Genomic DNA, 63,693 nt, shown 5'->3' on the forward strand with positions numbered 1-63,693 from the left:
TGAAATAGTGACTCCTAGATCCCTTTCCTCTTCAATAGTTTCCAGTATAGTGCCATTAATACTATATTTAGCCTTTGGATTTTTGAGACCCAAGTGCACGATCTTGCATTTTTTGGCATTAAACTGTAGTTGCCACGTTCTTGACCATTCCTCTAGTCTACCTAGCTCATCAATCATTTGGTTTACCTCTCCTGGTGTGTCTACCCTGAATCTGAAATTTAAAGTGACAAGAGTGGGCTCTAAGGTTTCTAATTTGAGGGTTTATGTTTGTAGTGCAAGCAGCAACAAAGTCCGTGACATCTCATTGAAGTGATGGACACCAAACACTTCTAGAGATGAGCTTAAATGTCTTCTTGGCTCCCACATGACCTGGAAAATATAAACAATGCACCCAAGACAGAAGTTTGGAGCAAAGTATAATAGGCACAAATGACTTTCCTGGAGGAGGAGTACAGCTACTGTAACTTGAGTGTTGTTGACTAGAAACACATTTCCAGGTTCCAAAATAGTCTTGGATTCTAGTGATTTATCAGCATTGGTAAAATAAAAAGTACTATATAGTGCATCAGCTTCCCTTTTCTTAGATCCAGGTCGGAAGGTGATGATTAAATTAAAACCGGAAAACAAAAGTGACCACCGTGCTTGCTCTGAGCAGTTTGCAAGTACAGAAGGTTCTTGTGCCTATATAAATAGTCACAGGGAAGAATTTCCTCTCCAACAGATGATGCCATTTATCTAAGGCTAATATGAGAGCTAACAATTCTTTCTCAGCTAATATAAATGTTTTAGAAAAAAAACAGAAGGATGGACTTTTCCTGAGGTCAGTCACTGAGAGAGAACTGCTCCAATCATGAAAGAGAGTGCTTCCACTTCCAGAAAAAAAAAGAAAATAGAGATATCCAGTTGATTTAAAATAGGAGCCTATTGGAAATATCTCCTTTATGAGTGAGAGCAGTGATTGGGGCAACTACAGAACAACATCATTTGATGAATTGCCTTGGCAAAATCAAAGAGAGATGCTGGGTGGCGTTTAATCCAGAAGATTGAGGCCAATTTTGAATGGCTTTCACTTTATCTGGATCCATCTGTAAACCTTGAAAAGACAATATATATTCTAGAAATCTTATTGTTGACTACGCAAAGGAACATTTTGCACAGCAGCTTGACCCCCCCACACAGAGCAGATTGTCACACAAGTCCCCACCCATATCAGCAAAGCAAATGGTCATGTAATCCCCCCCTTGCACAGCAGCACTTGTTATAACCCTCTCCACCCCCTGCCCAGCAGAGACAACAGCTCTTGTCATACATGCTTCCTCCTCCTGCCCAGCAGAATCAGTGAGCACCAGGAACAGAAGTTGGTGGACAGAGACTCAGACTACTTATGTGAAAGATTGTTCATTTGGGTGGAAAGAAATTAATTATTCTATGGAATAGCTAATGCTTTGGATATGAGTTGATCCTCAATTTTCTTATTCAACCCTTGCCAGAATAAAGCTGCTAAAGCTTCAATGCCAGTTTAGTTCAGATGCCACAATCTGCTCCAATAAGGAGATTCCTTGGCATAGAGACTGGTAGCAGCTGAGGTGAGGGGGGGCACTTGCCCTGGGCTCCAGATTTGTGGGGGAGCCTCAGGACCGCCTCCAGGGCCGTTAGACCAGTGTGACCGAACAGTGCCACAGTTTGGAAAGAGCAGCGACCCTTTTCGCTTCTCTCCTTGCTCCCTCTGCATACACAGTGAGTACTGTGCTGGGCTCTTGCAGGCTCAGTCGCGGCTTGTGTAATCGGTGATAATGCAGCGTGATGCCATAGGTCACAACGAAGATCACACCACCGCACGTCATCTCTGCCTGTGCTGAGGTTGGCTGTTTTGGTGAGGGACTGGTGGCTGGCTGAGGCTGAGGAAGGTGATAAGGGCTGGCTGAGGAAGGTGATAAGGGCTGGCTGAGGAGGGTGATTGGGGCTGAGGGCTGGCTGAGGAAGGTGATGGTTGCTGGCTAAGGAAGGTGATGGAGGCTGGCTGAGGAAGGTGATGGGGGCTGGCTGAGGAAGGTGATGGGTATGGCTGAGGACCTGCTACCAGGGAACTGCTATTATTTGGTATGTCTCTGTTCTGAGTGATAGCATAGAGATTAAAGCAGTTTTAGACCTTACATAGCTTTTGAATCTGCTGATGCTTGAACTACTTTGGTTTCGGGTGATGTGTCAGAGCAGCTGCCATGACAAATGGTTGAGTCCAGTGGATAGTGCACAAAATGATCAAACAGACCTATGCTTCATTGAAAATGGCTGATCACAAGGCTGTTTGGAAACTGAATTAGAGCAAACCAATCGTTTAAATGTGAGATGCAGAATCATAAATATCAAATTATGACACAATTAGAAAATAAACACAGAAACAAAACTTAATTAGTACTAACAATAAAAATTAGCCTAATGTAAAAAATTCAGTAAAAAATGAATTCAAAAATTATAAATGTAACTAAAATCATACATTATAGCAAGGTATAGCATATTATACATATATATTAAGCTAGTAGCCATCTATTGTACATAATATTAATCTATTTTATAGACAAATATCTTCAATACAAAAATAAATACATAAATATACATAAAACAAGCAATACAGTATCAAGGGGCCTGATTCACTACCGTACACAACTGCGATTACGCACGCAATCGGGCGATTATTGCATTCTGCGCATGCATATACATCGCAGTACGTGTGCTCGAACTAGCCATTGCAACCGGGACTGCGATCGTAGTGACTACGCAGACCCTTTGCAGAGTGATTGACAGGAAGTAACATTTGTGGGTGGTGAGAGGGGGTGGTCGGTCGAACGAAGGCGTGCCAGTGCATTTCACTGATAGCGTGCGTGGAAATTAGCAATTTCTAGGAAGTTAGCGATTAAGGTCAGGGCTTGTGCAAGTGTGTGTGAGACTGCGATGGTACTCGATTGTACCGATGTTTACACAGTCTTGCTAAACATAACGGATGTGTAAGGTAAGGTGGGCGTCCTTATGTAGTGCTGCGTATGGCATTGCGATCACAATGAATTAGCATACTATCGCAGTTGAACTGCGTGCGGAATCACTATTGCATTCACAGTTATGTACGGTAGTGAATCAGGCCCAAAGATCAGAAGCAAATGTATAGTCATATGCCCAACTTGTCTCTCAAAGCAAGTGACACTTTCAATCACAATAGAAATAGCACTGACTATAGTTCACTAAATGACTATAGGGTTGTATTATTGTGCTAATTCTAATGGTACTGAACTATATTGTTAAGTTTTTTTTTTGTTTTTTTTTGCTGTGCTATGTTGAAGGTGCTATGCAGAAGTGGGTATTTAGACAGGCAATTATTTTCTATTGATATCCGATTGTATTTCTTAGTGGTTGCTTTTGGTGCAATGCATTTACTGAAAACCACTGCAGAGTAGATGGTGCTATTTACAGATGATTATAAATAATAATAATAATAATAATAATAATAATAATACTGTGATAATAAGAATAAACTTTCTACTATGATATTCAAAATTGCACTAGTATAAGCCATACTTGCCGACATCCTTGCTGACTCCTCCTGAGGGGATCATGGTGTAGGTAGGTGTGTGGTTTGGGGAGGAGGGGTGCCGTGATTGTGTCAATGTGGTCTCACCCGTTACTATAAAAAGTCATTATTCCCTGCATTTTAAGAAAAGGGGCAATGCTACAATGACGTGATTCAATGCAATCCGTGTCCTCAATCTGGCAGAAAGGAGGGGTGTCCCCCAGATGTCCCCCAGCATGCCAAATTGTCCCTGCAACATTACTCGAAAACTATATGGTAAAAAATTCTGAGATATTTGTTGCATGCATTTGCAAATACATGGTAAGCCACCAGGCCACTTTCACAGCTTCCCTGATTCTTGTGCTTCCTACACTGCATGATAACAGTACCCACTCTGGGTCACATACAGAAACACATCCAAATTGAGAGTTAGCTTACCTGGGAGTCACCCCTGGGACCTCCTTTTAGCACTACAAGAACCAGCATACTTTCCAAATGCTGGTTCCATCTATTCCTCGTAAAACAGCAAACATAACAAAGTGGAAGCTGCTCATATCAATTTGGCAAATACTCTTCAGGTGCATGAAAAGGGAGGGGCTATACTATACAAAAAAAAACAGAAAAAGGGGTTGTCCCCCAGCATGCCAAATTGTACCTGCAACAATACTTGAAAACTAAATGGTAATAGAATTTCAGAGATATTTTATGCATGCATTTGCAAATACATGGTAAGCCACCAGGCCAACTTCACGGATGCTTTGATAATTGGTGTTTCCTACACTGCATGATAACAGTACCCGCACTGGGATGATTTTTTGTTTAGTATGACCATATAGTTATCAAGTAATTTGTCGTGCTGGGGGACATCTGGGGAGAACACCCCTTTCTGTTTTTTTGTATCATCAATCTGCCCAGACCACCCACTTTGCTTGGGAATTGGGGAAATCCAGCAGACTTGGCATCTGGGAGAGACACACAAAATTCAGGAGTCTTCCGGATATTTTGGGAGAGTAGGTGACTATGGTATGAGCTTATTGTTTTATAGTGATTATGGGTACCGGGTGACATATTAGTGGTTTATGGATGAGTGTACTAGATCACTGGGGTTTAATAATCACACAAAAGAGTGTGGGGCCACTAGGGCTGGTACACTATATAAGGAGGACACACAGTAGTTCCAACCAGCCCCAGGCTAGTTTGCATAGAGCTGTGTTCCCTAGGGAAATCAGGCCTTCAAAAAAATGTGGGCCTACCCCTAGGAGTAACCAGCCCCATATTGATAGCAATATGGTGCTAGAAGCACCCCTGGGTGGTGAATGGGGGGGTTAATAAATGTTTCCTATTAGAATAAAGATATTTTTTTACAGGCACACTACAGGTACAGACCAATTTTAATGTTGGCACTATACTTGGGGAACCACAAGTGCCACTGTGTCTTGGCATCTAGAGCTAGCTGATACCTGCAGTGAACTTATAAATAAAATATTAACATAAACACAGGACTCATATCAAATGCCATCTATCTCCTTTTAGCCAAAAATCCACTGGGGGGGTCCTCTTCGATGAATGGAGTAACCACATCTTGGCTTGGCAGGTCAAAAAAAAACACTACAATGACGTAGTACATGTCCTTAGTGGACTGCGGTGTGAATTACAGGTATAGAGCCTGTCATTCCCATTGAAATTAATGACTGTACTCTGATTGGTCAGTGCATGAAAATAGCCATGCTGATTGATTCGTACTAACTCCACAATGTAGTTTGGGAGTGTTTTTTTTTTCAATAAATTATTGCAATATTTTGTGTGTGAATCCGTCTTTATTTTAATATTTAATATCCTAGGAATCTGTGCAGCACTGCAAAACCGGCGAGTTTTTGTGTTGACTTTAGGATAGTATCAGCCATTTGAAAACTGACTGAGATCGACAGTGGGTTCCATTTAGAAGGTCAAAATTACCTTTAGTTAATACTGTAATTTTGAGCTGAAACCCGCACTTTATACACTATCGATCCCACGGGGTGGAAAGCTTCGGCAAGATTTTTTGCCCATGGTGTTTTACAGTGGCATTTAATATGCTTCATAAATAAGGTCACATGTCTAAAAATGCATATTTAAATTTTGCTAATGTACTTTCTTTATCACTTAATACGGAATCGGTATGTAATTTCGGCAGCAGACCGAAGAAGACAAATCCCAACTGGGAGAAGAAGACAAATCCCAATCCCTCCCCCTAACCCTACCCTAACCCTCCCCCCTTTAGTGCCTAACCCTAACCCCCCCTCCCCGCACCCTAAACCTAGGCCTCCTGGCCCCCTAATCCTAACCCCCCCTAGTGGTGCCTAACCCTAACCCTCCCTCTTCCTACCCTAACACTCCCAGGGGGTGCCTAACCCAAAGTCCTCTCTGGGTCCTTAAACCTAACCCTCCCCCCCCCCCCCATGGCTAGCATCTAAGACACCCGACTTACCTTTGTTCGGTATGCCGGGTGTCAGGATTTCGTAGAAGGGCTAATGTTAGGCATTGGGATTTCAATGCCTATCTTTAGTCCCATGTTGGGCTTGCAGTGTTGGGATATCCCGCCCACCAGCATCCTGACTTCATCCCCTTAATACACATGCATGTGCACACTAACCACTTATACAACTTTGCCAGTCAGTCTGAAATGTCATAACTAACCCTTTACCGTAGCTGTGCATTGCTATACGTACAATGTTATATCTGTCATATACTTATTATGAGTATGTAATTAGCAAAATAACATATAAACACTGCCTACCTAAATTTCTTTATCCTACTTCCATCATTAAATCAGCCCTTCCTTAGTAATAACAATCTACGGTATTGTTCAACTGCCCCTCAATTTATTCTTAAGGAAGGTAACAAAGTAAGTTTGTATCATTTATATATCTGGTTTCTCAAAATTTGGTTTACATTATATCATGATATCACATGCACCTACTTTATATACATTTTGTCTTAGTATAGCTCTAGGTGCATAGCCAGTGTTGCCACTGTTGTTTCATGGGGGTAGGGTGTGCAGTTTATGCAGCCCACGGGTTCAGGGAGGTCCTGCGCTGCACTTCCTGCATCCAGTCTGACCACTGTGGTTGTCTCTGTGGCACTCCATATAGTCACTGAGGGTGACATCTTTCCAGAATATTCTCAGAAAGATGGTTCACCCGAGTCTTTGTGCTGTTCTGGGCAGGGCCGATGTAAGTTTTCTTGGCACTCTAAGTATAGCTTCAGCCTAGCGCCCCCCCCCTTCCATCCTTTCCTTTCCCTCTTCCTCATCCACACTCTGAGTTCCATCTCTTTGGCGGTAAGTGTCCAAGGTGCATATGACTGTGCAGTGCCATTTTTGCACATGCTATCCCACCCCCGCCGATATCCCGGGCGCTATCCTGCCTGCCGATGTCCCGACGCTTACATCCCAACATGGGACTAAAGATAGGCATCAAAATACTGATGCCTATCATTAGCCCCACTATGGAATCCCGACACCCGGCATACCGAACGAAGGTATGCCAGGTGTCTTAGCATCTAGCCATGATGGGGGGGAGGGTTAGGTTTAGGGACCCCTGGGGGAGACTTAGGGTTAAGCACCCCCCGGGAGGGTTAGGTTTAGGGTGTGGAGAGGGGGGTGAGGTTTAGGCACTAATGGGGGGAGATTAGGGTTAGGCACTAGAGGGGAGGTTAGGGTTGGGCACCCCTAAGGGAGGGTTAGGGTTATGGGGGGAGAGGGGAGGGTTAGGGTACTTACCTTCAGCTGTTGGGATTTTGACCTGATGGGCTGCCACTGTCGGAATTTGATCCGGCAGCTAATCGGCCACCGGCATTACCTACCGATTCCATACATTCAACACCACATCAGCACCATAGTTCATACTGAATATTAGATTGATCATGAAGTTATGATCCATCCAATGTTCAATGCAACTTCTGTAATAATACTATTCCACATCATGTGTGAGCTGCCCCAGAAAGTGTCTGACTGTAGTTTGTGCTGAATATACCACAAATGTTTATAAATACCTCAGGTCACCTGTGTACTTTCAAAGTGAGGGTAAAGGGAAGAGGACGGACACTGCTACCTGCCTGCAATGCTGAACCAGCCCGGCATATATTACATGAATAGAAGAGCAGGGGAACAGTACAGGTGCAGCAGCTGTCTGTATAATCCACTTCTGCTGTTAGTACCAAGTACTGTAGCAAAAAGATGTCTCTTTCAGAGACTTCGTTAATTTTTGTGCTGGCGACCTTAATCACCTCAACGGCGCCCCTAAGGAGCTGGCACCCTTAAGCAGCTGCCTAATGGTAGTACTAACCCTGGTTCTGGGCATGCACATTTCCAAATATATCACTGGAATGATGGCTCTGCCAAACTGGGCCAGACAGACCTGATTACATCAGGTAAGCTGCACATTTCTAGAGCACCTCCTACTTCCTCCCTCCCCTCACTTGAGAGTGACCCAGAGGCAGGGTGGGTGGAGTTTTATGTGATGCTCCATGCAGGGAGCAAGGCACCATACACCATGGTATTTTTTGAGTTTCCATCGGTCCAGCACTGCTGCCGAACCATGTAGGAGGGAAGCCTGCTGCACATTGGGTAATAAAGGGGCTCAACTCTTAAAACACTCATGCTTTTAACATCCACCCTGAAAATGACAGTTTAAAATTACAGGTACAGTAATATATCATTTGGATTTATAAAACAAAATAAACACAATAAGTAAAAAAGAAAATATTTTGTAGCTATTTCTAATTTTCTTCAGTATTGAAAATATGTATAAATTAAAAAAAATCTTATTTTAGGGAGATAGAGCTTGGGGAATGGGACCTATCATGTCACCAGCCACAGAATTACTTTTGACATCTTCATTATGGGGGTAGACAATAATCAATATCTACAGTCACCAATAATATATTAAACAAGGCAATTCCTTTCAGAGAGTACATGTGAAGTGCACAGTGCCTAGAACTATATTCATAGTAAAAAGTGGAATTTTGCAGCAGAAATATCAGCACAGGTAATTACTAGACTCACACATATATTATAGGGTTTACATTTTGCAGATTGTATTATTGAGCTATTTGAATTTTCATACACATTTGTTACTGATCTTCCCTTTTATTCTGCTGCCTGCGGCAACAATTGAAACAAGGTATCTCTAATCTTAAATCAAAATTACAAAATAGTTAAGTTACTGTAAAAATATACATAACAATAATAAATCAAGTTCCATTATTATAAATTGAAGTTATATGCTGAAATCACTAATTTAGGAATTTGAAGCAGGAACTTGTAATTTCTAAATAATTTGAAATACTGTGCTGCCCTTAAAAAAAATTATGTGCAGCAGCCACAAAACTTGCATTAAAAGAGGTATTTCTACACTGACCATGAATCAGAGACTTACAAACACCATAGGTTCTGAACACGATTAAAAGTACCCAATTTCTGTACTCCAGTACAGAATATAGCAATGCGTTGACAAAATTTCACAGCAAGCTCTATAATTGTTCATTGTGCAGTATATAATAAGACTGAACATAAGGTGCAAATATACCCTAACATATAAACATTTACTGCAATCTAGTCTTGGTTTTTAGTAGAGGACAACTGTAGGTTGTTTTAATTAATTGTTCTCCAGCTGAAACCCGAGATCACGGCTAGATCAACTTTCACCCCACTTGGTTTAGAATAATCTAAAATACACGTATTATTATTGTACCTAAATACATTTTTACTCATAACACACTACCTTAAAAAATCTATAATAATAATTTCTTAATTAGCCTTGAGGCATAAACAAAATAATCTCATAAACAAAATAGGCATCACTTGTGGTCAGAACATTTTTCGAGTCACAATTATGAGAAGTTGAGCGTCTGTATTGATAATAAGCATTACCTATTGCGTTACAGATGTATCAACGTTTTACCTGTGTCAAGGTCGAATGACGTAACTGTACTATAAATGTAATAAAAGTGCCCTCATGGTTATTTCAGCACCATGGACAGTGAACGCATTACGAATCTCGCCTCAGGGTTATTTCAGCACCATGGACAGTGGACACAGCTTGAAACTCCCCTCAGGGTTATTTCAGCACCATGGACAGTGGACGCAGAGACTAAAGCGTTTGGCTGCCTGTTTTGTATTTCGTAGAAGTGACTGCTCTTAATAACAAGCTGATAAACAGGAAAATTATGTGAATACCGGTGGGACTGGGGGACTGGTTTATGTACACGTGAAATTCTGGCACATTTCCCTGGATGTCCTTATTAATGACTAGTCTATATGTTATTTTTTTTGTCTGTGATAGGATGATTAAGCGCTTAGCTCAGAGGAAGGGGCAGATCTCTCAGTGTTTCCAATATTGTTTCACTTCATTGGACAAATCCAGATGCTGGGGGAGGGAAGGACACAGCATCAGTGCCATTTACTCATGTTTTCTGTCTCCCGTGGATGTGGGAGCAGCTGCACATAACTGTAGGAAAAGGTTGCAGTCATATTCCTTGTATTGGGAGCAGCAGACCTCTGTGTACGGAATACTTGGATACAAGAATGAAGAAACCCTGAGTGAGTTGACGTGCTATTATTTTTTTAGACATTTTTAGTTTATTATCTCATCCAGCCATAGTGTCTTTTAATACTCTCAATTCTCCTTCCTAACTCTCCTTTCTCAGTATTTTTTTTAGACGTGTGGGGTACATAAAGATTCACATCTGGTATTATTGTTTACCAGCCCCTGTAGTATTTCTGTGTGCATTATGCAGTACATACCACCCGCCCCTTGCTTTAGGCTCTAGTATTGGATCTGTGCATTAGGGAAGGTTATACCCCATATTTCAGTTGTGAAATATTATCTAAAATAAAAATAGCTAAAAATCTATGCTAGTTGGAGTGCATTAAACAGTACCTATTGGTTACATTTCTGATGTAGACAGGTTGTGTACATTTTAAACTAAGATAGGGTTAATGTAACAGTGCTGTGTAATACATAGGGAGAAGGGTAGGTGATGCAGTGGACAGGGGATGAAGCATGGTAAAGTCTCATATACCACTAGTTTATCCGTAGCTCAGGTCTCTGCCATCTAGCTACATAATCTCTCCTTTCACTTGTAGACATTGTAGGTCTACACAAGTTGATTTATATACTATTCAAACAATAGTTTGCATTAAAAGACTGGACTGTTTTGATTCATTAATTTTTATATAATAACATATTTAAAATTGTACATGTCATGCTAGATTTTCTCCTGTAAATGTTTCATGTTGTAAGCTTTATTTCACATTTTGATTTTGACTATAGTACATTTTGGCAATTAATATATCTCTACTGATCATCTCTATGTCCCATTTAGAAGTGGAGTCAGTTCACCAAGGTGTTCATCGTATCACAGAATATTATATGAGACAGGTGTGCTGATCTTACAGAATATACTATCTAAACATATGATTGTGGTTAGCGGTTCTACATGTTACTGGAACACTGCCATAATGGGTGCAGGGGAATAGAGACAAGATGATAGCCATAGACTGACTGCTATATTGTGGAAGGAACAGTGTTTCACATCAGCACAGAACAGGAATGTGAGGCCTCTGTGAAAATGGTGTTAAAGGCATTTCTATATAAAATGAAGTACATTTACCCAACTTGTTTCTTTATGTCTCCTCCCTGTCCTTTGCTGCTAGCTCATCCCTAAAGCCAGATGTATTATATGCACTATTAAATATTTGAAAGAGAACATTTTGGTTTTATATGGGCATGATAGGTTTATGTACAGTATATTTACTTATCCCAACACCTATGAGAAAGCCCTGTGGAAAAGCATAAAACAAACATTATGAATACTACTGATTTATCTTTTGGTGGTAGCTCACCATTTGTTGCTTTTCTGTCTATGAAGTTGAATGGAACAGAAATCATCTCCGATATGGCTTAATAACGGAATCCTTCAGGGGCCTATATATCACTTTAGTGATAAATGCCCCAAACCTAACAGTCCGATTCACAGAGAGATAGGAAAGGATATCAGGACTATTTATGATGCACCCCATGCCATGACATCTGGTCTTATAAGCACTAACACTTCACCACTATAGTGAGAACAAAAGTTTTCACTGCTAGGTTCAATCTGAGCAGTGTTATTGCATAAGCGTGACCTAAGGTCATGTGTGCACACTGTGAGGGATCCAAATGGATCATTGCAATCATGACCCCTTCCCATAGTAAGGAGTAGGCTAATACCTTCTGGAAAAATGATTCTGCAGTTAAGCTCCAAAAAATATAAATGTTTTTAGCGCTTGATAAATTATGAAATTACAACTTCCCCATACACTTTGAGGGGAAAGCATTGCACATCATCCTTTGGCCATTTCTTCTTTCTTAATGGCTGTTCTGAGCATGCATAAGCCAAAAAAGGTTTTGTATGCACAGTAACAAAATGCAGATTCTTAGAGGAGAGATCCTCCAGGATTACTGCTGTACTGTTAATGCATGCGTGATCTAGCAGCTCATGTATGTGCAGCAGAAGAATCATTGGAGACTTTGGATGCCAGATAACATGGTATGTAGGACATATAACTGCATCATGAGATGGCATTATGTTTATTCTTCAAACAGCTGTAACATTTAAATTTATTCCACATCGCAGTTTCCGTAACAGGCTATGGGGCTGTGTTGCAATGCTCAAATAGAGGGACCATAGACAAAATATTTGATATATTTGCTGTTTCCCTCTTATTAAATAGGGAGAAGCATCAATCATCCCTGTTTTTGGCACAAATGCTGTAAAATGGAGTTGTCAGTGCTTTACAAATAGATTTCTGTGTCGTAAATGAATGCAGGAGATATCCAGTATACTGTATAGTACAGTATGTCCTGCATTAATATATTCATAAATAGGCATGATCCTTATACATGTGGAAATCACGCAGAAACTATTGTTTCTGCATGAGTAATGGGCACTTTGATAAGTAGGCCCCTTAATGTCAGAGCAGTACATACAGGTGTTACAAGAAACACTGTATTTTGCATATAAGGTGTGTAGCAGTACAACATATAATAATGCTCCATCCTGCATTCTCAGAACACTTGAGTGCAGAGCTGAATTTCTTATAACTGTATCCTGTAGGTACAGTACCTGGGTGTGTGTCTATGGGTTCTATTCCGTCTTACAGTATGTATAGAACATTCTGCACCTTTCCCAGTTGTCACAAAGCATAATGGACAGTACTGTTGCTATCTTACACAATTCATCCCCAACTCAATTCAGCTTACATCATTTTATTTTTTCATTTCTTGAGCTTGACCTTGGTGATTAAAGACAATAAGTTTGTCCCACATGCTGTGCAGGGAAAGTGCCACCTATTATTTTTCATATGCCCCAAGGCAGAAACCAACCATGCATAAGTGTGTGTGGTCTTTGCTCTCAGTGAAAGCCTTACTTTCTGTTCAGTGCCAGTTTGAGGGAACAGATGGAAGATGTGCCTTAATTGTTCACCAGTTATTAAGCATAAAATACATGGTATCTACTACTGTCTTATTTTGCTTTGAATAGTGGCACTGTCAGTTGTATGTGTAGTGGTACGGATCATTGCAGTATTGAGTTGACCTATATGCAGTGTAAGTAGTAACATGGTAAAAGTATCATCATATTGCTATAGAATGATTTAACTACATTAATAATATCCACTCTATAAAATATACTACAACAACCAAAAGCAATTCCTGGAGATAATAGTATCAATTATTCATACACTTTATATTTGCATAGAAAAATGCACTAATCTTAGTCACCCACCTGGACAATTAAAAATACTATAAAATATGGATGTACAATTTCAGACCATCAGACACTTGAGATCTATAAAGCTATTAGAGTGTTAGACTTTAACAATTAACTTAATATTTCTATAGCATGTACACTTGCCTGCTTTTTAAAAATCATTTCAAGACTACTGTGCAGTAACACCTGGACACAGCACTTAGCCTGCTCCTCCCAATGTCCAGGGGGTTGGATATGAAATGCCAATGGCTGGGAAGCCATCTGACTAAATACCAACGCCGCAAGCTTGAGTGCTGAAGATCCCGACTGGGGCTGGTCAGTACCCTAACCCTTCCCTCTCCCCCCCTAACCCTCCCTTAGTGGTGCCTAACTCTAACCTCCCCCGGTAGTGCCTAAACTTAACCCCCCTTCCCCGCACCCTAAACCTAACCCTCCTGGGGTGGTGCCTAACCCCAAGTCCCCCCGGGGGTGCCTAAACCTAACCCTCCCCACGCGCGGCTAAGCAGTAACAGTGCCCAGCTTACCTTTGTTCGGGAAGCCATCTGTTTTAGATTATGGCGGGTCGGCATCTAGATGGGTGTCGGGATTTCGACACCTGCCTTTAGTCCCGCGTTGGGATTTAGATACCTAGATTTAGTCAGACGGCTTCCCGGCCGTCTGCATTTTGACCGAATCCAATGTCCAGGTCTTCACAGTTGGGCATACCAAGTGTCCCCAGCAAGTACTCGGTAAAGTAGCCTACAATCCAAGGAGGTCATAGTATCATAATATTCAATGAGACTTCCAGACATTCCAAGAGAGTAGGCAACCATGACACACACAGCAAAAGATACCGACAAATATGCACACCCCTTTCCCTTCTGTGTAGGACAGCATCATTTTCTAATAGCACACCTTTATTTGGTAAATACCCCAGTGTGAATAAAGGAAATATCCTGTATACAGTATATATCTAGATCTGATTCTCAGTTGTCTAGAACAAACTCACCAGCCAATAATATTGAAGAATACCTATAAGTAGTGCATACACCTATCTGCTGGAGAATGGCAGCCATTATTGCAGTACATACTGGCCTGTGCTAGCCTGGACCCTGCACATGTGAACTCTGGCATTCATATCCTACCTTCCTGGGAGTCTAGGAGATCTCCCAATTTTACAGTGAGCCTGCTGGAAATTCCAGGAGAGTTGGCGACTATGACAAAAGAGTGAAATTAACTTACTTGCCTACTTATAGACATGATTTGCATCATCACAACCCCACCCCATGCGGCTCAATGCCATGATTCATAGCATAGAACATCAGGACCATGAAAATTAATTTTGTGAATTACACTATCAAGCCCCATTCCACCAACTTCATTAGGGAAAAGTGTGGGATTCTGGGGGTAACTTATTGGGCAATCTATAGATAACACTTTCAAAACTCTATTATAGAAAGACTTTTGAGTTGATTTGATATGATTTGATATTTTTGATTTATATGCCTCAAATTGATGCTCTCATAAGACAGAAGTGTACTTTCTTAATAATCAAAACAAGGATTACTATGACAAGAGATCATCTATTCAGGCAATATCCATTTGTCCATTAATAAATATGAATCACTTTAGTTTGTCTTTCACAATAATTTTATTTGATGTAGTGCCTTCACCTACAGTCAGGTGCATAAATATTGGGACATTGACAGAATTTTCATATTTTGGCCTCTATTCACCACCACAATGGCTTTGAAATGAAACAAACAAGATGTGCTTTAACTGCAGACTTTCAGATTTAATTTGAGGGTAATTACATCCAAATCATGTGAACGGTGTAGGAATTACAACGGTTTCTATATGAGCCTCCCACTTTTTGCACATCTTGTTTGTTTTATTTCAAAGCCATTGTGGTGGTGAATAGAGGCCAAAATATGAAAATTCTGTCAATGTCCCAATATTTATTCATGATGCAAAACATACCACCTCATCATTGAAGCATGGTGGTGGTAGTGTCATGGCGTGGGCATGTATGGTTGCCAATGGAACTGGTTCCCTTGTATTTATTGATGATGTGACTGCTGACAAAAGCAGCAGAATTAATTCTGAAGTGTTTCGGGCAAAATTATATGCTCATATTCAGTCAAATGCTTCAGAACTTATTGGACGGCACTTCACAGTGCAGATGGACAATGACCCGATGCATTCTGCAAAAGCAACCAAACAGTTTTTTAAGGCTAGAAAGTGGAATGTTATGCAATGGCCAAGTCAATCCCCTGACCTGAATCCGATTGAGCATGCATTTCACTTGATGAAGACAAAACTAAAGGGAAAATGCCCCAAGAACAAGCAGGAACTGAAGACAGTTGCAGTAGAGGCCTGGCAGAGCATCACCGGGGATGAAACCCAGCATCTGGTGATGTCTATGCGTTCCAGACTTCAGGCTGTAATTGCCGGCAAAGGATTTGCAACAAAGTATTAAAAAGTGAAAGTTAGATTTAGGATTGTTTAGTTTGTCCCATTACTTTTGGCCCCTTAAAAAGTGGGAGGCACATATAGAAACCGTTGTAATTCCTACACCATTCACCTGATTTGGATGTAATTACCCTCAAATTAAATCTGAAAGTCTGCAGTTAAAGCACATCTTGCTTGTTTCATTTCAAAGCTATTGTGGTGGTGAATAGAGGCCAAAATATGAACATTCTGTCAATGTCCCAATATTTATGCACCTGACTGTATATAGCCATTTTCCAAAACGCAGGTAATATAGTCTGGTGATCACGGGTGATCACCAAATAATAGCTTCTAGTAGGCCACATAATTTGAAAGAGCGGGTTCCTCTCTTTCAAATATGGATGCCAACAAAGTTGATGGTGTCATTATGGGGGTGATAGGGTACATACTGTCCTCCTCATAGGATAACTTTGTCCAGTGATCATAGGTAATCACCAGCCAATAAGTACTGTATAAGGGGACCCATCATTTGAAAGAGGGGACCACCCTATTTCTCAAATTGGTTGCCCTGTTTTTATGGATACCAGGTTGGAGAAATACCTTCCCCCATCCCTGGACTCCATGGTTTTTCTGTAGTTCAGGGTGTTTTGCCTGGTGATCACATTGCTTCAGGACTGGCCTCAGAGCTCCCCACCTGTGATTAGTGCCAGGAGGGAGAAGGTAAGTAAGAGGGCGGCACTCTGCTGCATATGGCAAGTGGGATTAATCATCCACAGTTTTAAGGTAAATGCATATGACAAGCCCCACTCATCTTCCACAGAGATGGGATTAAGTTAAACTATACCTTCGGCTAACACATATTTGCCAACCTTTAAATGTTCCCCGCCAGCAGAGTTCCCGGCAGGAGAGATGCAGCTGATTAGAGAGTCATAGGGCACCTTCAAGTGTGCTTTGGTGGACTTTCTAAGCTCAAAATCATGATGTAACATGATATATATTCAGTGTGTCCCTTACATTAGCTCATCTTATATTGCGCTAATGCATGTATCATAAAATCTTGGAATAATATTATAATATCACCTATATACACAACCCATTGGATTCCTGTTTTTGCTCCCTTCATTAAATCGATGATGATCAATCAATACTAATTAATTGTTTGATTGACCTCATTTTGTCAGCATTCTGTACATCTAGGATCATTTCTAAATTGTGGAGGAAGCTTTCATGGCTGAGTAGGTGATGTACACTGGGAGTGAGCCATTTAGAGATTAATTCAATGTGTTTTGCAGTGTGAATTAAGTGCACTTTGTAAATAAGGAGGACAATCTTCCCATGGAAAACATTAAACATAAATATAGTATGTCAGAATATTTACAATTCCTCAGAAAACAAATAGAATGTCTAGATTTACTTAGCGCTTCACTGCTTCTCAAGTTAATATGTAAATTTATTTATGTGAGCCCAGCTGTGTACAATACTGGTTGTATTTTGTTAAGTCTATAAAGCGAAACAGGTCCCCAATAGTTTTCCTTTACTCTGTGAACTGTGGGACATATGATAAAACATCAGTGGTCCTGCATTATTTTTAATATGAAACTCCAGGGCAGTATGTCATAATAAATGTGCAATTTATGCAGTAATAGTGGCTGAGACCTGTACTGAATCCCATCATGGTGCTGCACTATATTTCATGAATCCATCATCCCAATGGCCAATAGCAACTCTGGCTGCAGAGTTCAGTCCAGGACAGGCAGCTGACTGCTTTAGATCTGCAATGTTTTTGGATCTTGGTTCAGTTTCCTGTCTTGCACAGATCTCAGATTAGATGTTTACTTGATAGAACTCCCCTGATTATTACAACTAATAAATGGGCCCTGTGATTTACACTGGGAACAAGATAATTGCCTTCATAGCACTGACCACCAGATAATTTCCTCTGTGTTATAATGGCCACAAAAAGATGGACTGTGTATTACTCTACTCTAGTTATCGAACAATTTACTTTATAATGTACACTAAATACGAGGCAATGAGTTCTGCACTCAGGGCCATAACGAGGGTTGTGTGACTGGTGCCACTGCCAAGGGCCCAAGGCTGAAGGGATGGCAGGGTTGCTGCCCCGACTACACCTGTTTCCATCTTGGGGAGTGTCTAGAGAGACACCATGATGCATAGAAAGGAGTGTTTAGTGCTAACCTTCCTGCTCTTGGTGCTTGTTCTGTGACATCATGATATCATGTGTGCAGGAGGGGTTCCATCCCCTGCTATGTGACCTGCCATGATACTGATTGCACTGTATACTAGTAACCATGTAATTGGCCCTGTATGTTAACCAAAATGATGGACCTGATCTAGAGGTGTCTTTAGCCACAGCCGTGTCTTCATCCTTATGCCACAACTGACAACCTTCCTACTTTGATGCCCAATGGCAGCACCGCTAAAGACACACCATCGGTTGCAAGAACATTACTTGCACCAGCCCTATGGCAAGCACAGTTTCTGCGTCTGAGTATGACATCTTATGTGTGCAGTTCTGTGTCTTATACGCAGCCGCTGTCTGCGACACACCCACGACACGCCTGCATCTGCTAGCTACCCCCCTGTTACCTCCCACACACAAACATTGCTATTAAGTTTGGAACTCTGGCCTTCAGAAAAGACTATTTACTAAAGTGCAGGTTTTTAGAAGTGGAAATGTTGCCCATAGCAACCAATCAGATTCTAGTTATCATTTATCTAGCACGTTCCAGGAGATAATATCTAGAATCTGATTGGTTGCTATGGGTAACATCTCCACTTCGAAAAACCTGTACTTTAGTAAATATACCCCTAGAAGTGGCTAATTGTTATGTTAAGAATTATTATGCAAATCTGGTTTTTCGAAATTTTGTGTAGTTAGCAGCAATATGGGATCTACAAGTGAAATGGGCAGATGTAAGTTTCTGTCCAGCCTTCAGTAAATAAGGGCTGCTGATTGGGTAGCCACCTCCATGTACCCCAAAACCACAAGCATTGGAACCCTAGTCACAATAAATGTTTGTGCCTGTTGACCATAGGAGAGATTTGGTGTATTCAAAATAAAGATCATGAAGGCTGGGCCGGATTAAAGGCAGGGTGACAGGGGCTGTCGTCCCAGGGCCCCCACACATAGGGGGCCCCCACACACCATCCCCGGCCACAGGGCACATCCAGATGAGCCTTTTTTTTTTATGGAGCCACCTGACCCGGCCTGCGATTAAGCCCCGCCCCTCCCTGCATTTTGCTCTGTCCCTTTTAAAATAAAAAACACAAATCATGCTGGTCTGAATGCCTTATGGGCTGGGTAGGTAATGCGCCCACCTCCAATATACCAGTGTTTGTCCATGGCTTATGGGATGGGGGTTACAATGTGAGCATTCCTATTATTCCTGTGTCTGTGCATGGCTTATGAGGTGGGGGTGCAATGTGGGCACCCTTAATTTATCCTGTGCATGGCTAAGGGTGGGCTGTAATGTAGCACCCCTAATGTCCTAGAGGGCCACCATCAGGGGGGACTGCCGGGACTTTAGGCCCGGGCCTGGACACTTTGGGGGCCCGCCCGTCTGCCTGCCACTCGGCCTCCCATGCCCCCCTGCCACTGCCGCACAATAAAATGAGTAAGTGACTAGTAAGTCACTTATCACCCAGCCGCAGGGCCGGATAAAGGGAGGACTCTGGGGGCAAGTACTCCCGGGCCCCCCTCTCTGAGAGGGCCCCCCGCCACCCAGCGCACCAGATTACTTTCACTAGCAGCCACTGCACTGAGTGATTGCCGTCATACAGACGCTGATGCAGAGCACTGCTGGGATGCCGGCAGCCATCCAAGAGAATGCGAGGTAGCAGCCTGAGGCTGTTTCAGTGAGTGGCCAGCCAGCGCAAAGGCTGCAGGGAAGAGGGACCACACGGGGGATGATCTTAAGAGGGGAAACGTGCTGCTCTTCTGTGTCAGTCTGCCAGCAGTAGGGATCATGAATAAAGTAAGACACACAGTTGTACAGATTTTTTTGTTATCAATTAAAATTGAATAAATTAAAGACACCTATTAACTTTGAATGTCTAATATATATATATATATATATATATATATATACAGTCAGGTGCATAAATATTGGGACATTGACATAATTTTCATATTTTGTCCTCTATTCACCACCACAATGGCTTTGAAATGAAACAAACAAGATGTTCTTTAACTGCAGACTTTCAGATTTAATTTGAGGGTAATTACATCCAAATCAGGTGAACGGTGTAGGAATTACAACGGTTTCTATATGTGCCTCCCACTTTTTAAGGGGCCAAAAGTAATGGGACAAACTAAACAATCCTAAATCTAACTTTCACTTTTTAATACTTTGTTGCAAATCCTTTGCAGGCAATTACAGCCTGAAGTCTGGAACACATAGACATCACCAGACGTTGGGTTTCATCCCTGGTGATGCTCTGCCTGGTCTCTACTGCAAATGTCTTCAGTTCCTGTTTGTTCTTGGGGCATTTTCCCTTCAGTTTTGTCTTCATCAAGTGAAATGCATTCTCAATCGGATTCAGGTCAGGGGATTGACTTGGCCATTGCATAACATTCCACTTTTTAGCATTAAAAAACTCTTTCTTTGCTTTTGCAGTATGCTTCAGGTCCACACACTGGAAGAGCCTACATGATATTCACATCTAACAGTAATACTCTGAGATCTGGCTGTGTAATAGCGATGTCTGCACACTGTCGTCTGCTATACATAAATAAAGCATATAGGACCTCATTCAGAGGTCATTAGTGTTTCAAGCGGTCGCTCTGAATAAGGGCGGCCGCTTGCATCCTGAACGACCGCAGCTCTAGCGGGTGATGGCCGTTAAGGTCAAGACCATCGTGACCATCGGGGCTTACGACCAGACCCTAAGGTTGGGTCTGGGCACTCGTAAGCCCTAGGGAGCTTCCTGCTCTGATCAAGCAGGAAGCTGCCCACTGACATCAGCAAAGATGTCAGTGGGGCCACCCCCAAATGGCAAGCGTTCCGGCGGGAATGCCTCCGTTTGGGCAGGCACGCCCCCTGCCTGCCTCCCAAAAGGGGCGAGCTGTCGCTCACCATCGATAGCTTGCCCCGTCTGCTGCGAGACCCCTAGGGACTAGCCGCTAGCCGGGTCTCGCGCATGCACACAATGGAGCCGGCTCCGTCATGCGCATGCCCAGTGCGACAACATCGAGTCAGTTGCAAGCGCTCAGCGCTTGTGACCGACTCTGAATGACCCCTATAGCCTCCAACTGAACCTGAAAAATGTTAGTCTTTACCTGAAGCCTGGTGAGAATTAAGGTGTATTTATTTATCAAGAATCACCTACTCAATGCGATCTGGGTGCGATATTATTGCAGCAAAGGAGACCGTCCCTGCGATGTGCTTGGAATGAAGTCACTGCATCAGTCCTGCTCTATCGGGACTTCTGTGCATGTGTGGTCTACTGACCACACATGTACGGCGGCCATTGCCGGGAAGGATTCTGGAGGAACTCTCTCCCGGTACATTTTGCAAAGTGTAGCCAATAGGCTACAACAAAACAATGCAATCTTATGATGGAATGTGATTGAAATACCGGCTGCTCAAGAGCCCGACAGTGACAGGCCAACAGGTGAAGATCCTGATGCCCGGTGGTAAGTATGCTAGCCCTCCCCCCCCCCAACCCTAACCCTCCCTTAGGGGTGCCTAACACTAAACTCTCCTCCTGTTGCCTAACTCTAACCTCCTCTCCATGGTTGCCTAAATCTAACCCCCCCTCCCCGCTCCCTAAACCTAACCCTCCTGGTGGGTGCCTGACCCTAGACTCTGCCCCTAAGTGCCTAACATTAACCCCCCCGTCCCCTAGCCTAACCCTAACTTTCCCTGGGGGGCGCCTAACCCTAAGTCCTCCAGGGGGTCGTTAAACCTAACACCCCCATCCCCGGGCTAAGTGTATACTTACCCGGCAGAGACGACGATCGGTCTGGCGTCCTCAGTATTTTTACACCTATATTAAATCCCTTGCCGGGATTACTCCGGCCTCATAACTACATCCCAGGTACACTATGGGGGCCAAAATATGGAATGCAAAAGTTGGTAAATCTGACAGCTTCGCAACCACCATAAAAACTATGGGGGTTGTGGCTGCTGTCAGATATGGAGGGGCCGCAGCCGATATTTTAAATAACTGCTGCGATCCCCCCATAATATATATGGGGATACTTAATATTTGCAGACCCCCCCAACAATGGGTGTTTTCCGGTAATATGCTGCAAACAGAGCCTGGCTGGGCCCGGGTAATGGGGGGCGTGGCCTAATCATGGGAGGTGTAGCCACGCCCCCTTGGGAAAAAAAAGAAACAATAATCACTGTTTCAGTGCCGCGTAGCTGTAAGCCCCCAAGCCCGGTGCTAGGCAGGGGGGGCGCGATCAGTGTGATCGCTCCCCTCCACAGCCATAGGAGACTGCTCCGGCTGCTGCAGCAGCCGCGAGCAGTCTCACACAGCAGCCCAGCACAAGCTGTGTGCTGAGCTGCTGTGAGGGAGGGGGGGCGACGCCGGACCCGGGCCCCGCCGGGCCCCTCTAGCAAGCCCGGGCTCGGGTCAACTGTACCCGCCCCCCCCCCCTCTCGGCGCCCATGGCTGCAAATATTTAATGATAAATAGGCCCCTAAATCTTATACCTGCCAATGCACATCAGCCAACAGAAGTAATCACATACTGACAGCGGTAATCACATACTGACAGCGGTAATCACATACTGACAGTGGTAATCACATACTGACAGTGGTGGACAATTAGCTCCGACCACCAGGCACGATTTGCTCACAATACACTGAACGTGAGTGTGCAGAGACACGGAACCTCTCCTATTAAGAGACCTGGGGGTATATTTACTCTAGTGCGGGTTTTTAGAGTGGAGAAGTTACCCATAGCAACCAATCAGATTTTTGCTATTATCGTCTTCAAGGTGCTAGATAAATGTTAAGTAGAATCTGATTGGTTGCTATGGGAAACATCTCCACTTCTAAAAACCAGCACCTTAGTAAATATACCCCCTGCTGTGAGAAATTCAGTTACCAGGTTTGACAAGTGAATTGCCAGCACACGGGTGAGATCATCCCTTTGTTGATTTACTTTCTATTGCTGCATTTTGATTTTTAGTTTGAGGTATCCCCAATTTTTACAACCAGACTGCACAACCCCGCGGGAACTGGGAAACAACCTAGGGCCTGATTCAGAGATGGATGCTAATGCGATCGCAGCTGCAATTTCGCATGCAACGCAGCTGCGAAAATATGCTAATGCCTGCAAAGATCACCTGAGCATAAGGACGCCCACTGCTGCCTTTTTACCTGCATGCAATGATGCATATCTGCGTAAATATCGGTCACATTGGCGGCCATCTTACCCTTGCAGCAGGTCGGACCTGCCGCAGCCTTGGGAGCTCTTCAGACACACAGAGCTGCGTATGCACGCGCAGTGGCTAATTTATGCACGGCCATATAACGGCGTTTAAACTGACAGGCGCGTCTGCGTTTTTCAGACCACCCTCCGTTATCACCCCCAACCTGTCACTCTGCAATAGATTCCTATGTGCGTCCGTGATCACAGTGGATCGCTGCACACCCGCAGTGCGGCTTATACGCATGCGCGATGGCAAACAATCACTCAATTGAGTACGTAATGGACTTTGCGTCCTTCTCTGAATCAGGCCTTTAATCCGCCGGATAAATATGATCTTATTTGTATATGAAAAAGAAAAAGCAATGATATCTGGATTGATTACTCTCATTTAGATCCATTTCTCAGAATCAGCTTCTAGTGCTTGGTACACCTATATTAGATACATTGTCATAGGTCCTGTTACAGGTGCGAGTTCCTGGCACCTTATCACCTTTCACTCTGTCTCCTAACACTGCTTAGTAAATAGACCCCCTAGTTATTTATACAGAGTATCACAGCCCAGTAAGCACTGCCAGAATATTTGCTTGTTAACTCTGAGTACACTTTCCCCTCACTGGTGCAGACAACCTGTGGGTGACCCAGTATCGTGATGGAGAGAGCCTCAGATTTTAAAGCATCTACTGTATATATCCAGGACATGTAGTTAGTTTGGAGCCCTGTAAATATATCATACACCACAGTTTATTTGAGTACTAGAGTGCTCATGTAATTGTCTAATATAAAATGTGCACAAACCAGCAGTGAAATGTAATGATCCAAGTGCGTTGGATGGGGAGCAATTCTAGGCAGATAAAGATTTTTGAGGAACGTGACCTTTGTGCGCAGATATCACTCATTTTCCACTAACTGTTGGTACAAATCCCAGGATACAAAATATGCTTTTGATTGATGTTATAGGAATGCTGGATTTGTACCTTTCACTTCATATCATGTGCCTGACTGCTCTCTCTATGGCTACACTCGGTAAGAGCTCACCAGAGACAGGGGAAACATTTAATAATTTCTTGTAGATCTTTTAAAAACAACATATTGAATTTTCACAGCTGCAGAACTAGATTCTGTACATCAACTCAGGGATTTGCAGGTCAGCAATAACCGGGATGCTGACAGTTTGCATTTCTGTCAGTAAATATTACAGTAGGTATACAGTATGTACTGGCGTTTAGGCTGTTATTTTCACCTTTATAAGTATGTTTATGAGCAGTGTTGCAATCACTAGACAGTACTGGCAGTTGCCTATGGTAACCTTGAGAATTCTGCATTTGCATCTAAGGTAATAAATAGCATTTACCATCTGTTTAAATAGTCTGAAAAAATACAACGTCTGTAAATAAACAGAATCACTGAGGGGGGGTAAAAAATATATAGGTCACACTTCTATGCCTGGTGGTGGCAATGATGGGGGAAGCTCCAGCCCCATCTTCCCAACCGCCACAGCTAAAACTGTATGGGATAGGTTCGGGATGCTGGTGCTCAGGATTCCGTCGGTCAGAATCCCGATGCCGGCATGCCGATAGGGTTAGAATGCCGATGCCATCAGGTGAGTAATACTAACCTAACCCCTAACCCTAACTAGAGCCTGTCACTCACTATCGATGTTATAGTAGCTGGAGGTAATAAGAGTGGGTAGGCAGACAGACAGTCACATCTCTTGTGCGGCAGCAGGGGGTAGTAGCGGACAGGCCCCCCCCCGAGTGTCCAGGCCCGGGACTCCAGTCCTGGCAGTCCCCCCTGATGGTGGCCCTGACCCTAACCCTACCTCCTTGTAGCCTAAACCTAACCCCCCCCCAGTGCCTAAACCTAACCCTCCCTTCCTGCAGCCTAACCCTGACCCACCCCCTAGTGCTTTACCCCTTACCCTTCCGTACTTACCTCTGGGATTCCTGCAGTCGAGATGCCGGCGCTGGTATTCTGACAAGTGTTGGGATTCCGGCATCAGCATTCTGCTCCAGAATCCCATCGGTCGGCATTCTGACCACATCCCGACTGTATTGCTTCTGGAGGAAACCAGTAACTTCTGAGACTGCCTCGGTTTTCTGTTTTCAGGGCTACCATCAGAAATTGTGGGGCCCGGTACTGATAAATTAGGTAGGGCCCCCCCCTTCTGCCCGGAGGTATGCGGCAGAGGTGGTCGGGGCTGTGGATAATGTGGGTGGAGCTATTTTGGAGGTGGGGCATCAATTGGTGCATAAATCAGTTTAAAAATTCTCAAAGTTTGAGCTGTGGGGGCAGTTGTTAGAGAGGGGCAGGGTAGGCAAGTTGGCTGGACTAGGGATGGCACAGAGAAGGCTGGCTGGACCAGGGCAGGGAAGACAGGCAGGCCGGACTGGGGCAGGGAAGACAGGCTGGCTGGACTGGGGGTGGCACAGTGTAGACAGGCTGGTCTAGGGAAGGGTAGGGCAGGGAAGACCGGTTGGACTGGGGTAGGGCAGGGAAGATAGGCTGGCTGGACTAGGGGGTAGGGTGCAGGGAAGGCTGGCTGGCTGGACTGGGGTAGGGCAGGGAAGGCAGGCTGACTGAACTAGAGGTAGGGCGCAGGGAAGGCTGGCTAGACTGGGGTAGGGCAGAGAAGACAGGCTGGCTGAACTAAAGGTAGGGCGCAGGGAAGGCCGGCTGGACTGGGACAGGGCAAACACAGGCTGGCTGGACTAGGGTGCACAGAACACTGGCTGGACTGGTACAGGACGCAGGGAAGACTGGCTGGTTAGGGGGTGGGGGTGCAGGCAGGCAGGAGAAGGCTGGCTGGCTGGGCTGGGGGCACAGTAGGAAAGGCTAACTGGGCTACAGGAGTCAGGGTACCTGTTTTTTATTACAAATGAGCACAGACTCCAGCATTTTCTGAGAGGGTTCCCAGGTGGCAGTAGCGGGGCATACACAGGCAACAAATTCTGGGCTGGCAGGGAAAAGGAGTACCGGACGCAGCATGGCAACGGCATTTGATATATGGAGCCGGCTGTGATTGGCTCAAGGAACAGCAGCCGCTCCTGATTGGCTGCCGTTCCGCGAGCTGTGATTGGCTTGCGACCGGCTCCATATTTCTAATGACACTGCCGCACTGCACCCAGAGCTCCTTCTCCCTGAGTGTTCCTGTTGCCTGTGTCTGCCACTGCCCCCTGGGCCCCCTCTCTGTCCGGAACTGGAGGCCCGGCAGTTCCCCCCCTGATGGCGGCCCTGTCTGTTGTTGTAGTATTTTTGCAAGGCTGCACACAGCCTGGGGCATACTTACCCACTTTTTTCTTTCACCTCTGATAGTTCCTGGAGAGCAGGGCAAATTACCCAGCTGATCCATGGCACAAAGCCTGGACAATGCCACAAATTATGACATCAGACATAGAAGATTGTGCCATGATGGCGCTATTCGAGCTGCATCATCACATCCCATCCATTTCATTAGGAGAGGTTAAGCATCTGTGTACCCAGCCACTTTCACCGACACACCCATAAGACAGACAATCTCTGTGCTTGCGCTAAGACACCTCCCTGTCTCCGCCCAGGAACGCCAACTACATTTTAAATACACTTCTCCCTGTGTGCATCTGAAATTGCAACTGTGACTCTGTACAGACACAATCAGGACGCATGAGCGGTGTGACTTAGTCACATGTGCAATAGCAAAAAATTGCTGTGCGTACACCTCAGACTCTCAGCATGTGTGATGGCAGAAGGTGGAGTGGAAGGGGGAGGAGTTTACAGAAACTGAGTTCAGAGAGGAGTTCAAAACCCTATGCTCCCCACATCATGTGCCATGTGACTATTGTTGTTGTGGTAGTCACAAGACACTTGGAACCACTGTAGAATACACATTTTTAGTAGCGATCTGGATCGACAAATGAAGGGAAGTGGTAATTACCAAGCTTCTTCTAATAGCCTGCCACAATGATTCATATATTTTAACATGGGATTGTTGCTGTACAGTCCTGTAAATTGACCAGTCCTGCCATGAGGTACAGATGGACAAGGTATGTGTCAAAGGACATTCAGTAGTTATTTTCGATGCTGCTTCTTTTGCAAGTCGACACTTCTCAGCTGGTTTAGCCTAAAAACTAAAAGCATAATATTAAGTGCATACCCGTTTTTTTTTTGTATTATTATTTATTAGTGCTGCTTAAAGTTTTATGGTCAAAACCACCAAGCAGTGGCATGCAAAAACCACCACTTTGTACCGCTCAGAGTTATCAGAAGACACACAGAGGGAATAGATTCTATGGCAATTTCACCAGCTGTTTTAATTTATGTTTATTTTAATTTATGTCAATAAGTTGGGATACAATGCATTTGGGATAAATTTTGACTCCTTTAACCTCATTTGTTATGGCTGCTGTCTAACTAGTAGGGATGATTGGTAAGAAGCAATAGTGCTGCAAAGTATATTTAACCCTTTTTACCATGTCTTATTCGCAACATCATTTTTTTCAGAATCAGAACCTTATCATAGGCAAACGCAGGGGGGTTTCCGGTTGCCTGGAAACTATGGATGTGCAGGCTCAGATTAGTTCGGATTTTCCCGCAAAATGTGATTTCAGAAAGAGGCAAAACGTCATCTTTCATGGACAAACATCCTCTTTCATGGACTTTTGTCCAGGAATGATGATGTTTGTCCATGAAAGATGACGTTTTGCCTCTTTCTGAGACCCCAATTTTGGTGGAAGAAATCAGGAGTTGGCGGGAAAATATGAACTAATCTGAGCCTGCACATTCCTACTGGAAACCCCCCTCCCCAGTACACACCATGACCACAATAGAAATTGTAATATAATAGAAATGTACAAGTGCTGCATGTTCTTCTCAGGATCACAAATTAAATAATTAGCAACACCTGTGGATCTTTTAACATGAGTCAACCAGTATTAAAACATGCACTGTTAGGGGTGCACAGCTATAGACCATCAATAGGTTTAAATATTAATACTATATAATAATACACTATCCAGTGCATGAGGAGACCAATATGTACATATATGTCCAGGGCAGTGCTAGGTTCTTCTGCTGCTCCCCCAGACTCCCGGACTTGCTCCCATGCTGTGGAATGGTGCCCACATCTAAAATAAAACATTCAGCTCAGGCAGCATGGCCATACTACCACATTTAATGGCTTACTGTGATCGCTGGTCCTGTATATTAGGCTTGCCGACTTACTGGCTGCCTCTTACGGGAGAGGCAGCCAGCTCGGCACAGCTGGGGGGGCGTGGCAAAGTTTTGAGGGCGGGCCGGGGGCGTGACATCACGATCGCGTCAATTTCGGCATTGTGTTGCCAGGGGTGGGGCTACGATGACGCGATGTAGCGCGAATTGCGTCATCAGCCCCCGCTGTAGGTAAATATTTTTTCTACTACATTCAGCGGGCGGGAGGGGGGATTTATTACCGGGACATGTGCCTACTTTTCCGGGAGGTCGGGAGCGGCACCTGATTTTCGGGAGGCTCCCGGCCAAACCGGGAAAGTAGGCATGTATGCTGTATATTTTGGAATTATGATATACAATTTGTATGACGGATATTAAATAGGATAAGGTGCTAATTATGCACTTTTCATGGACTGGCCACACTCACTGTAAAATCAAGCATTTGGAAACCCCCCTCTAGAAATCTTTCGTTTACCACTGACATATACACTATGAAATATTCCAACATATAGTACTTGCATAGATGTTGTATTTTTCATTTCCCGTCTTTTCCAGATGTGTCCTCCGTAGGATATATCTAATGGTGTAATACTGCTAAAAGTCTTTGACACCCCACTCATGTGTAGATGATATAGATCAGGGGTTCTCAGCCACGGTCCTCAAGGCATACTAACAGTCCAGGTTTTAAGGATAGCCATTCTCGAGCACAGGTGTCTTAATTAGTTATGCAGTTATTTTTATTTAACCATCTCTGCCCAAACTTGGATATCACTAAAACCTGGACTGTGAGGGGTACATTTACTAAAGTGAGAGTTTTTAGAAGTGAATTTTAAAAGAGATATTGCCCATAGCAACCAATCAGATTCTACTTACATTTAACTAGCACCTAGAATCTGATTGGTTGCTATGGGCAACATCTCTTCTAAAACTCACTTCTAAAAACTCACACTTTAGTAAATTTACCCCTTAGTTTGTCTTAAGGACAGAGGTTGGGAAACACCCAGATGAGAGATGGTGGTGAGCAGATCCCAGCTGATATCCATAGAGTGCTACCATAATCCGCAAGTCACCCAGAGGAGATTCAGGGAGACCCACAATATTGTAGATGCTTATATAAATGCTTACATGTTCATAACAGATGGTAAACTTATAAAGGTTTCTTTAGTTTTCTTGCTTCTCGGATTTGGTCTCTGGTCTCATCCATATACAGTATAATACTAGCACAAAAGATGACAACCATAGTGCAATACTTAAAATGCAACCACAATTTATTGTATAAAAATATATGTACAGGGGTGGTATCCGTACCAGATGGTGTAGAATGAGTCACATATAACATACAGGCGTAAAAATGGACCCAGGTATATGGCACCTGGTAGGTATGGACCACCGTTTTGGATGCAACCTCCTATTATCACTCTTTCAACCCGTTTTGATGCTCTGTGGCATCTTTTTTAAGAAGAGTGACTACCTAAAATAGACTGGCTCCAGCATGTAAAACCGCATGTGCAGTTGTGATGTGTAGTCGTCTCTGGTGATGTGTCAGAGCCAAATGTTAACGGGTTCCAGCTGATTTAGTGGAGCTGTAGAAAGCAGATGACAGCCTGCAGATGTGCCCGGGGGGCCGGTACGATGTCAGAGTGGGCAGTAGACAGTGTGCTGAATACCTGTCACATAGGATACAAAAGAGGTGTGTAGTAAAGTAGTACCTTAAACTGCAGAATAGCCTAATACAGATAAACACATATAAACCCTGATGTGATATTGATAGATCTGAGAGCAATCTATTGTAATAAATCACCAGCCCAAGTTCATTAGCGTATGTCAGACCCTTGCGTTACCGAGGCCTCAGGAGACAGAGGGCCTGATTCAGAGCCGGACGCTCTGACCAGAGCGCTCGCTCTGAATCAGGGCCCTCCTACCTAAAAATGGAGCAGCCTCCTGGCCACTCGCACAGCTGTGGGTGACCACCCACAGCTTATGCAAGCGGCCAATAAGATGGTCGCGATGGTCAAGACCATCGCGACCATCGGGCTTGCGACGAGACCCTGCGGTAGGGTCTCGCTGCCATAAGCCCAGGAGTGCTTTTGGCTCTATCAGAGCCAAAAGCACTCCCACTGACATCACTAGTGATGTCAGTGGGGCCGGCTCCAGACGGAAGGCGTTCCCATGGGAACGCCTCCGTCTGGGCAGCTACGCCCCGGCACGCCCACCAAAGGGGGCGTGCTGTCAGTCACCATCGACAGCACGCCCCCTTTGGTGCGAGACCCATAGCGACAGCTTGGCTGTCGCTATGCGGGTCTCGCGCATGCGCATGACGGAGCTCCCTACGTCGTGCGCAAGCGCATTAGGGCACCACCAACACGCTTGCGAGCTCAGCGCTCGCGAGTGGGTCTGAATTAGGCCCAGAATCCACACACACACAGTCAGTTTGGTGTTCAAGATCCGTCTGGCTATATTTTTGGATCACACAATAATATAAAGCATAGCATTTTTGTAATTGCAACATATCAGAATATTCACACATTATTTCTCACTACAGCAGTTTTTGTTAGACATTATTATCTTATACATGAAGGAGAGAACTGTTGGGGGGGATAAGGGAGGTGAGCACACATACATGGGAGTATATAATACACATTCTATTCATGCTTATCTTGAATTAGGACACATCTGCTGAAGTCAAGGTTCCTCAGCTCATAGCTCAGCAGAAATCAGTCTTTGTAATAATTCACATTTAAAGCTATGAATATTTTTACAGGCACAGATCATCCATCTTGTGACAAAATGGAGTCTTCTGTGGATAACAGATTTATCACTATCTACAGGGCCGTGGAGAGCTGGTCCGGTCCCAGGGTAGAAGGGGGCATGGCCTAATCATGGGAGGTGTGACCACGCCCCCTTAGTAAAAAAAAGAAAGAAAAGGAAACCTTTCTGAGCCCCCCAGGCTAGTACAAATCCAGGGGGGGTGCGTGATCGCTCCCCCCAAAGGCAGAAAGCGAGCGGTCTCCCACTGCAGCCCAGCACCCAGCAGTGTGTGCTGTGCTGCTGTCAAGTAAGAGGGAGGGGGGGCGGAGGACCTTACTATCTACACATGTATATTTATATATAGATATATAGAGTAAAAATATATATATAAATATATATATATTTATATATAGAGCTAGATATATAGAGACAGTTATATATAGAGGGAAATACAGATACATATATAGACATATTTATAGATATATACATACATTTCTCAAAATGTCGCTCATAGGCTACATCCATTGGCTACAGAAAGTGAATGTCTTACTTGTCACTCTGTGGAGGGGATGATTCATTCCTTGTAATGTGTCAGAAGCAGAGGTTGATGAGTTTAAGCTGATCTAGTGGAGTGGTAGAAGTGCTGTTAATGTAGTTATAGTTAAATATATATATATATATGTATGTGTGTGAAATAGCTATACCACTTTTTGGTGTATGGTCACATTCTGATAAATACATGCCTTGATATGCTTTGGAAGGCAAGAGGTTAAGAACCGGCTGCATTAAACCACAAAAGGCATGCTTATATTTATAAATATCCTTTAAACCAAGGACAGAATTGTTGGTGCTTTGTTTGAATGTTGCTGTATAAAAAATTCCAATAATAATAAAATATTTCTTAAAATATTAAACAAATCCCAAACATAAATAAAAGCTCACCAAAAACTGGTGTGTGGTGTGCAATCCCAGGAACGCTAGTGCTGCAATAGCAGACAAATGGCCTTCACTGCATGTGCTCATTTAAATAATCCAGCCTACTTCATGATGATGCACACACCGGCTGACCAATAGCGTGGCTGACCATACACACCAACCTGGTTTTTCCTTTTAATTTTTTGCGGCTTTAAAAATACGGGCTTTCTCACTGGAATCGTGCCCATGCCTGTATCTCATATGCTATCACATAAGACACTTTATCTGTAAGATGACAGTTCTTCACTAATATCTTGAGTGTGTATTATTATGTTTAACTGAAATTGGCTGTTTTTTTATTCTATTTTTCAAAGTTGTTTATACTGTGTTTAAAGTAACTACATGTCAGGGATACTAAGAGGAAAGATTGGGGTCATTTTCCAAATGACACAAACCCCCAATTCCCTATCCTTCTACATGACCGATGTCATCCCACTACTGTATATAAATAGAGGCCACCATTTATTTACAAAAGAACAATGTAAATGTTACTTAATATTTGTGTATTATTTTCTTTTATGTGATCAGTGATTTACATACCTGACACATATTATAAATGTACTGGAGTACTCCAGTCATTCAATATCTCAGGCAAGATTGTATAAGGGAATACCAGAGATACAGATATGATCTGCTAGACTGGAGCATATCTCGGGGGACCCAAAAACTGACATGGGCTCCTATGTATGCTGCAGGTGTAGTTTAGTTTTCTGGGAAAAACTAAATAAACAAGTGTAAAGTTTCCTAATAACAAAAGTAGCAAAAGTATCTCTCTGTCTATCTCTGTTTCATACTTGCCAGTGTTGGCTTTAATAGAGGAGCAATATTCCCCCTCTCCAATTCACTCCAGTTGGTATTGGAGTAAAACTGGTGACCCCTGATGTCTCCTGTCACCCCAAGGTGCAATGCGCTGTTCTTATTCAGGAGCTAGAATAATCGTGAGAAAGTACGTTTTTTAAAACTATAGGATAATGCTGTTATATGACAATTTAGAGAAATATATTTAGCAACATTTATAAATTAGAGAAAATGTGCAAATTTGCGGTTACACCTTCTATACATGCCTTTAATTTAGCACAATCACCTTGGTCAAGGTGTCAGCAGGAGCGTCTGCAAGTCAGTTTGTGCCAATGGCCCTTAGACCGGTGATATTTCTCATGTAAGATGATTTTTGTTGGTCTGATGCCTCAAATGGAGACTTGTCCATCAACATAATGCTCAAGATGACACCAAGAGCTCACCAATCGATAGGTGCTCTATATCACTCCATTCTGATCATCTAGAATGTCGGAAAGAAAAATACAAAATGAAAAATACTTCTATCTAATAGCCCTGTGTGGAATAGACTTTTCCAGAAATATAATAGAGTACTTCATTACCTTAGGGCTAAAGGGCAAGCTATTGCAAACCCCCTGCTACAACTCACCTCTGGGGCCATATACTTAATGGTCCCGACAACACCAGCCATTTTTGATGTTCCATATATATTCTCTACTACAAGCCCAAAATCTGCAATTTTCACCTGCCTCTCATTACTGATCAGGATATTAATGGCTTGAGGTCTCTGAAGTAGACAAAGGAATAAAAGGTTCTGTATGTAAATGTTTTCATAGTGACAAATAGACAGAAATGGACATAGGAAAGGACACGATGAGCACAGGCATGAAACTCCTATGGGAATGAGTCCCGGTTTGCAAAGAAGGATACTTTCGGATCCCTCCGTGCATGTCTGGCTCCTTCTGCCGGATACCGGGGCTTTGTGTGCCTGCGTAAACCCTAGTTCATGTAGGTGCACTAGCACAGCAGAGTCCGACTTGGCAGTGCTAATTTTCACTGCTACGAAAGTGGTAATGAAAAGATTTGTGGAAACAGCTAATTTTCAGATCAGCTTCCTCTGCGCCGGAGCACTGATGAATTGCTCCGGCGCTCTCGGCAATTATGTATGGTAATTATCGGGAGCTTCCCAGCCCCTGATAATTAACAAAGAGAATATGATCCTAAGTCACATATCTTGAAAAGGCCTCATTCTTAAACAGTACTTTGAATTGCACATGTCATAAGGGGATGTAGTTATGAGACCAGCAGCCGCAATGCCGCCAGTCTCAATACCGACAGGGAAATCCCGTCAAGTGACTTATAAAATAAATAATACTGTACATTCAAAGAAAGACACTGAAAAACTTTAGAACCTCTAGAATACAGTATATGGATAAAATACTTTAGTGTGTTGATAATATTCTATAAAAAAATTATTGTACACTAGGACAGTTTTGCACAATATCTAATTTCCAAAAATGGACATTTACAGAGTTTAGTAATCACATGTAGAATTTGTGGATGTGAATATTATGTAAGCAAGACATATTGATATTACTTGGTTCCGTCGGGACCTTCAGCCCGACAGCTTCCCCTCTTCCCCCTCCTAATCCTAACCCTCCCTTGGTGGTGCCTAACCCTAACCTCCCCAGGGGGTGCCTAACCCTAACCCCTCCCCCCCTGGTGGTGCCTAACCCTAAGTATCCAACATGCTGTGAGTTCCAGTGGCAGATACTTAGTTACAAGCGCAATCCAGTACTGCTCCGGTATGGGGACAGCTGCTCCAAAAGCAGCTGACCCCACAATCCTTAACACTGCTACTGAAGTAATAGTGTTACTTACCTGCTGTCGGCTCCATCATGCTGGCAGGGGCACACTCTGTGCAGCCTACTTGCCTACTTTTGAAAAATCATTTCAGGTAGATTGTGAAAGCACCACTTATGAGCAGGCGTTAAAGCAGACGTGTACTGTTACATCTGAGGGACGTGTCATAAACCTGACTTACATCCAAATGTAAATGAGCCTTAGTTGAAATGCAGATGGCGATGTATAGCTATTCCCTCTATCATTCCTGGCTGCTGTTACCACCACCCCCATGTCTTCTACCTGCACCAGCTGAAGAAAGAAAGGTACTCCTTGACATTGCCATGTGCTCCCCCCTAGTCCAGCCTCTCCTGCCCTGCCCCCCGTTCCAGCCAGCCTTCCCTGCCCTATGCCTCCCCCCGTAGTCCAGCCAGCCTTTCCTGTCCTATGCCTCCCCATAGTCCAGCCAGCCTTCCTTGTCTCTCCCTAGTCCAGCCAGCCTTTCCTGTCTCTCCCTAGTCCAGCCAGCCTTCCCTGCCCTTTGATTCCCCCCGTAGTCCAGCCAGCCAGCCTTCCAAGTTTCTCCATAGTACAGCCAGCCTTCCCTGCCTAGTCCCCACCCCAGTCCAGCCAGCCTTCTCTGCCCTGTGCCTTCACCCCCTAGTACAGCTAGCCTCCACCACCCCAAGTCCAGATTGTGTTCCCTGTCCTCGCCCCCCAGTCCAGCCAGCGTTCCCTGTCCCCCACAGTCAAGCAAGCATTCCCTGTCCCCCCCAATTCAGCCAGCCGTTCCTGTCCCCCCCGGTCCAGCCAGTCTTCTCTGCCCTGTGCCCCCCCTGTCCAGAATCAGTATGTAATACCGCCGGCCCCCTAGTGCCTAACCCTAACCCTCCTCTAAGTGTCTAAACCAAACCCCCCTGTACCCGCAGCCTAAACCTCTCTCCCAAAGGGGTGGCTAAACATTACATCCTCCCAGGGGTGCCTAACCCTAACCTCCATTTCCCCTAGCCTATACCTAACCCTCCTAGTACATTGTCGGGATTTAACAGTCAAGAAGCCAGCGGTCAGCATTGCGACTGCATCCCCCCTGTCCTGTCAAGCCAGCCTTTGTCTGCCCTGTGTCCTGCATTTCCCCTTCCTTTTGGTTTTTTATGTGGATCTGGCTTTCTCATTGTATTTTAGGGGGATCCAGCCTTTTCTGTGTATTTTATGTGGATCTGGCATATATATATAATGTAGAATCAGTGTTGATTTCCCTATAGTATAGATTCTTTGAGAATTTTTAAACTGGTTTATGAACAAATTGATGTCCCACCCCGGTGTAGCTCTGCCCACCTCTGCCCCTGGGGGGCCCTGCCCATTTTGACACTAGTAGCACCTGGCAAGAGTGTAGTAAGAGCTGACCTGTCACTGTCAGTCACTCGTTGGGATTTGCACTGGCCGGGACCTGCCGCTGGATACCGCCGGCCTGCCGCCCCCCACTGTCACTCACTGGACTGGACCTGGTTCTACTGGACAGTCACAGGACACACCTAGTCAACAACACTGCATCGCGCCACTTACTATGCAGCACGCCGCTCCCTGACCCACCAAACAGCTCCTCATGGATCTCACCCCAAGAACTGTGTGAGCCTTGGGAGGAGAGACGTCATGACGTAATGATGTCTCTCCCATCTCAACAGATCCGAGTTGGGACTTAAAGTTGCCATGAAGGGGGAAGGTTGCTGTCCTTTTCAGAGCTGGGCAGTGGGCGGGGAACCACTCATCACACTGGAACAGCATCCATTTTCATTAAGCCATCCCTTTCAACTGTTAGAAATCATGATTGTCCAGCAAAAATGGGGAACCGTGTTTTAGTAGGTGCTGCAGGTATTCAAGAGCCAATTAACTCTTTGGCAGACCCTTCACTACTATTCTAGCCACCCCCATAATACGCTTCTGACTCATCATGAACTGTGGCATTGCTATTGGTGTTTTCTGTGTGGGTGGATCTGCTGATAATATCATCACATATCTTCATGTTTATTACATTTTCTAGCTGCCTGTGACTAAGGCAGCACACTCTCCAAAAATAGGGCCAGAGACGAAGAGGAGTTGCTGTAGGAGAGGTTTAGGAGAGCCTTTAGCTAATAAAGAGCTTTAGAATATTACCAGCTGCACAGAGTATTTCAGTTCAATTCATTCTTTAGAATCATCTAAACATTAATAACAGCACAGATTGGTGTAGTCAAATCCTGAAAGATTGTAGCATCAAAGACAACTTTGTATAAAACAAAATGGGTGTATAGCTGAGAGGAACATGAAATGCTATGCAACAAAGCACATTTTCTCATGCCTTGTGTATTTCTTTACAGAACAAACCTTGATGTGGATTCAGGAGTGACTTGTGAGACCTAAGGCAAACGGATAGTGCTGCTCCTAGATCATAAGCCTTGTGTTTCCAGCCATCTGCTCTAACTTGACCTACAGTATTTGTGGTATGACTCATTTCTGCAAGCAGCTATCATGTATCTCTATTATAGTACAATGTAATTACCCAATGTTTAATCACACTAATATATTTAAGTCCAGTGAATAATTCTAATAGTTTCTTAGACAAGCGTGTATACTGTAACCATTGGAGGTCAGATACAGCAAGAATCAATTGCAAAATCCACGCCACATACAGATTGGTGCGTCTTTAGACCCACCATCGGTCACACCAGCAAAGTAATACAGCTATTAACAAGTAGGTTTTATTAACAAGCAGACTTGTGAATTCAGGCTTTTACACTAATCATTATGGTTAGTTTTAATAATATGCAAAGTTCCTTAGTGCTTTACTTAGAGAGAGGGTAACGTTTGGGCACACTGAGGAATGAGAAAATGTTACATTATAAATTTTAATGTGTAGTATCTAAGACATAGTACACAACAACATACAAAAACACAATAATAAAAACCCAAGGTATATGAACCTTGAAGGATAGAGAAATGGGGTCCTGATGGGCTAATTGTAATAATCTATCTAATAAGAACATTGTGTCTGTCTATTTGATACAAGTTGATGCAAAAACGACTGAACCGCTTTTTATGATAACTGGATCATATTGTAGCGGAAGCTCCTAGAAATAACCTGCACTTTGTTTAATCTCAATACATCAAGTTAAAGCTCAGCAATAGCAAAAAGAAAAAATATTTAATCATCGTCAATGCAACAGGGAGAGGTACATTGGGTTCGCGTTCACTTGAATAGGATAGGCTACATAGCAGTCTGTGCACAGGGCACACAGTGACATTGGTGTGAGTAGTGGGTGAATAGGATAGGCTACATAGCAGTCTGTGCACAGGGCACACAGTGACATTGGTGTGAGTGGTGGGTGAATAGGATAGGCTACATAGCAGTCTGTGCACAGGGCACACAGTGACATTGGTGTGAGTGGTGGGTGAATAGGATAGGTTACATAGCAGTCTGTGCACAGGGCACACAGTGACATTGGTGTGAGTGGTGGGTGAATAGGATAGGCTACATAGCAGTCTGTGCACAGGGCACACAGTGACATTGGTGTGAGTGGTGGGTGAATAGGATAGGCTACATAGCAGTCTGTGCACAGGGCACACAGTGACATTGGTGTGAGTGGTGGGTGAATAGGAGAGGTTACATAGCAGTCTGTGCACAGGGCACACAGTGACATTGGTTTGAGTGGTGGGTGAATAGGATAGGCTACATAGCGGTCTGTGCACAGGGCACACAGTGACATTGGTGTGAGTGGTGGGTGAATAGGATAGGCTACATAGCGGTCTGTGCACAGGACACACAGTGACATTGGTGTGAGTGGTGGATGAATAGGATAGGCTACATAGCGGTCTGTGCACAGGGCACACAGTGACATTGGTGTGAGTGGTGAGTGAATAGGATAGGCTACATAGCGGCCTGTGCACAGGACACACAGTGACATTGGTGTGAGTGGTGGATGAATAGGATAGGCTACATAGCGGCCTGTGCACAGGACACACAGTGACATTGGTGTGAGTGGTGGATGAATAGGATAGGCTACATAGCGGTCTGTGCACAGGGCACACAGTGACATTGGTGTGAGTGGTGAGTGAATAGGATAGGCTACATAGCGGTCTGTGCACAGGGCACACAGTGACATTGGTGTGAGTGGTGAGTGAATAGGATAGGCTACATAGCAGCCTGTGCACAGGGCACACAGCGACATTGGTGTGAGTGGTGGGTGAATAGGATAGGCTACATAGCAGTCTGTGCACAGGGCACACAGTGACATTGGTGTGAGTGGTGGGTGAATAGGATAGGCTACATAGCAGTCTGTGCACAGGGCACACAGTGACATTGGTGTGAGTGGTGGGTGAATAGGATAGGTTACATAGCAGTCTGTGCACAGGGCACACAGTGACATTGGTGTGAGTGGTGGGTGAATAGGATAGGCTACATAGCAGTCTGTGCACAGGGCACACAGTGACATTGGTGTGAGTGGTGGGTGAATAGGATAGGCTACATAGCAGTCTGTGCACAGGGCACACAGTGACATTGGTGTGAGTGGTGGGTGAATAGGAGAGGTTACATAGCAGTCTGTGCACAGGGCACACAGTGACATTGGTTTGAGTGGTGGGTGAATAGGATAGGCTACATAGCGGTCTGTGCACAGGGCACACAGTGACATTGGTGTGAGTGGTGGGTGAATAGGATAGGCTACATAGCGGTCTGTGCACAGGACACACAGTGACATTGGTGTGAGTGGTGGATGAATAGGATAGGCTACATAGCGGTCTGTGCACAGGGCACACAGTGACATTGGTGTGAGTGGTGAGTGAATAGGATAGGCTACATAGCGGCCTGTGCACAGGACACACAGTGACATTGGTGTGAGTGGTGGATGAATAGGATAGGCTACATAGCGGCCTGTGCACAGGACACACAGTGACATTGGTGTGAGTGGTGGATGAATAGGATAGGCTACATAGCGGTCTGTGCACAGGGCACACAGTGACATTGGTGTGAGTGGTGAGTGAATAGGATAGGCTACATAGCGGTCTGTGCACAGGGCACACAGTGACATTGGTGTGAGTGGTGGGTGAATAGGATAGGCTACATAGCAGTCTGTGCACAGGGCACACAGTGTCATTGGTGTGAGTGGTGGGTGAATAGGATAGGCTACATAGCAGTCTGTGCACAGGGCACACAGTGACATTGCTGTGAGTGGTGGGTGAATAGGATAGGCTACATAGCAGTCTGTGCACAGGGCACACAGTGACATTGCTGTGAGTGGTGGGTGAATAGGATAGGCTACATAGCGGTCTGTGCACAGGGCACACGGTGACATTGGTGTGAGTGGTGGATGAATAGGATAGGCTACATAGCGGTCTGTGCACAGGGCACACAGTGACATTGGTGTGAGTGGTGGGTGAATAGGATAGGCTACATAGCAGTCTGGGCACAGGGCACACAGTGACATTGGTGTGAGTGGTGGGTGAATAGGAAAGGTTACATAGCAGTCTGGGCACAGGGCACACAGTGACATTGCTGTGAGTGGTGGGTGAATAGGATAGGCTACATAGCAGTCTGTGCACAGGGCACACAGTGACATTACTGTGAGTGGTGGGTGAATAGGATAGGCTACATAGCAGTCTGTGCACAGGGCACACAGTGACATTGGTGTGAGTGGTGGGTGAATAGGATAGGCTACATAGCAGTCTGTGCACAGGGCACACAGTGACATTGGTGTGAGTGGTGGGTGAATAGGATAGGCTACATAGCAGTCTGTGCACAGGGCACACAGTGACATTGGTGTGAGTGGTGGGTGAATAGGATAGGCTACATAGCAGTCTGTGCACAGGGCACACAATGACATTGGTGTGAGTGGTGGGTGAATAGGATAGGCTACATAGCAGTCTGTGCACAGGGCACACAGTGACATTGGTGTGAGTGGTGGGTGAATAGGATAGGCTACATAGCAGTCTGTGCACAGGGCACACAGTGACATTGGTGTGAGTGGTGGGTGAATAGGATAGGCTACATAGCAGTCTGTGCACAGGGCACACAGTGACATTGGTGTGAGTGGTGGGTGAATACGATAGGCTACATAGCAGTCTGTGCACAGGGCACACAGTGACATTGGTGTGAGTGGTGGGTGAATAGGATAGGCTACATAGCAGTCTGTGCACAGGGCACACAGTGACATTGGTGTGAGTGGTGGGTGAATACGATAGGCTACATAGCAGTCTGTGCACAGGGCACACAGTGACATTGGTGTGAGTGGTGGGTGAATAGGATAGGCTACATAGTAGTCTGAGCACAGGACACACAGTGACATTGGTGTGAGTGGTGGGTGAATAGGATAGGCTACATAGCAGTCTGTGCACAGGGCACACAGGGCCGGATTCAGCAAGGAACACATGGATGCAGACGCAGGCAATCGGGTGATTGTTGCGTACTGCACATGCCTATGCATCGCATTGCGCATGTGCGAACTAGCTACTGCGATGGGAACTGCGTTTGCAGAGGCTACGTAGACCCGGAGCTCAGTGATTGACAGGAAGTGCCGTTTGTGGGGGGGTGGTCGGGCAAACGCAGGCATGCCTGTGCATTTGGACGGCATTTTAGGGGCATGCATATTTAAGCCCTTGCAGCGACGGACGAAGCCTGAGATCTAATTGCACGCAGGAAGTGGCAGAAATCAGGTCAACCATTATTATGCTAATGTGTTCGATGGTCCTCGATGTTACCGATGTTTCCGCAATCTTGCGTGTTATAACAGGACGCATGTTAAGGGAAGTGGGTGGTATTGTGTAGTACTAGGCGTCTGCTTATTCTGCGTGCGTATGCATTTATTAGCATATACTCACAGCGGATGGGTGTGTGCGTCTGCATCCGTGCGTTGCTTGCTGAATCAGGCCCACAGTGACATTGGTGTGAGTGGCTGGTGAAGGTGCTGCTGCCACCAGTCTGTTTAGCACTGCTGGTCACGTGGGCCACTCTCGCAACAGGGCCCCTAGGTAAAGCAATACAACTAGAACACCACAATTAAAAAAAAAGCTGGCAGAAGCGATTTCATTGTGGGCGAAACTGCGGGCAACAGCTAGTAATAGATAATAACAGCAATTGCCGTGGTGGGCATATAGTATAAAGTGTGTCCACCAGGTGGTGATAGTGAGGCAAAATATGAAGTAAATAGAAAGCTAGACAGGGTGAAGGGCCGTATTCAATTAGTTTCGCACCCGCGATACTTTTTCGCATGCCGGACTTTTGACTACATTGCGTGTATTGTATGCGTAAATGTATCGGGTGTGTTCCCGCTATTCGCCGTATTCAATTAGAAAGGACGCGAAAACAGCACCCAGCGAAACTAAAACAGGCAAAAAGTCCTGTCAAAAATGGGGAACGCAGCCTGTTCTTTACAGGTGAACTACAGGTTCCAGTGGGCCCTTAATGCCCCGCATGCTGGTACTTGTGGCTCTCCAAGTACCAGCATGCGGGGGAGGCTTGCTTGGACCTGCAGTTCTACTGTAAAGACAATGTTTATATTTTTCTATTTTTACACTACACTAACACAATCAACCCGCCACCCACCGCCCAGGGGTGGCGGAGATAGCCCCGGGCTATCAGCCTAGGCTAGGGGTGCCATGGAGAGGGAGTCCCCTTTATTGGAGGGGTCTCCAACTCCCCAGGGATCTCTGGCCTGGGCTGACTAGCGGTCAGGGCTGATGCTGCGGCTGGGGGACCCGGTGTTAGGACTCCCCTGGCTGTGGCATCAGTCCCCCGTTAGAAAGGTTCCAGGGCTGGTTCTGTGAATTACAGGGAGACCCTATGCACATTTTCCCCTGTAATTCCAGAACCAGCCCTGCTTCCCATAGCCCAGTGCTGGTTGTACTGAGTACAGGGAGACCCTACGTAATTTTTTCCCTGTACTTAGTCAACCAGACCTGGGTTTGAACAGTCCGGGGCTGGTTGTGTTTTAAGGGGGGACCTCACGTCATCTCACTTATATCTGCATGTATCTGTGTGAGAATGAACTGTCATGCTGAAAGTGAAAGCATGAAGCAGTTCTATGCTGTCGGGGATTTGCAGTTCATTTTGAAGTGTGCTTTGCCATTTGATTTGTACATGAACATGCCAAATCGAACAGCAAATCACTGCTCAAAACCGACTCAAATCGAATTTGTTTTGCAAATCGCAAAACAAATCGAATAATAGTAAATCTGGCAAAATCACTGGTTTTGTAACATTCGATTTGAATCGGTTTGAGAAGAGCTAAATCACTCTTCAAAACAACCTGCAAATCGACCGTTGATAAATTTACCCCCATATGTAACCTCTATTTAGGATTAACCCAGCAAACAGGTGATATGACTATATGAACTGTGTTAGGAATTTAAATATATGTATTATTTTGTAACTATTATCTATGTTTAATGGTTAATATAAATATAATTGTGCCACAAATATGTAATAATATGTGTACTTATACATAATTGGTGGTGTGGGCCAGAATCATCCAGAAGGTTCTGGATGCCTGAAACCAGTTAGAGCTAGTTCTGCTGACTGCACACTGACTGACACTGAGGAGCAGTGACAGTTGGAGAGAGGGGTCAATTAGAGCTAGTTCTGCTGACTGCACACTGACACTGAGGAGAAGTGACAGTTGGAGAGAGGGGTCAGTTAGAGCTAGTTTTGCTGACTGCACACTGACACTGAGGAGAAGTGACAGTTGGAGAGAGGGGTCAGTTAGACCTAGTTTTGCTGACTGCACACTGACACTGAGGAGAAGTGACAGTTGGAGAGAGGGGTCAGTTAGAGCTGAGCTGACCTGAGGTGACGACTGAAAGAGGAGGGAGTCTGAGTCAGGTACCTGATGTAGAGAGACGGAGCCTGTGCTCTCTAGAGTGGACAGTAGATAAGTGATGAGTGGCGGCCATTGAGTAAGGAGATCAGAGCAGATTTCTGCCCCCTTTAAGCTGAGAGACAGAGAGACCATACCTAAGGTCTGAGGGGAGCAGCCAGAGCTGTCAGTAACCTCGGATGCTAACTGGAAAATGTCAGGAGAGGTCTGTAATTTCTCCAGTGACAGCCTTATATTTTCTTCTTACTATACCCACTAAGTTATACATGGAAAATATCTTCTAATATATCATGCTATGGGCATAATTGTGAAGGCAGTAACGTCCCCTGCAGCACTCCTCAGTGATTACTGAAATAAGACTGCAGTAGAAAACCACCAACATATCCTCCCCAAACACAATATAGCAGGATATGTTGGTGGTTTTCTTTTGGCCCACGCTGTTCCACAACGCAGGCGGTAACCATGTAACATATGATAGGAGGTATATGGTTATGATGGCGAGTGGTGGACATTCTATTGCATATCCATGGCATGGGCATTATTACTCTAGTGCTCGTTTTTCTATCTAGTCGTGCACGAGAGTCTTGAGCGCTGTGAGACTTCTGGCACTTCAGGGTCAAACACACGCAATATCCGGTGGGTACTACCAGTTGGGTGTCACTTCCGGTTTCCGTGCATTCCACGGGATGGAGCCCACGTGATTTCCGGGTAAGGCGCTGCTCGATTTTTAGTCATTAATCTGGAGCTATGGTAACTTATACATTATGCAATTGCCTGTAGTTGGTTCTCGCAAATGAGTTATATATTCGATTGAGAGGTGAGATTAGCCTATATGGTTGACTTCCTGGTTATCCACAGTGGCTGTTCACAGCTTGCGATAATTAGTGCATTGATGAGCAATTAGGGGTATATATGGGCACGCTTGCAGTGTGATACAGCGTGGTCAGATGAGGTGGTGGTTTTCCTGTTGATGGAGTGATGGTCTTGAGAAAGGTCCTAAGAGATCAAAACGTTGACACATATAACAATGTTTTGTATTGAATAAAACCTGCTGGTTTTGAAAACTTTGAGGACTTGGTGAGTGCCCTTTCCTTTGGGAATTTGTTTGTGTGTGTATATATATATATATATATATATATATATATATATACAGTCAGGTCCATAAATATTGGGACATTGACAGAATTTTCAGATTTTGGCCTCTATTCACCACCACAATGGCTTTGAAATGAAATAAACAAGATGTGATTTAACTGTAGACTTTCACATTTAATTTGAGGGTAATTACATCCAAATCAGGTGAACGGTGTAGGAATTACAACGGTTTCTATATGTGCCTCCCACTTTTTAAGGGGCCAAAAGTAATGGGACAAACAAAACAATCCTAAATCTAACTTTCACTTTTTAATACTTTGTTGCAAATCCTTTGCAGGCAATTACAGCCTGAAGTCTGGAACGCATAGACATCACCAGACGCTGGGTTTCATCCCTGGTGATGCTCTGCCAGGCCTCTACTGCAAATGTCTTCAGTTTCTGCTTGTTCTTGGGGCATTTTCCCTTCAGTTTTGTCTTCATCCAGTGAAATGCATGCTCAATAGGATTCAGGTCAGGGGATTGACTTGGCCATTGCATAACATTCCACTTTTTAGCCTTAAAAAACCTCTTTGGTTGCTTTTGCAGTATGCTTAGGGTCATTGTCCAACTGCACTGTGAAGCGCCGTCCAATGAGTTCTGAAGCATTTGACTGAATATGAGCATATAATATTGCCTGAAACACTTCAGAATTCATTCTGCTGCTTTTGTCAGCAGTCACATCATCAATAAATACAAGGGAACCAGTTCCATTGGCAGCCATACATGCCCACGCCACGACACTACCACCACCATGCTTCACTGATGAGGTGGCATGTTTTGGATCATGAGCAGTTCCTTTCCTTCTCTTCTCTTCCCATCACTCTGGTACAAGTTGATCTTTGTCTCATCTGTCCATAGGATGTTTTTCCAGAACTGTAATGGCTTTTTTAGAAGTTGTTTGGCAAACTCTAATCTGGTCTTCCTGTTTTTGTGGCTCACCAATGGTTTGCATCTTGTGGTGAACCCTCTATATTCACTCTTGTGAAGTCTTCTCTTGATTGTTGACTTTGACACATATACATCTACCTCCTGGAGAGTGTTCTTGATTTGGCCAACTGTTGTGAAGGCGTTTTTCTTCACCAGGGAAATAATTCTTCTGTCATCTACCACAGTTATTTTCCGTGGTCTTCCGGGTCTTTTGGTGTTGCTGAGCTCTCCAGTGCGTTCTTTCTTTTTAAGAATGTTCCAAACAGTTGATTTGGCCACACCTAATGTTTTTGCTATCTCTCTGATGGGTTTGTTTTGATTTTTCAGCCTAATGATGACTTGCTTCACTGATAGTGACAGCTCTTTGGATCTCATATTGGGCTCTATTTACTACAATCCGCATATTGAATGCGGATTGTAGTGTGATATTACCGAGTGAATTCGCATTGCGAATTCAGGCAATATCACAGGGATTTACTATAAATCCCTTGCAGGGACAGAGCAGGGACTTGTGATAAAGCTCTGTCCCTGCGGATCCCATCTGCACTCTAGTCGCGGTATTTTCGGAAAAAATACCGTGACTAAGAGCCCGCGCATGCGCTGACCAATCACCGCTTCTACCCCCCCACCGACGCTAAGCCCCGCTCCCCACGATCGCGGACCCCCGTGACCCCCCCCTCCCCACCTGCGATCCCCCCTCCCTTCATTACACTTACCTGCATCCTCCTGGCCTCCGGTGATCTTCTCCGGGCTTCCCGATCAGGTGATCTCCCATACTGCACTGGGGCCCGATCACCTGATGACCGGGCCCCAGTGTACTATGGGAGACCAGCTGACCGGAGAGGAGCCATCACCGGAGGCCCGATCACCGGTCCCTGGATTCAGGTAAGCAAAAAAAAAATGTTTAATTTTTTTTTTCTTTTTTTTACAGTAATCAGCTTGCGGTCTGCTTAGACCACATAGCTGATTACTGGTACCGGCTCCCGCCTCTGCTCTCCCCGTTAGAGCAGAGTGGGAGCCCGGTAACCGGGGGAGACCCTGGATAACGCCACCTCCAGGTGGCGTTATTATCACAGGGCTTCCCCCGGTATTTTTTTACAATTTATTTTTAGTAACTTAGGTCGGATCACATTTCCCATTACAATTATGGGAAATGCAATCTGCTTTACTAAAAATAAGTGATACTGGGGGTTGGAGTAGAATTTTACTAATTCTACTCCAATTGCCCTGTAATAACTACAGGTGAAACTAAAATAATGTGAAAAGGGTGTGAAAACACCCTTTTTCACTTTATTTTAGTAAAAATAATGTTAATAAATAGAGCCCATTGAGAGTTGACAGCAACTGATTCCAAATGCAAATGTCACACCTAGAATCAACTCCAGACCTTTTACTTGCTTAATTGATAATGAAATAACGAGGGAATAGCCCACACCTGTCCATGAAATAGCTTTTGAGTTGATAGTCCCATTACTTTTGTCCCCCTTAAAAAGTGGGAGGCACATATTGAAACTGTTGTAATTCCTACACCATTCACCCGATTTGTATGTAATTACCCTCAAATTAAATCTGAAAGTCTGCAGTTAAAGCACATCTTGTTTGTTTCATTTCAAAGCCATTGTGGTGGTGAATAGAGGCCAAAATCTGAAAATTCTGTCAATGTCCCAATATTTATGGACCTGACTGTATATATGTTAGTGAGGGAAACATATAACTAGAGATTATAGAATAGGAGTCATCACCCATAAGTATGTAGTAGGAGTATTATTTATTTCAATCCATTTGAAAGTGTAGATATGTGCTTGTGGTTTAATGTTACATTGTGTAACTAATGTGATCATTTTTGTGATTTATTAATTATATTATTGTGCATCCTCAGTATAACCCTCTTTCATAGGATCTGCATCCTGAAACGTTCCAGCCTAATAAAGTCCATATTCTTTTGTGTCAGATATACGTCATCAGTAATTTGTCTATGACCGGGTTTGGTAAAAAGGGATAAACTTTCTCATACACTCTCTCCCACAGATAGGGTTCTCCCAAGCCAGCCCCTGGTAGCTAGCTATCGTATATACAAGGCTTGGGTGGAGACACTATAGAGTTAGCAACTTATCATTAGCCCGAGAGCATAGCAGGCATACAGATAGTCTGAATACCCTAATTTAATAGTAAAGTAGGGTTACACATACATAAGGACATCACATCCCACCAGACCCTCAGCACCCAACCCTTGCCTTTCCTAACCTATCCCTCCCTATCTATCTTGCCAATTCGGACTTCTTTCTCCCCTGTATCTGGAGATGAAATCATGTCCCCTCATCCAACTGTCTCTCTGCTATCTCTTCCTGGATGTCCCAGCGCTTTCTTAAACTTAAATTGTCTAAGACTGACCTGATTATCTTCCCACCCTATCACATTACCTCACCTCCCACAATTTTATTATCTATTGACAGCACAACCATCTTCTCTAGCCCCCAAGTGCGCTGTCTTGGAGTTACCCTGGACTCCTCCCTCTCCTTCAAACCACACATTCAGCACCTCTCGCAGTCCTTCTGGTTACATCTCAAAAATATTTCCAGGATCAGACCCTTTCTCACCCTGGATGCTACTAAGACCCTCATCCACTCACTGGTCATCTCCAAATTAAACTACTGTAACCTCCTCCAACAGTAAATAAAGGATAATAATAATAACAATAACTTTTATTCTTTATTTTTCAACAAAAGTTCTCAGCAAAACATAGAAATTGTTAGGCATCAATGTGTTTTAATTGTTCTATTTTGCTTCTATAGGTTTGATGGGGGATTGTTCGGATGACAGCTGGAACTGTAGTAATCACAGGAGGAATCCTAGCAACTGTGATACTTCTGTGCATTATTGGAGTGCTATGCTACTGCAGACTGCAGGTGAGATGTTGAGTCAAAGCAAATAGTCCCATTTTACCTGTGGAAATTGGTTGCACAATATGGTACACTCTCAGGAGCAGCTCATTAGATAAGAAGGCTTTAGGTAAACCGGTTCAGAACCATGTTATGGAGAATGGATGAAGAATAACAAATATTAACCTTTTTTATTTTTTCTTACAATCGCCAGAAGCATATGTTAGTTTTTAGACTTGGAGTATAGTAGGCACAATAAGCCAATAGGATGGCTTTGTCCAGTCTCCAATTACCTCTTGAGATTGAGCGCTGTCCACTTAACCTGTCATTCCGCTCACTTTTTGTACAGTATGGTAAATCATCATCACTAAATGCATTCACTATTTCACATGAGCCTAGTGTACATGCAACTTATGCTAGTGGAGACAAGTGCATTGACCGCTTACTATATGTCTTCCTTATATCTCCTACAGTATTACTGCTGTAAAAAGGACGAGCTGCATGGGGAGGCAGAGGAGGATCGGTGTCATGGGGCGCACTCGCACTTTCCCTGCCATGACTGTCCCTCGGCGCATCTGGATGGAGTACATCCTCCATATGTGGCACCAGCTTACTCCCCGTATGGTTCTCCCTATATCATACGGACGGCAGATACCATGTGCAATGGAAGAGAGAGGGATTCATACACTCCAATTCACTATGCAGAGGCTGGACCACTTCTTGTGATGGGGGGTACTCCTAGTCTTTCTAGGGGGCTACAGGCTCTCAGTACCCAGGTATGAACTGCAAAGAAACCACCACAACTCTAACTCTCTGTGTTCTAACCTTGCCAAGGACATTACTGCACTCCTCAGTGCCCAGTACATCCTGATTTCAGAGGAATTTCATGAACTTCCTGGGACTAATAGCATAATTATGACCTGTAGACATGGTATAAATATGTCTACAGCACAATGTATATTGTAAAAAAGACTACAGTACTTTTCAATCTGGAAGTGTAAGCAGTATTTTGTGGAGGAAGAATATTTGGCATTTGGAAATACCATGTTTGTTTGAACCAATAATTTGTTTTTCTAGCTTGGAAAAGTTTTATTTTGTCCTGGAAAGGAAGAAGTTAAATTTGTGTGATTTTAAATCTGAATTGTTGGGTAATGTACTAATACTACATGAAGTATATTGTTATATATAATTTTTTAAAAGGCAACTGGCGACCATGGAGGTTTGCCCATTAGGTGCCGCTGGCTATGGCGGAATGACAAACATTTGTGAGCGTAATTGATATTCATGAGAATACAATCTTTAAATTTACTATAAAAAGGGAACATCATTGAAGCACTTCATTCAGCACACAAAAGTAGTAGACATATGGTGGCGTGTGCCAGTAATCTAACACAGGCTATGAATGAGACAACACTGAGGCAAGGTAATGTCTCATTTTCCAGAGTACTAATGGGCAGCATTGGAATATTGGTTCAGCCCACAAATAAGTGGCCTGAGCTACAGCTAAAAGCTGCACTACCAGCTAGGAGCCTGGGGGCTATTCTATTGGTTAGGCTCATACTCCAGCCACCTCCCTGGAGCCCAAGTGGCTGCTCTATGGGTTAGCCTCACAGTACAGCCCCCTCCTTTGAGCGTAAGTGGCTGCTCTATGCGTTAGGCTCACAGTCTTGCTTCCAAGTGGCTTCTCTCTGGGTTAGACTCACAGTCCTGCTCCCTCCCTGGAGCCTTAGTGGCTGCTCTATGTTTCAGGCTCACAGCTCTGCCCTCTCCCTGGAACCCAAGTGGCTGCTGTATGTTTCAGGCTCACAGCTCTGTCCTCTCCCTGGAACCCAAGTGGCTGCTCTATGCTGCAGGCTCATAGCTCTGCCCTCTCCCTGGAACCCAAGTCGCTGCTCTATGGTTCAGGCTCACAGTCATGTCTCTTCCCCAGAGCCCAAGAGGCAGCTCTATGGGTTAGACTCACAGTCCTGCTCCCTCCCTGGAGCCTTAGTGGCTGCTCTATGTTTCAGGCTCACAGCTCTGCCCTCTCCCTGGAACCCAAGTGGCTGCTCTATGTTTCAGGCTCACAGCTCTGCCCTCTCCCTGGAACCCAAATGGCTGCTCTATGTTTCAGGCTCACAGTCCTGCTCCCTCCCTGGAACCCAAGTGGCTGCTCTATGCTTCAGGCTCATAGCTCTGCCCTCTCCCTGGAACCCAAGTGGCTGCTCTATGGTTCAGGCTCACAGTCATGTCTCTTCCCCAGAGCCCAAGAGGCAGCTCTATGGGTTAGACTCACAGTCCTGACCCCTCCCTGAAACCCAAGTGGCTGCTTTATAGTTTAGGCTCAAAGTCTGGCCGAAAACAGGGGCTGTGTGATTTTTTTTGAAGAGGATATGAGATGAGGACTTTGGGACTTCCCATTGGGTCTCACTGTAGAAACCACAAAACATATTCAGCACCCTAGGTGGTAGTGCAGCTTCAAGTGACTAATATAAATCATTCAACATGCTAAATAGGCTTCTTGCCTAGAATCTCATTTTACAGACAGATAAAGATTTTAAAATACAGTATATTATTGGGTAACTCTAATAATGCCGTTGTTTTCAAAGTTTATTAAAAAATATTTTCTATATCACCATACTAAGCTTGAAAGAGATTAAATCTGAGTTTGCCAAATAAATGCAATGAAAAAAACGGGGAATGAAACCTTATTATGATTTTTTTTTTTCTAAAAAAATTACATTTCAAACTCCATATTTTATTAAATTTACTTACCTAATACCGTGCAGTACTAGATCACATATTGTTTTATATACTCTCTTCAGTTGTTATTCCATCTCATCATTTCTTCACCACATTATATGGAATTATGAAAGATTTGGATTTTTACAGTAGTTGGAGAAATCTCAGAGGAGCTGGATTTTAGATGGAGAAAGTGGGGAATCGGAGAGTCTGCTTGCTTTTTTGCAGTATATTTCTAGTAGGAGTAAAGATGATCTAAAGGATGATTCACAGAGGTGTACAAAATGCTGGAAAAAAGTTTTTCAAGGGGATTTCCACTGTTTTTGGAATTTTAATTAAACCTTTCCCCTAAAATAATCTTCTTAATATATCTAAATTAATCAAATTAAAAGCTGAATAACTTGTAAATTCTTAGGGGTAAATTTACTAAGATTCATGTTTGGTCGAGATTGCAATCTCGGGTGTGTTTAGGCATTTTTTTAACTTGCAAATTTACTAAAGACAAACTCGAGAGATTTCTCTATTTACACTGAAAAACTCGGGTGAGAATGCAAACTCGATTAAATACACCTTCGGCCCAATCCGAAAGTAAGTTTTCTCAAAAAGATACAACTCAGGAATTTACCAAGAATTGTGATTACAATCACTTGTGTAATTGTAGCAAGCTCTGACCTAAATAGAAGAAATAGACCACCTCCTGAGCTGCGAGTCTGGCAGAAACACACACAGATCAGTGTGATTTGTGTATGTTTCTGCATGTAAACTACCTAAAGTGTAAATTTAAAAAAAACATTTATGTAGGGTCCCCCCCCAGAAAGCATAACCAGCCCGGGTGCCTCAGCCAGTCCTAGTTCCTAAAAATATGAGGGGAAAAATGAGTAGGGTTCCCCCCATATTTTAGGAGCCAGCATTGGGCTGCTGAGCCAGTCCTGGTTTTATAAATAGGGGGGGGGGAATTGCGTAGGGCTCCCCCTATTTTTAAAACCAGCACCAGACTCAAATCTGTCTGGAGTGTAAAGCTGAGAGGAAAAAAGAGAAGAAAAGAAGATAACTCCCATGGAAGGGGCACACTCTGTAACAAGATAGTTAAAAATTTACTTTTATTATTATTGCATCTATAAAATTGTAATGAAATAGGACAAAAATTGTTGAAACTCATAATACATATATATATACACACAAATCCTTGAAAAAATGTTTTTGAAAAATTAAAAATTAGCATATCTCATGGGATTATGAGAAATGATCTGCAATTTTCATGAATTTAGCCCAAGAAAAATATCACTATTGTCAACGAGAATCAATAGCAAAAGGTAAAAAGATTGTCAAACAGATAGGTATATATCTGAAAACACATAAGTCAATCATCATAACCCCTAAGGTTGTTAATTCTCAAATACTAGGTGCAAACACATAAATCAGCAAAAAATTTCTATCTATTGACACAATACAACGGTGACAATTATTGGGTTAATCATAGGGGTGAGCGGGTTCGGATTTCTGAAATCCGAACCCCCCCGAGCCGCCCCGATCCGAGGCCGATCCGAGTCAGGCTCGACTTTTCCCGCCTGATTCGGATCTGAAATCGAGGCAAAACGTCATCATCCCGCCTTCCGGGTCTCGCGGGTTTTGGATCCTATATAAGGTACCCGCGACAGCGCCATTTTCTCACTTGGCTGTGGACAGTGAAGAGGGAGGGTGGGAGTTAGGACTGGCTGGGCTGTGTAGTGTAGTGTAGTGCAGTGTAGTGTTGTGCTGTGCTGCGCTGTGCTGTTGTTGTCAATAGGGGCTGTGTCCACTCCTCCAAAGTCCATAGGGGCTGGCTGGACTGTGTTGTGCAGTCAGTTGTCCATAGGGGCTGTGTCCACTCCAAAGTCCTGTGCAGTGTCCCAGTCCTAAAGGGGTGCTGTAGTGTTGTCCAGGGGGTGCTCTGTCCATCAGGGGTGCTCCCCCCAAGTGCAAAAAAATATATATTTTTTCTGTGTTTGTGAATTGTGTGCACAGTAGCCGCACGTGCATCAACAAAGTAGTGCCAAGTGTGTGCCTGTGTCATAAGTAAAGGGCCGGCTGGCTTGACCGTTAAAGGGTGCTGTAACCCCCAAAGTACACTCCAAACAAAATAAAAAAATATTTTCTGTGTTTGTGAATTGTGTGCACTGTGGCTGCACGTGCATCAATAAAGGAGCAGCGCCAAGCGTGCGCCTGTGTCCCATTAGTAAAGGGCCGGCTGGCTTGTCTGTTAAAGGGTGCTGTAACCCCCAAAGTACACTCCAAACAAAATAAAAAAATATTTTCTGTGTTTGTGAATTGTGTGCACTGTGGCTGCACGTGCATCAACAAAGGAGCAGCGCCAAGCGTGCGCCTGTGTCCCATTAGTAAAGGGCCGGCTGGCTTGTCCGTTAAAGGGTGCTGTAACCCCCAAAATACACTCCAAACAAAAAAAATATATTTTCTGTGTTTGTGAATTGTGTGCACTGTAGCCGCACGTGCATCAACAAAAGAGCAGCGCCAAGCGTGCGCCTGTGTCCCATTAGTAAAGGGCCGGCTGGCTTGTCCGCTAAAGGGTGCTGTAACCCCCAAAATACACTCCAAACAAAAAAAATATATTTTCTGTGTTTGTGAATTGTGTGCACTATAGCCGCACGTGCATCAACAAAGTAGTGCCAAGCGTGCGCCTGTGTCATAAGTAAAGGGCCGGCTGGCTTGACCGTTAAAGGGTGCTGTAACCCCCAAAGGGCACTCCAAACAAAATTTTTTCTGTGTTTGTGAATTGTGTGCACTGTGGCTGCACGTGCATCAACAAAGGAGCAGCGCCAAGCGTGCGCCTGTGTCCCATAAGTAAAGGGCTGGCTGGCTTGTCCGTTAAAGGGTGCTGTAACCCCCAAAGTACACTCCAAACAAAATAAAAAAATATTTTCTGTGTTTGTGAATTGTGTGCACTGTGGCTGCACGTGCATCAACAAAGGAGCAGCGCCAAGCGTGCGCCTGTGTCCCATAAGTAAAGAGCCGGCTGGCTCATTTCTTAAAGGGTGGTGTAACCCACAAAGTGCACTAGTCTCCAGCAAAAATAAAAAAATATTTTCTGTGTTTGTGTGCGCCTTAGCCGCACATATATATCAAATCAATATAACATAAATGGAGGACCAAACTTTCTCCGATAAAAATAAAATAGGGAAAGATCAAGAACCACTTCCTCCTAGTGCTGAAGCTGCTGCCACTAGTCATGACATAGACGATAACATGCCATCAACGTCGTCTGCCAAGGCCGATGCCCAATGTCATAGTAGAGGGCACATACAATCCCAAATGACAAAGTTCAGGAAAATGACCTTGAAAAAAACATTGAAATCATCTGAAGAGAAACATAAACTTGCCAATAAGCCATTTACGACACGGAGTGGCAAGGAACGGCTAAGGTCTTTCCCTATATTCATGACTAGTGGTTCAGCTTCACATGACGATGGAAGCCCTCCTCCCGCTAAAAAAATCAAATGAGTTAAGCTGGCAAAAGCACAGCGAAGAACTGTGCGTTCTAACAAATCACAAATCCCCAAGGAGAGTCCAAGTGTGGTGGCGGTTGCGATGCCTGACCTTCCCAGCACTGGACGGGAAGAGGTGGCTCTCTCCACCATTTCCACGCCCCCTGCAAGTGCTGAAAGGAGCACCCACAGTCCACTTGCTGATATGCAAATTGAAGATGTCACTGGAAGTACAACAGGATGAGGATACTGGTGTAGCTGGCGCTGAGGAGGAAGTTGGCGAGGAGGATTCTGATGGAGATGTGGTTTGTTTAAATCAGGCTCCGGGGGAGACAATTGTTGTCCGTGGGATGAAAAAGCCCATCACGGTCATGCCTGGGCAGAAGACCAAACATTCCACCTCTTTGGTCTAGCAATATTTCTATCCAAATCCGGACAACAACTGTCTTGCCACATGTACCATATATGAAGGTGAAATAAGTAGGGGTAGGGACGTTAACAACCTAGGAACATCCTCCCTTATACGGCACCTGCAGCGCATTCATAAAAAGTTACTGTCAAGTTCAGAAACTTTGGCTAAGACCGTAAGCAGTCCAGGGTAGGGGTGAGCGGGTTCGGATTTCTGAAATCCGAACCCCCCCGAGCCCCCCCGATCCGAGGCAGATCCGAGTCAGGCTCGACTTTTCCCGCCTGACTCGGATCTGAAATCGAGGCAAAACGTCATCATCCCGCCTTCCGAGTCTCGCGGGTTTTGGAACCTATATAAGGTACCCGCGTCGGCGCCATTTTCTCACTCGGCTGTGGAAGGGGGAGGGAGGGTGGGAGTTAGGGCTGGCTGGGCTGTGTAGTGTAGTGTAGTGCAGTGTAGTGTTGTGCTGTGCTGTGCTGTGCTGTGCTGTGCTGTGCTGCTGTTGTCCACTACTTCAAAGTCCATAGGGGCTGGCTGTGTTGTGCTGTGCTGCTGTTGTTAATAGGGGCTGTGTCCACTACTTCAAAGTCCATAGGGGCTGGCTGGACTGTGTTGTGCAGTCAGTTCTCCATAGTGGCTGTGTCCACTCCAAAGTCCTGTGCAGTGTCCCAGTCCTAAAGGGGTGCTGTAGTGTTGTCCAGGGGGTGCTCTGTCCATCAGGGGTGCTCCCCCCAAGTGCTAAAAAAATTATATTTTTTGTGTGTTTGTGAATTCTGTGCGCAGTAGCCGCACGTGCATCAAAAAAGTAGTGCCAAGCGTGCGCCTGTGTCATAAGTAAAGGGCCGGCTGGCTTGACCTTTAAAGGGTGCTGTAACCCCCAAAGTACACTCCAGTCCAAACCAAAAAAAAAATTATTTTCTGTGTTTGTGAATTGTGTGCGCAGTAGCCGCACGTGCATCAACAAAGTAGTGCCAAGCGTGCGCCTGTGTCATAAGTAAAGGGCCGGCTGGCTTGACCATTAAAGGGTGCTGTAACCCCCAAAGTACACTCCAGTCCAATCCAAAAAAAAAAATATTTTCTGTGTTTGTGAATTGTGTGCGCAGTAGCCGCACGTGCATCAACAAAGAAGTGCCAAGCGTGCGCCTGTGTCATAAGTAAAGGGCCAGCTGGCTTGACCGTTAAAGGGTGCTGTAACCCCCAAAGTACACTCCAAACCAAAAAAATATATATTTTCTGTGTTTGTGAATTGTGTGCGCAGTAGCCGCACGTGCATCAACAAAGTAGTGCCAAGCATGCGCCTGTGTCATAAGTAAAGGGCCGGCTGGCTTGACCATTAAAGGGTGCTGTAACCCCCAAAGTACCATCCAAACCAAAAAAATATATATTTTCTGTGTTTGTGAATTGTGTGCGCAGTAGCCGCACGTGCATCAACAAAGTAGTGCCAAGCATGCGCCTGTGTCATAAGTAAAGGGCCGGCTGGCTTGTCCGTTAAAGGGTGCTGTAACCCCCAAAGGGCACTCCAAACCAAATAAAAAAATATTTTCTGTGTTTGTGAATTGTGTGCACTGTAGCCGCACGTGCATCAACAAAGTAGCGCCAAGCGTGCGCCTGTGTCATAAGTAAAGAGCCGGCTGGCTTGACCGTTAAAGGGTGCTGTAACCCCCAAAGTACACTCCAAACCCAAAAAATATATATTTTCTGTGTTTGTGAATTGTGTGCACTGTGGCTGCACGTGCATCAACAAAGGAGCAGCGCCAAGAGTGCGCCTGTGTCCCATAAGTAAAGAGCCGGCTGGCTATTTCTTAAAGGGTGGTGTAACCCACAAAGTGCACTACTCTCCATCAAAAATAAAAAAATATTTTCTGTGTTTGTGTGCGCTTTAGCCGCACGTATATATCAATATAACATAAATGGAGGACCAAACTTTCTCTGATAAAAATAAAATAGGGAAAGATCAAGAACCACTTCCTCCTAGTGCTGTTGCTGCTGCTGGGAGTTGTTCATCATCCCAGAGAGGAAGTAGGAACACCACTACTTTTACTAAACAATTGACCCTCCAACAGTCCCTAGCGATGAGGATGAAGTACGACAGCAGTCATCCTGAAGCAAAACGTATAACTGAGGCCTTGACTGCTATGTTGGTGTTAGACGTGGGTCCGGTACCCGCCTTTAGTGCAGTGGGATATAGACAATTGATGGAGGTAGTGTGTCCCCGGTTCCAAATCCCGTCTAGATTCCACCTGCATCCTCAAAGCAGCAGTGACAAGCGTGCGTCTGTCTGTTAAAGGGTGGTGTAACCCTCAAAGTGCCCTCCACAAACAATAAAAAAATTCTTTTTTTTTTTCTGTCTTTGTGAAATGTGTGGGCTGTAGCCGCACCTGCATCCTTAAAGCAGCAGCGACAAGCGTGCGTCTGTCTGTTAAAGGGTAGTGTAACCCTCAAAGTGCGCTCCACAAACAATAAAAATATTCTTTTTTTTTCTGTCTTTGTGAATTGTGTGGGCTGTAGCCGCACTTGCATCCTCAAAGCAGCAGCGACAAGCGTGCGTCTGTCTGTTAAAGGGTGGTGTAACCCTCAAAGTGCGCTCCACAAGCAATAAAAAAATTCTTATTTTTTTTTCTGTCTTTGTGAAATGTGTGGGCTGTAGCCGCACCTGCATCCTTAAAGCAGCAGCGACAAGCGTGCGTCTCTCTGTTAAAGGGTGGTGACACCCTCAAAGTGCGCTCCACAAACAATAAAAATATTCTTCTTTTTTTTTCTGTCTTTGTGAAATGTGTGGGCTGTAGCCGAACCTGCATCCTTAAAGCAGCAGCGACAAGCGTGCGTCTGTCTGTTAAAGGATTACATCGGTGACAGCATCCAAGTAGGCATGTCAGACAGTCCGTACCTGTACTGGCAGGAAAAAGAAGCAATTTGGAGGTCCCTGTACAAACTGGCTCTATTTTACCTGAGTTGCCCCCCCTCCAGTGTGTACTCCGAAAGAGTGTTTAGTGCAGCCGGGAACCTTGTCAGCAAAAGGCGTAGGAGGTTGCTTCCACAAAATGTGGAGAAGATGATGTTCATAAAATGAATTATCAACTCTTCCAGGGAGACCAGCCTCCAGAACGTACAGAGGGACCTGTGGTTGTGGATTCCAGCGGGGACGAATTAATACTTTGTGAGGATGAGGATGTACACAACACTGAAGAGGGTGAGGAATCTGAGGATGAGGAGGACATCTTGCCTCCATAGAGCCAGTTTGTGCAGGGACAGATTAATTGCCAGCTTGTTTTGTGGGGGCCCAAACGAACCAATCATTTCAGCCACAGTCGTGTGGCAGACCCTGGCGCTGAAATGTTTGGTTTGTTAAAGTGTGCATGTCCTGTTTATAAAACATAAGGGTGGGTGGGAGGACAATTCCATCTTGCACCTCTTTTTTTTCTTTGAATTATGTACTGTTTGAGGCCTAGTTTTTCAAACTGCCATCCTGTCTACCACTGCAGTGTCACTCCTAGATGGACCACGTGTTTGTGCCGCCCACTCGTATCTCTTAGCATAGTCATCCAGCTACCTCGGTGCAACCTTTTGGATATAAAAACACTATTGTGAGGTGTGAGGTGTTCAGAATAGACTGGAAATGAGTGGAAATTAAGGTTATTGAGGTTAATAATAGCATAGGAGCAGAAAAACACACAAATTCTGTGATTTTAGCTGTTTTTATGCTTTTTTTAAAAAAAATACAGATCCAAAACCCAGAACCCAAAACACGGAAGGGTGGTTTTGGCAAAACCAATCCAGATCCAAAACACGAAGAAAGATCCAGATCCAAAACCAAAACACAAAACACGAAAAGTGGCCGGTGCACACCCCTAGTCCAGGGACACCTAAATCCCGTTGTCCTGTTGTATCCAAGCGCCTGCAAACCACACCATCAACTCCCTCCTCGTCAATTTCCTCCTTAGTCAGGATTGGAAGTAGTCCTGCAGGCCATGTCACTGGCATGACTGACTCTCCTATCCGGGATTCCTCTGGAGGATCCTGCATTGCTACGCCTCCTGCTGCCGCTGCTGCGGTTGCTGCTGCTGGGAGTCGTTCATCATCCCAGAGAGGAAGTAGGAACACCACTACTTTTACTAAACAATTGACTCTCCAACAGTCCTTAGCGAGGAGGATGAAGTACGACAGCAGTCATCCTGAAGCAAAACGTATAACTGAGGCCTTGACTGCTATGCTGGTGTTAGACGTGCGTCTGGTATCCGCCCTTAGTGGAGTGGGATTTAGACAATTGATGGAGGTAGTGTGTCCCCGGTTCCAAATCCCGTCTAGATTCCACTTCACTAGGCAGGCGATACCGAGACTGTACAGAACCATCAGAAAAAGTGTCCTCAGTGTCCTGAAAAATGCGGTTGTACCCAATGTCCACTTAACCATGGACATGTGGACAAGTGGAACAGGGCAGACTAAGGACTATATGACTGTGACAACCCACTGGGTAGATATATCACCTTACACAGCAACAACAGCAGCGTCACCAGTAGCAGCATCTCAGAAACAAAAAGTAAGAGGCACACCGCCGACAACCTCTTAGAGAAACTGAGGGAAATCATCGCCCAGTGGCTTACCCCACTTAGACTCTCCTGGGGATTTGTGATGTCTGACAACGCCACCAATATTGTGCGGGCATTACATCTGGGCAAATTCCAGCATGTCCCATGTTTTGCTCACACAATAAACTTGGTGGTGCAGAGTTTTCTGAAAAGTGACAGGGCTGTGCAGGAGATGCTTTGGGTGGCCCGAAAAATTTCTGGCCACTTTCGCCATTCAGCGACTGCGTGCCGAAGACTGGAGCGCCAGCAAACACTCTTGAACCTGCCCCGCCATCACCTGAAGCTAGAGCTTGTGACACGGTGGAACTCAACCCTCTATATGCTTCAGAGGATGGAGGAGCAGCAAAAGGCCATTCAAGCCTATACATCCACCTATGACATAGGTAAAGGAGGGGGTATGCACCTGACTCAAGTGCAGTGGAGAATGATTTCCATGTTGTGCAAGGTTCTCCAGCCCTTCGAACTTGCCACACGTGAAGTCAGTTCAGACACTGCCAGTGGCGGGCTTGGCCGGGGGACAGGGTGCCATGTGCCCCTCGGGCCGCAGCGTCATGCGGGCCGTGGGCCGGTGGCGGTGCAGTCTGTGTCACTGTGACACAGACTGCACCGCGTGTGTAGCGCTGACCGGACGGAGTTCGGTCAGCGCTACACTGACAAACACACAGCCGCCGGCTCCGGCAGCTGTGTGTTTGTTGTAGGCAGCAGCCAATGAGAGTCTGTCAGACTCTCATTAGCTGCTGCTGCTGCGCCCACTGCGGGAGCCGCTCCATCTTCCGGCTTCCGCAGTGGGCAATGGGAGAGATGTCATGATGTCATATGACGTCTCTCCCATAATGCAGAGCGGCCTGGCCCGGGAGGACAGACGGAGGAGCAGATGGTGGCGGCGGGAGCGGGGATTCAGGTAAGTGGTTTTTTTTATTTTGTTTTTTATATTATGTTGGTCTACTGGGGGCACTACAAAGGGGGGGGTCTGGCACTACTGGGGGCACTACAAAGGGGGGTCTGGCACTACTGGGGGCACTACAAAGGGGGGGCCTGGCACTACTGGGGGCACTAAAAAGGGGGGGTCTGGCACTACTGGGGGCACAACAAAGGGGGGGGTCTGGCACTACTGGGGGCACTACAAAGGGGGGACTACTACTACTGGGGGCATTACAAGGGGGGGTGGGGGACTACAACTACTGGGGGCACTACAAAGGGGGGACTACTACTACTGGGGGCACTACAAGTGGGGACTACTACTGGGGGCACTACAAGGGTGAGGGGACTACTACTACTGGGGACTACTACTACTGGGGGCACTATAAGGGGGGTGGGGGACTATTACTGGGGGCACTACAAGGGGGGTGGGGGACTACTACTGGGGACACTACAAGGGGGGGACTACTACTACTGGGGGCACTACAAGGGGGAGGGGACTACTACTACTGGGGGCACTACAGGGGGGAGGGGACTACTACTACTGGGGGCACTACAAGGGGGAGGGGACTACTACTACTGGGGGCACTACAAAGGGGGGGGACTACTACTACTGGGGTCACTACGAGGGGGGGACTACTACTGGGGACACTACTGGAGGCCTGCATAAGGGTGTTCTCTCCTGTGGCACACGGGGGCACTGCATATGGGCACTATGACAGGGGGCTGCCCTAATCTTAATTTTTACCTTACATTAATCCCATCTGGACCCGCCTCCTCCCTGGAACACTTGAGGGGGTGGGGGGGGGGGCGCCGTAGCACGCATATTCTTCGGACACCCTGGCTACATGCTACTCCTCTGCCAGGGCCGCCTGCATGCATTTGCCCCCCAGGCTAAAAGTTGCCAGCCAGCCCCTGGACACTGCCAGCTTGAGTCAGGTCATTCCCCTCATCAGGCTTTTGCAGAAGCAGCTGGAGAAAGTGAAGGAGGAGCTAAGACGGAGCGATTCCGCTCGGCATGTGGGACTTGTGGATGAAGCCCTTCATTCGCTTTGCCAGGATTCCAGGGTGGTCAATCTGTTGAAATCAGACCACTACATCTTGGCCACCGTGCTCGATCCTAGGTTTAAAGCCTATGTGGTGTCTCTCTTTCCGGCCGACACAAGCCTGCAGAGGTGTAAAGACCTGCTGGTGAAAACACTGTCAGCTGAAGCGGAACGTGACACGTCAACAGCTCCTTCATTTTCTCCCACAACTGGGACTGCCAGGAAAAAACTTAGGTATCCTAAGCAACCCGCTGGCGGTGATGCAGGGCAGGCAGGACCAAGTTTGGACATCTGGTCCGGACTGAAGGACCTGGCAACAATTTCTGACATGTCTACTGTCACTGCATATGATACTGTCACCATTGACAGAATGGTGGAGGATTACATCGGTGACAGCATCCAAGTAGGCATGTCAGACAGTCCGTACCTGTACTGGCAGGAAAAAGAGGCAATTTGGAGGCCCCTGTACAAACTGGCTCTATTTTACCTGAGTTGCCCCCCCTCCAGTGTGTACTCCGAAAGAGTGTTTAATGCAGCCGGGAACCTTGTCAGCGAAAGGCGTAGGAGGTTGCTTCCACAAAATGTGGAGAAGATGATGTTCATAAAAATGAATTATCAACTCTTCCAGGGAGACCAGCCTCCAGAACGTACAGAGGGACCTGTGGTGGTGGATTCCAGCGGGGACGAGTTAATAGTCTGTGAGGATGAGGATGTACACAACACTGAAGAGGGTGAGGAATCGGTGGATGAGGAGGATGAGGAGGACATCTTGCCTCCGTAGAGCCAGTTTGTGCAGGGACAGATTAATTGCCAGCTTGTTTTGTGGGGGCCCAAACGAACCAATCATTTCAGCCACAGTCTTGTGGCAGTCCCTGGCGCTGAAATAATTGGTTTGTTAAAGTGTGCATGTCCTGTTTATACAACATAAGGGTGGGTGGGAGGGCCCAAGGACAATTCCATCTTGCACCTCTTTTTTTTCTTTGCATTATGTACTATTTGGGGCCTAGTTTTTGAAACTGCCATCCTGTCTGCCACTGCAGTGTCACTCCTAGATGGGCCACGTGTTTGTGCCACCCACTCGTATCGCTTAGCATAGTCATCCAGCTACCTCGGTGCAAGATTTTGGACATAAAAACACTACTGTGAGGTGTGAGGTGTTCAGAATAGACTGGAAATTAGTCGAAATTAAGGTTATTGAGGTTAATAATAGCATAGGAGCAGAAAAACCCACAAATTCTGTGATTTTAGCTGTTTTTATGCTTTTTTTAAAAAAAAATACAGATCCAAAACACAAAACCCAGAACCCAAAACACGGAAGGGTGGTTTTGGCAAAACCAATCCAGATCGAAAACCAAAACACAAAACACGAAAAGTGGCCGGTGCACACCCCTAGTTAATTATATACGGTATATAATGGATTTGATCACATATTCGTTTGTGCTAATAATGAAAATAAAATAAACAGAAAAATATATTTAAGGCGAAAATACAAAGTATTTTAACACATTTATCATAAATGCATAAATAATTTGGTCATTGTATTTATCAAAAATTAGTACTATGAACCAGCAGCACCACAAATCTCATAACTCATGATTCACAACATATAATATTGATAAGTGAATTGAGGCGTCCCTCACTGGGCAGTTAAATTGATAATGACATCCCCTGAAGTAAATACTACAAGATGAGAAAAAAGTGCCTGTGTACTTGCCTGTTAAGTACACAGGCACTTTTTTTTCATCTTGTAGTATTTTCATTATTAGCACAAGCGAATACGTGATCGAATCCATTATATACCGTATATGATTAACCCAATAATTGTCACCTTTGTATTGTGTCAACAGATAGGAATTTTTTGCTGATTTATGTGTTTGCACCTAGTATTTGCAATTAACAGCCTTAGGGGGTTATGTTGATTGACTTATGTGCTTTTCAGATATATACCTATCTGTTTGACAATCTTTTTACCTTTTGCTATTGATTCTCGGTGACAATAGTGATTTTTTGGGGGGTTAAATTCATGAAAATGCAGATCAT

General features: G+C 44.8%; 1 long non-coding RNA gene across 1 annotated transcript; it reads left to right on the forward strand.

Annotated features, from left to right (window-relative positions):
• Nucleotides 1-9,985: 9,985 nt before the first annotated feature.
• LOC148506183 (uncharacterized) lies at nt 9,986-51,148 on the forward strand. The gene is made up of 4 exons (XR_015869809.1): nt 9,986-10,139; nt 37,069-37,191; nt 48,408-48,521; nt 48,968-51,148. It is a non-coding gene; the product is annotated as an uncharacterized LOC148506183 (long non-coding RNA).
• Nucleotides 51,149-63,693: the final 12,545 nt, after the last annotated feature.

The sequence above is a fragment of the Taudactylus pleione genome, unplaced genomic scaffold (assembly GCF_031769625.1).
Source record: "Taudactylus pleione unplaced genomic scaffold, aTauple2 ptg000421l, whole genome shotgun sequence".
NCBI lineage: Eukaryota > Metazoa > Chordata > Amphibia > Anura > Myobatrachidae > Taudactylus > Taudactylus pleione.